The sequence below is a fragment of the Tenrec ecaudatus genome, chromosome 18, assembly GCF_050624435.1.
Source record: "Tenrec ecaudatus isolate mTenEca1 chromosome 18, mTenEca1.hap1, whole genome shotgun sequence".
Classification (NCBI taxonomy): Eukaryota; Metazoa; Chordata; class Mammalia; order Afrosoricida; family Tenrecidae; genus Tenrec; species Tenrec ecaudatus.
In genome coordinates this window covers 4,509,704-4,581,273 of record NC_134547.1, presented here as the reverse complement: position 1 = coordinate 4,581,273, position 71,570 = coordinate 4,509,704, and the positions used below count along the sequence as shown (strand labels likewise).

Sequence of the window (71,570 nt, the reverse complement as noted above, 5' to 3'; positions counted from 1 at the left end):
AATATTGTTCCAACCAATAAGCATATTCTCTTATATTTAAGAGGGTTTAACAAACAAACAAAAACACCTTTTTAGGGTCTTTACAAAGAAACTCCTTCCTTAAGTCCCTGACACCACAGGGAAAATATTCAGGATTGGAGTCAAGGGGGTGAGCCCTCCCTCTGGAGGAGGCTAAAATGCTAATCTTGGGTGGTCCATTGACTTGCAAACGACCACCTTCCCCCCTCTCAAGGGCACATTCTTGCCTAAACTCCATGATTTCCATCTCTTTGCTTTCTCTGAGACCCCCTTAGGGTATGGGATCTCCTGACTAAAATGTTTGGGAATTTCTAATTCCTTCCAGCCTAATACCAACAAACCCTCAAAGGTGGATGAGAACGTACACCCCTCCCCCCTGGACCTTTCATGGCGGCAGTGGTTAATGCGTGTGGCGTGGATCCCATGTGTGTCCCAGTGGAACCACACTGCATCATATGGCCTTTCAGAAGCAGATGCTCAGACCTTTCTTCCAGGGCACCTCTGGGTGGGCTTGCACCCGAACCTTTGTGTTAATCATGCAGCGCTTAACCATTTGCGTACCTGGGATTAGACACAGGAGTCCTGGCAGGGTAGTGGGCTCCAGGGATCTGCTTCCCAACCACAAGGTATGCCGTTTGAACCCACCAGCCTCTCATGGGAGGAAAATGAGGTTGTCTATTCCTGTAGGGATTTAAACCCTTGAAGACCCCAAGGGGACAGTTCAACCCTGTCCGACTGGGTCACTCAGGATGAATCAGAATCCACTAGATGTCTAAGAGTCCGTCTCTTTTGGTTCCTTTTGTTTTTCTGAGATCCAGATAATAGGAGGATTCCTAAGTACAAGTGTGCAGTGAGCCAAACAATAGGGAGAAGGCATGGGGGTTGTTGAGTGACAAACTGACCTACTTGTAAACTTCCACAAGGTTCACAATTGAAGTTCAAAGGGAAAAAAAATACAGGACCCAAAGGGCCAAGGTGAGCTTACAGGAGAGGACAGCTTGAAGGATGAGAGGGGTGTTCTGAGTCTAGCGGACCACGTGATAGGTTCAGGGTGACAGGGAAAAAAAACAAAAATCAAACTTCCTGCCAGCAAGTTGATTCCTATTCGGCTCAATGACCCTGTAGGACAGGTAGAACTGGCCCCTGTGAGTTTCTGAGACTCTTCATGGGAGTAGAAAGCCCTGCCTTTCTCCCAGAGAGCAACTGGTGGTTTGGAACTGTTGACTTTATTCTTAGCAGTACAACTCATAACCACTAGGCCACTCTGTCCTCCAGAGAGAGAGCTGTCTCCACAAGTCCCCAAGGCTGTACTTTTGTATTGGGGTAGGTCCCCAGGCCCCTATGAGACAGAACCAGGGAGAAGCCACCAGGTCACTTCATGAAATACAATAGCTCAGTGGAGAATCAGCCCTTTAGAAGCCACTGGGCTCCTCTGAATTTGAAGGAAGAAAATGAAAAAGCATCTAAGAAAATGGCAAAGAGTTTGCAGAGTTCTAGAAAAATGATGGAGGCTTCAGGGGGTCCAAATTGTGGTAGGACAGGGCTGGGCAGGTTAGTTGGGAAGCTACATGGCTGGTCAGACATCGGTCATGTTCCCTGAACCACCAACCACACAACCAAAGGCCAAACAAGCATTTGGGAGCCTGATCTCCCCTCTTGGGCTCCACTTGCCACCTGGAGTGGATGCTATCCATTTCCAGCCATGGCCCCTTAGGAAAATGATTTATTTTATATATTTATTTTAGAGCATTTTCTTTTTCCTCCCCATACTCCTTATTCTTCGTGTGTGTTTTTTTTTTCTTTTCCAATTTTGACAAGAAACCCGAACATGCTCCACTTCAACAACTTCAACAGGTGTAACTCAGTGCCACTGATGATATTCTTGTTGTATAACTGCCATTGATCTCTCCAAAATCTTCCATCACCCCTGAAACCAATCTTGTGCCCCCTAAGTAAATACAAGTTCTTCCTCCTTCACCCACGGCCACCTCAAGTCAAGGTTTTCTTCCTTTCTCTCTAGTAGTTTTTAAAATCTAATATTCACATATCATACATTTCCATCCTTAAATCACTTTTTAAAAGAGTTGTATAGACATCTTCACAATCAGTTCTAATCCTCCCTCCCCCTCCCCCTCCCACATTCAGTGATTCTCCAATCTCCTCCCCTTGGGAAAATCATTTCATCTCAGTTCCTGAACTATGTTGCAGGTCAGTGCCCTCGAGTCGGGTTCCAATGCGTAGAAACAGCTGTGTAGAACAGAAAGAAACACTGTCGTTAGAAATAAATATTCCAAAAAAAATTTTAAAAAAAAAGAAATAAATATTCCAACAAAGGAGAAATAAATATTCCACCATATAGAATGACAGACTGTTTTTGTAACGAGTCACTGTGCTTTCATGATGTTCAATTTGTGACAATGACAATACATCCTGCCTATATGAGACTCCATCTTTCATAGCCAACTGTCTCTTATTCAGGGGCACGATCTCCAGCTTCAGAGGGGAGGGAATTTTAAAAAGCACTCACAGCCATGGAGTTGATTCTGACTCACAGTCACCCAGTGGACAGAGTAGCGCTGACCCTGTGTGCTTCCGAGACATTAAATCGTGATGGGTGCAGACAGCCACATCATAATGAGTAGCAACTGGTAGGTTCAAAGTGCTGGGACCTTGGGGTTAGCAGTTCCATGTTTGGTACCTTCCCCCCAAGCCCCCTCCTCCCATAGGGTCAGTACGAGGAGGCGAGAAGGGAGAAGAAAAGACTTAAGATTTAGGGGACACGGAGCTTCTGTTAAGGATGATGAAAACCATTCACGGTAAAGGTTGAACATCATGGAGAGCCCATGCCGGTAAGTCACCCATCCATCCGGAGGTTGGAGAAATGGCCAACGCATCCTTAGCTAGATATTTAAAACGCGACACGATCTTGGGTTAGCCACATGCTGGAGGACATGGGGTTCAAGGTAGACAGGGTGGTGGGCACTGAAAGTCTGTCCCAGGAGGTGAGAAGATTGAGCTAGGACCCTGATGATGGGATGACGGGGGGGGGGGGGGGGGGCGGGGGGGAGGGGAGAGGACAGACTTAGGAATTTTTGGACAAGGAAGTAGGGCAGGGCACAAGGAAGAGAATGAGGAATGACCAAAGGTCAAACTTGGAGCTAGTTTGCCTGAATTTAAGCCTGTAGGTACTGTGGGACCCAGTGTAGGCAGGACCTATTTGTACTGCCCTTCTCTTTCTTGCACTTAGCAGAGAATCATGTTTAGGGCCAGTTGAAGGGTGGCAGGGAGCAAATCTAGGGGCACCTTAAAAAAAATGTTCTCCCAACAGCGTGGGCTTGTTAGGTAGCTTAGCCTAGGGAATTGGGAAGTCCATTTACGCATGCCCAGGAGAGCCAGCAAAAGACAAAGGCTGGATTTTCCCGCCGGTGGGCTTGGATGGGCGTTACACCTGGAGCAGCCCACCTGGGCCGGGTGATTGCAATTCAGCCAATGGAATTGACCTGGGGTCGTTCACCACACCTCCCCTGGGAACCCTTGAAAAGGCAGGGACCGGAAGGGAGGGGCTCTTGGGCAGTCTGGTGGTCTTCCTGGGAGGAGAGAGATCCTTGCGTGTCCCAGAGCAGTCTCTGCCAGGCCGCATGGTCAAAGGATTCCTATGGGTGCCGCGTAAAACCTGATGTTCTTTGAACTTTCATTAAATTCACTTGCATCACGAACCCGCCTTCGGCGTGAAATCTTTCTCGCGTGGAGCTAAGGACCGAGGTTGAGATTTAGGCAGGAGAGAGAAACCTAACAGGCTCATTTCATGTCTGTGTCATGTCTTGGTCCTTCCTACACCAAGCCTGTTTGTCATGCTAAAGAGCACTAGGGGTGCCCTGGATTAGGCGATAGGGTGGTTGCTAACCACAACTCAGGGTCCTTTCCACTCCAGCTGTTGCCTTGTGGGAGAAAGATGAGGCTCTCTGCTCCCATAAAGACATACCATCTTGGAACCCCACAATGGCAATGAATGACTGATTCATCACTTAGCCACCGAGATGGTACAGTGGACAGGTAACCTTTCTCTGCACCGAGAAAGGCTCTGGTGATAGAGTGGGTGACCCATTTGCCTGCTAAAAGCTGCCCAAACTCCGGGCAACAGAAAAGAGGGTGAAGGGAGACGTCGGCCAGGGCAAGATATGACAAAATAATAAGTTATCAAGGGTTCATGAGGTAGGGGAGAGTGGCGAGGGAGGGGGAAAAATGAGGAGCCCATGCCAAGGGCTTAAGTGGAGAGCAAATGTTTTGAGAATGCTGAGGGCAAAGAATGTACAGATGTGCTTTACACAATGGATGTATGGATGGATGGTGATAAGAGTTGTATGAGCCCCTAATAAAATGATTAAAAGAAATAAATAATGAAAAGCTGTCCAAATTCACCGGCCACTCCTAGGGAGAAAGATGAGGCTCTCTGCTCCTATAAAGATTTACAGCCTTGAAAAGCCCCAGAGGCAGTACAAGTCTGCCCTGTATGGTCTTGATTGTGGTAGAATAGACTTCAATGGCAGTGAATGAAAATCCATAGGGAAACCACATACCTCCCCAGAACTGAATCTGACTCCCTTGTGGTTTGTATAAGGGATTCCGTATGAGGGATGAAATCGTATTTGCTTTGTGATACCTTCACTCCGGCTGTGTGGGAAATGGGGTAAGACTAAGGAGTTGGAAACCCACTTGTGGTAGGACCATGGGGCGGATTTAGAACTGTCCCCACAGGGATTCCAAAGTGTATTCAACCTGAGACCAAACCAACCGAAGAGCAAACTCAGTACCTTCAAGTCCACGTTGACTCAGCGTCCACGGAGCCAGGTGGAACCGCCCCTGTGCATTTCTGAGGTTGTTCAGGTCCCAGGGGAAACTCGTTAGAATGATTTAGAATAGTGACGGGGAAACTCAATTTTATTCAGCCTCCCCAATAAAGAGAAAGAGTGGGGAGAAGCTGGCTGATCAAGCCATCAAAACTCAACCCAAAGTCTGTACAGTGATACAGAGTTGTTAGTGGTTTGACTCTTTCAGTGGATAAACCAAACAAAAGCAGTAACTCCAGCCAAGATCTTTATTCAGAGCTTTGTGATACAGACAGTTCAGGAGGGGGTCTTTTGTTGATCATCAAGCTAGAATTGTGAAGGACAAAGGCACCCACCCTTTTCTATTTGCATGTCTGAGTTCCGTGGTGGACTTCCCTTGACTGCCTTGTTCATTGGAATTCCTGCCCTAGCAGATCCTTCAACTCCTCCCTGCCTTCCTGATTACCTGAGAGATTACCCAGAGCTGCTGCCCCACCCTGCCCCCCGTCACTTCCCCCTGGCATCTGGGAGATCCGAAAGGGAACATGAGGGACTCAACTGTTGTGGGGACTATTTCAAGATTTAGGATGAAGCCAGGGCTCCGTCAGGGGTGCCTTGGCTTTTAAATCTTTTTGGAAGCAGAACACCTCATCTTTCTCCGAGTTAGCAGTCCAAAGCCTACTGAGCCACACCAACAGGGTATCTTTGGAAGCAAACCCACAAGGCGAATGTCCACCTACAATGGCTCTTTAGAATGGTGAGGAGTCCTGATGGCGTAGTGCTTATAGATCGGGGTGCTAACTATAAGGTTAGGTAACCATGAGGTTAGCAGTTTGAAATCAGCAGTCACTCCTCAGGAGCGAAGATGAAATTTTTTACTCTGGTAAAGAGAGTCTCAGAAACCCACAGGGCAGTTCTACCCTGTCCTATAAGGTCTCTGTGAGTCGGAATTGATTCCAGTGAGTGCAGTTTTGTTCTGTTTTTTTTTTTTTTAATTAGGGTTACAACTATACACGGAATCCAAGTCCTGTTTTCAGGTACAAAACACCCCAATCTCAAATGTCCTTGAAAGAAAATGTGTTGAGTTTTCGAACAAAGACAACACAAAGGCACATACCATTATGACCTTGGTCCCTTTTAAGACTTACTAAATGTTCTCCTTCAAAGACAATCAAAATTGGGTTCCAAAATGGTCCCTACAGCTTCTCCTTCAGCCATTCTTCCCCCGGTGTCCCTGTCCAATCCACAAGGTGACTGATAAATTACAAAGGCTTGGCTAGATTTCATCTACATGTCTGAAGGACATGCAAATGTCTTTGGTCTCTTATCTGCACTTCCAAATGGTCTTTGCAGGCAGAAGAAATTCTTCTGAAATGATAAAGGCTGAAAACACCCACCACCAGCAGCATTCTAAGGAGGCATTCAATCAACAGCACAAATCTCTTGTGGATGGCCCCCTCACCATGAAAACTAAGAAAGAAGGGGACCCAGGGAGCTGAGGGCTCAGGAGACAAGGAGCTTCTAGGGAGGTTGATGGGAAAGGTGGGAAGAGTGATGGTTGACCCACACGTTAACAGCAACTTACGTCACTGCATTCCACAGGGAGGCTTGAGAAAGTTCTGGAAAGAAGAAATTTTACAAATAAGGGAACTTACCCTGTCAGTTTCTTTTTTAAAAAAATCATTTTATTGGGGGCTCATACAATTCTTATCACAATCCATCCATCCATCCGTTGTGTCAAGAACACATGTACATTTGTTGCCATCATCATTCGCAAAACATTTGCCTTCTACTTGAGCCCTTAATATCTGCTGCTCATTTTCCCCCTCCCTCCCCACTCCCCCACCCCGTGAACCCTTCATCATTCATATATTATTATTTTGTCATATATTACACTGTCTGATGTCTCCCTCTGCCCTCTTCTCTGCTGTCTCTCCCCCAGGGAGGAGGCTATATGTAGATTACTGTAATCAGTTCCTGATTTCTACCCCACATTCTCTCTACCCTCCCCTCCAGGCGTCGCCACTCTCATCACTGGTTCTGGAGGAGTCATCTGTCCTGGATTCCCTGTGATTCCAGTTGCTATCTGTAACCCTGCGAGCTTTTTGAAGTCCCCTCATACATGTGCAGATCACTGACCCACACTGTCATGAAATCAATGCCAACTCATAGCCAACCTATAGAACAAGACAGAGCTACTCCTGTGGGTTTTCTGAGACTGTAACTCTTCCTGAGAGTAGAAAGGCCCAGAGGCGACTAGTGGTTTTGAATTGAGGACCTGGTGGCTCTCAGCCCAATTTGTACCCACCAGGCCACCAGGGCTCCACTGGAGAAGATAGTTTTATTATTGTTGTTGGCTTGTTAGATGATGTCAGGTTTTTAATTTTGTTTTCAGGGCAGACTCTGAAATGTTTATTGGAAAATTTAATCTAGACCATGTCGCAATTTCTTACATGATTCAGGTAACTCACTGCTCCAGTATTTTTTTTGAAGCAAATTCACTTTATTGTAAAGACAATGATTGTCATACAGAAGGTATGCACTGGGATAAAATAAACTTCCCTGAAAAGCATTAAAATCCATGATAAATTAATTGATTAAATAAGTATTTGGTATATGTGGTGATTTTATTAGATATTATTCTTACTTATCCAGTATTCTTTTTAAATCCAGTATTGTTTTTGTTAAAAATACGTGTCATCAATTGGGAGTTGATACATATAGCCTATCATTCCAGAGGTCACATCAAGCAGATTGTGCAATTGCTACCACAACCCATTTCCAAGCATTCTTTGGCTTCCTGGACTCTTCAACATTATCTCATTTTTTACCCCCACCCCTCCTGCCCCCAACCCTTTATTCTACTTGCCCTCCTGTCAGTGCCTGAGTTTCCTATACCAAAACACAGAGAAATATAGAACACAACTTCATGTGTGTCATAGCATGTTTTGTCTTGTGACCCTGTACACAACAAGGTAGTTATCAGCCTGCCCTGCTGCTTCCTCTAAATCATGACTTTCCTTCTAACAGCCACTAGGTCAATGCATCTCTTTAAAGAGCTTCCTCTTTGTTCTCAGCAGTTTGATGGGCATCGAATTCCTACAATTCAATAATTCAGTCACCTCAAGCAATGCACAATGCTCACTGCACTAGTGTTTTATAACATTTTCTTCATTCTTGTACTCATTGTCATTAACTCATTTTCTTCTAGCCACACCCTGGATAGCTTTCCCTATTCTGGATTTCCCTGTTTTATAAATCATTTTACAGGGGGAGGTGCTCTTCCAGCGCTTATAAGAAACCATAAACCAATTGTCTCCAGCGCCTTTGTACATATGTGACCATTATCATTTCCAAAACATTTTCTTTCTACTTGAGCTCTTGGTATCAGCTCCCTTTTTTTTTTCTTTCTGCCAATCCTCTACCAGGTCACCTTCAGGAAACCGGAATTAAGACTGCAAACCTATCTTTTGAATACATCTCAACCCATAACAAACATTGAATGGGTCTGAAAAGAAGCTGATGGCAGACAGCCTTTCAGGGAACAATTGGAGGGGGCGTCAGTCAAGAAAGCACAATCCCTTGTAAATGAAGGTAGTTAGCAACTGAGTCAAAGGGAATACTCATTTTAGCTGTAGGGGACCAAGCCAACTGGGACCCCTGGTGGGAGGAAGGGCCGGGGGCAGAAGCCTGGAGGGCAGGGGAAGTCCTGAGGTGGGCGGGGAGTGCTTGCTGGGCTGCTCAACCACCTCTCCCTATATAAGAAGCCAGGCCAGCTGCGCCGACGCCTGTCTTGAGCACGCGGTGGCCAACTGAAGTTGAGTGTCCTGAAGCTCTCCGACGGTGAGTATTTCCCAGCGTTGATGGGTTGCCGGTCAGATCTCTTGGAGAGCTTTGGCAGTCTGGCCCTATTAAGATTATAGTTCAGAGAACACCGGCGATTTTTAGGCTTCTTAAAAATAAGGGCTTAGGGTTCCCATAGGGTTTTTTTCCTTTTCCGCAAAGGGGAGTGGTGCAGCATTTAAGCCAGCCAATTTAAGGGGATGAGGCAATCCACTCGCTTCTGTTTTATCCCACAGGAAATAACCTGGACGTGAGGCTGCGCCCCCAGAAAGATGCTGTCTCAGGGCCGTGTGTGATGCTGGGCAGCTGGAGGAAGCTCGTGCTTGCGCGCGAAACCCTTCCATGGTAAACCCCTTATTAAGATGTCTTTCTGAATGTCCGGGAAGGTGAATCTCATTACGAACTGGTGGTTGTCTCAAGAGTCGGCCTCGATCCGAGAGGTTCCACCCGCCCTCGACCTTGGTGGCAACCTTGGGGAACCCGCTCAACGTGTGGGACTCAAACTTGGGGGCACTTTCTGTTCTCTAGGCTTGAAAGTGCTGCCATCTTTGAGTGCTGCCGCTTGGGACGCGCGCCGGCGCCGCCGCCTCGTTTCGGAGGGCCAGTCGACCTGGCCGCCACGTTACCCGCCTCCCACGTGGGCACTTCAAAAAAGTTGGCGGGGAAAATGGAATGCCAAAGATCATTTTTCCACCAACTTTTTGAAGCCCCCTCGGGTCCGCGAAAGCAGCTGGCGACGGTCCCTGTGCAGAGTTGGAAGGAACGGGGCGTTGTTGGAGACGGTCCTTGGGTTGGTTTTCTCTCCGGGGAGGGGGCCCAGGCGAGGTTCCGAGTGGAATTGCCCAGCCAGTGGGACTCAGATCGGGAGGCACTCTCCTGTGGTCTACAGCTGGAAAGTGCTTCCGGATTTGGGTGTCAATGGTGGGCTCGGCCTTCAGGGGAATCGTTGCGCTGGGGCTTGCCTTGTCCGTGTGCCAGAAGGGACCTTAATGCCTGGGAGTCAGGCGAAATTGGCTGACACATGAACAATATAAAGCATATTTTAATGTACAGCATTTTAGCTAGCATCCAAGGTTGAGCAGGTGTGGTTGGGTTCATCTAGGAAGGCATTTGGGGGTCAACTGCCTTTTGGGTAATGAAGATCCTATTGTGTGATTCAACCTGCCCAATGCTCATGGGAGCAGGAGGAAGTGAGTTTACAGGCTTGTTGATTGCTCCCTTGAGTAGGTTTATGTCCCGCTTTTTGAGTAAAACTTTATACCTGGCTAAGTGTTGATCCGCAGCTTCACTTGGGTTTAGCGCATTGCTTTGGGTCTAGCGAGCGCAAACTGCAGTCCAGGAAACCCACCCAACTAGCAGATGCCCCAGGGAAGGGCTAGACTTTCTACTCCCATAAGCAGACTGAGTCACCACTGGCTCAATGGCAGGGAGTTTGGTTTCATGCTTGGGATTAAAAAAATAATTTTATTGGTTTTCTTTTTAAATCAGGGATTCTTTAAGTTTTGCTCTGGGATGAGTGGCGTGGGTATGAGGTTTGCAGAGCACTATCCAGGTCTCTTGCAATCAGTGAAATACTAACAGGCATCAGATTGAGTTCCTGCAGTTGGGAGTCTGCTCATTGTCTCTTGGTTTAAGGACATCACTCAGACTCTAAAATCCACGAACAGGAGGATCTCATCAGGGGACACTGGAATCCACAGGCTTCTCTGACTTAATAGGGCAGGGGGCGTAGATTCTGATTTGATGGGTGGATTGTCCAAGAAACCTTAGCTTTATTTACCATTCAATTACTAGGAACGTGTCACATTGAGTATGCCCCTGACTACCTCCTGGTCTGTTGATTGGTTATGGATATGTAGGGGAGGGGTGGGGGACAGGACAGCTAATTTAGTGCACTGGGAGATGAGGGGATTGGGATTTGTTAAGCAGTTGGGCTGATGAGAGCTTAAAGGTGGTCACACTGGAGGGATTGGCCTTGGATAAGACTCTGTTCTTTTGGGCAGCAAGTTGATTCCTTAGCTAATGTTCTCTTGGGACAGGACAGTGTTGCCAGAAAGGCTGAGGGTGATGCCCAGGAGGACTGCTGGGAGGCAAGACCAGTGGCCCTCTGGGTATTCAGCTGGCCTTTCCAGTTTGTTGCCAATATATCCAAGAATCTCCCAATCCAGCCCGCAGCAGCAAGGAGCTCCCGAGGACAGCAGTACCCCCAGAAGAATAAGTGTCTCAATTGGATCACTCCATAAGTAAGCTACCCAGATTCTCAAGGACTGGCCTTTGGGAGTATATTTCCACTTTGAGCAGGGAGGTTCACAGCCTGGATTCTGCCAGGATGTCTGGGTGGAGCGTTGGTGTCTTCTGTGCTGAAGGGAAGGGGAAGGCCCCTCCCTCCACCCGGGCCTCTGGGCATCCTAAACAACCACTGGACAACACATTTGCCTGCCTGCTGCATCTCTCAACTGACCTCAGTCCCCCAAAGGCCTTGTTTGTGATCTCTCAAGCCTTTGGCTCTCTCCACAGGTGGTGTGGGACACAGCTCCTGTTGTCTGGCCAAGGATCTTGGTGAGATGGGTTTAGTTTGAATTGTACCAGCTGTGACTAGATTGCAATCAAGCATGTCAGCACTTGAAGTGGTATGGGGTTTATGTCTGACCATAGGGGGCTGAGATACAGGATTGGAATCGCCCAGGGCAGTAGCCTGGAGGGCATGAGACAGTGAGTGGGTGAGGGCAGATGGGAAGGAAAGAGCTCTGATCCTTTCATCTGGCTCTCTGCTATATAAGGCTCCAGGGAGTTTCCATTATCCCATTCCTGCGGACTATACTGTAACTCACCATTTCCTATGGCTCTTAACACTATAAAGGTCTCCCGGTGTGAACTCTGATAAAGGGATCTAACTGGCTTATTAGCTTCAGGGTAGGTGGTTCAGGAAGGTTTGCACTGTCCTATATAGGGCTTGACTACTCACATTGGGTTTGTGGGAACTTTTCCATAGTGCTTGGAGAAAACTTCCTTTTTGCTCCAGATGAAGTCAGGATGGCGGTGGGATTGGGATTTTCTGAGTTTGGGGTGGCATGAGGTCCTCATTCATTGGGTTGTATTTTACTCACTCTTTTTTTCTCAGTGAACAAGATTTTCTTCCTGCCTCCAGGTGTCCCCTCCTGACAGCATCCCTGACAGCATCCCTGACAGCATCCTTGACCGCTCAACCTGGAGCACTCAAACTTTGGGGGCACTTTCTGTTCTCTATGCTTGGAAGTGCTGCCGTTGTTTGGGGGTTACCGATTGAGGACACTCCAGAAGAGCCATCTGGCAAGTACTTGCCTTCCACGGGGGGCACACTTACTTGAAAAAAGTTGGGAAAGGTGGGATGCGTAGAAATAATTTTTCCACCAGCTTTTTAAAGCATCCTTGCATTCACAGCGTAGGTAGATGCTGCCTGTCATTGGGACACGTGGGGGGTGGGTGATGTATTTTCCCCTGGTAGACCCCAGGCAAAGTGCTGTAGTGAGTGGAACTGCTCAACCAGTGGCACCCAAATGAGGATGCACTCTTCTGTTTCCACATCCAGAAAGTGCTTCCAGATTTGGGTGTTTATGGTGGGCTCTGGCTTCGAGAATTTCCTGTTGGGATGAAGTCTCACTTCTAGTCTCCCTCTGACCCTAGAGGGAGCTGTATGCTTGCACAGCCTAGGGCTGGGAAGGGGGGGTGAGTGTTATCCTTGCCGAGGAAGAATTTAGCTGATGGGACACCTCAGAAGCACCCCTTAGTACCAGATTTTTATCTTTTGGGGGTTAATGAGGGTCCAACAGCCAGCACTACTACTGCCCCTAGGTTTGATTGCAGGAGAGCATCAGTAAAGTATGAAGGCTCTTTGAATGGTCTCCGCCCTACAGAGACAGGAGTCCTGGTAGCTTTGTGGGGGAGGGGTCAGGCAGCTTCCCACATGTCTAAGGGGAAGGGTTTCAAGCCATCTTTGTGACCCCTCAGACTGGGATTCTCGGAATGGAAGCGCTTTACCTTAAATCTGTGATGGAAAGTGCTGACATTTTGAGGGTCCCTGTTTGAGGCCAGCTTCTGTGGGTATCTTGAGGGTTAATTTACAACTTAGGGAAACCCGCTTAGATAGCCTTTAGCCAACAACCCACCTTCCTAATGCCGAGACCCTTTTTGTAAAAAGTCATTTTATTGGGGCTCAATTGCTGAGACCCTTCAAGACCGTCCCTCATGTTGTGGTGACCACCCCACTTTTCCAAGTTTCTACTGTTATGAATCATGTTATCTGCATGATGTATTTTCATTGTTACAAATTCAACATAATGAAATGGCAGTGATTAAATCCACAACCATAACGTAATTATGAGAATTTCTAATGACAAATATTGTCTTGCATGGGTGTAGCATGGGTAAACATCCGGCAGCCTAATGCAGGACTACTCCAGGGGACTCCCTAGTAGTTGTGAGGTCGTGGCGCCATCTTGTGTCCTATGATGAGGTGCAGTCCAGGGCCACATCCGGAAGAAAATGTTTTCTATTCTAAAGGCTTTAAAAAAAAGCCAAGGGTGTTCCATCAACCTTGCCCTGTCATTCAGCTGAACCCTAAGGTGAGAAGTCAGGATGGGGGCAGGGGGATGGGAGAGGTAGATTTTGGAAATGTTGACTTATTTGGGATGCCATAACCCTGCGGTTCTGCCTTCTGATCTACCTGCATAAAATGCATAATGTTGTATTTCAGTGTCTAAAAATTCATGATCAAACTTGCTGCCATTCTATACCAAGCCACCTATATAGGATAGGGTGGGATTGCCCCAGGTAGGCAAAGATTGTCTTACTGTCGAATCTTGGTTGGCTGGAAGACTTAGCCCTGTCTCTTGCCTCATCAGGCAACTACTTGTGCCTGTCAATTGTGAGTGACTTCAGGCATGTGTCCAGGTTCACGTCTTAAGTCCTAAAACTGGATGCCCTCCTGAGGTGTCCATGTGGGTGGGCAAGGGGCACAAAGCACCCCATGTTGTCCTCCCCAGGAATGGTCCCATTGAGATTGCTCAGCCAGTGGGACTCAAATATGGGGGCATTCTTCTGTCCTCACCTGCGGAAAGTGCGCCCAGATTTGAGTGTTGCTGGTGAGCCCTGCCTTCGTTCACGGAATAGGAACAGCCGTTTTGTGGGGGCGGGGGGGGCGCTGACTGCTAAAAGGTTAATTCACAGACTTGCTCTAGTTCATCACCCACTGCATCTCCTGATCTTGGTGACTGGGGTCGGGTGCAATACAGAATGACAGCCTTGGCAGACTTGAGATGTCTGTCTGTAGTAGTTATTAAAAACCTCGCTGCTCTGCAGGTGGAAGGCCAGGCTTCTATAGTATTAAGGCGACCAGATTTTTTAAAATTGGGAAAGCGGGACACCATTGAAACTCATCCTGGCGAAATAGCCACATGGCAGCTGAAAAACCATATACCCTAGCATGTGCATCCTTTCCAAAAAGCGGGCCTTTCTTAAACTGCGGGACATGGGACAGATTGTTAAAAATCTGGTAACTTTACTCTAATCCCCGAAAATGTCAGACCCACAGGGGCCCTTCTATATTACCCTGCCCTGTAGAATCACGGAAGCAAACTGACAGATGATGGATGGTTCTTGAATTTCTCCTGTCTTATGTCCTTGGTCTTTAGCTGGTTCTTTAGGGTTCTTTAGGCATAAAGTGACCACAGAGTCCTGGCTGATTTGGAGTGTCAATCACTGCCTGAAGGAAGCATTGGGGAGTCATCAGAAGTGCTTGTTGGTGAGCTCTGGGCATTTCCAATGCCTCCCCTGCCATTAACGCCTTTTCTGTTCTGTGTCAGCTTCCCTGTGCTTTCACAGTCCATTACTAATCTCATTTAGGGAGCTACATGATTTTAGGTAGTAACCAATGAGACCTAGTGTGCTCAATTTTGAAGGCCTAAACTAGCTTAAGGGGTGCCCTGGATCTCTGGAGTTGTCTCCTTGTTTCCCTTAGTGCTGGGTCAGATGTTGGGCTGCCCTCTACATTTCCCGTCTGAAGCCTGGCAGCCTGTGGCACCCAGTAGAGTGGCCATTTTGGGTGTCTCCAGTTGACAAGGACACAAGGGGCACTTCCACATAAGCCAAGGAACCCACCTACCTTGTCTTTGCAAAGGTGGACCTGCTGCCCTAGATTGGAGAAACAACCAGTTGGTTCTGATCTTTCGATCCAGCTTCCCCACCACCCAGCTTCCTCACCAACAGCCACTCCTGTTGTGGCTTCCTGGAAAGGGCTCTTGGAATGGAGTGCTGATGGTGGGTGCTGCCTTGACAGAAGACCATCCCTGTGGGAGATGCTTCCCCACTCTGCCCTGGAGAACTAGAAAGAACTCTAGAGGCTCACTTCTGTTCCAGCGTCTACCAGTCATTCTGTTCATGCAATGTTGTATCAACCTGAATCTTATTATAAAATCAACCTACCTTTCTGAGGATATTCTGACTTTTTATGTAAAACATGGTGTTGGGTGAAGGGAGAGCCTGGATAGGGCAAGATATGACAAAATAATTATAAATTATCAAGGGCTCATGAGGGGAGGGGGGAGCAGGGAGGGAGGGGTAAAAAGACCTGATGCAAAGGGCTTAAGTGGAGAGCAAATGCTTTGAAAATGGTTAGGGCAAAGAATGTGCAGATGTACTTTATATAATTGATACATGTATATGTATAGATAAGAGTTGTATGAGCCCCTAATAAAATGTTATAAGAAACATGGTGTTTCTTTTGGAGTGGAGAGGGAGGGGGAAAATGAGCAGCAGATATATATATATATTTTTGAGCAGCAGATATTAAGGACTCAAGTAGAAGGCAAATATTTCGAGAATGATGGCAACAAATGTACATATGTTCTTGACACAATGGATGTTATGAGTCTGTGATAAGAATTGGAGCCCCCAATATGATTAAAAGACATCCTATGTGATTAAAAACCTTATAGCATCTTTAAAATCTTCCAGTCTAGAGACCCTGGGGAAGTTCAATGATATTTTCCAGTTCTTTCCATCAGGGACCAAAAAACTTCATAGGGTCCCAACGGGCCAGGATAGAATTACCCCTATGGGCTTGGAGGGCTCCTCCCGGTGGGTGTGGTTGGAAGTGCCTGAGCTTGCACTAGCCTGATGCTTGGATGCTTGACCTGCAGCAGCTGGGCTCCGCTATTTTTAGGAATCACTGGTTTGTGCGATTGGGATCTGCCACAGTGAATCCCACTTTTCTAGAGTGACTGCGTGTACTCCGAGGGTTTTGAGGTAACCTGACCCTAACAAATCACAGGCCAAGTGGGCACAATTATGTGGCCAATAATATGTAAAGGGAATAAAATGGAGTCAGGCACGTTTTATGGTAGCATGCTCACCTGAACACTTGATCCACGTGGAGATCCGAGACCAGAGTAGCAGGAGGGAGAGGGAGCAGGAAGAGGACAAGAGTCTTATTTGGGGCTATTTGCAGGTAGCTAATGCACCACAAGGTGGGTGGTAATCACAGTAAGTCCCTGGGCTCACAGGAGAGAATCTAATACCTGCATTGGGGGAAGGTATAGGGATGGGCACCATAGGGGGAGGAGATAATCCGGGAGTGTGCCTCTACAGGGAGACAGTCTAGCCTGTGCTCACTTTAAGGCAGCACAGCTGTGAGGGAAGAGTGGGAATGATGTGTTTTCATCCACAAGAGCCAGGTGGGGCTCCACAGGCTTGTCCAACTGCCTTTAAGGAATGACAAGGGGTCTGGAGGCAGCAGCATACTGAGTCCCTTGCACCTCTAAATTCCATCTGTCCTGGTTACAATAGTACATGGGAGTGTAGTCTTCCTGATGGTGAAAGAGTGCCAACACCTTCCCATTGTACCTCCATTTGTGTCCCTAAACAGGTAAAATAGCACTTCTGGCCAATGAATCCTTCAAGGAAGTCCCAGAAGTTACAGGGTCCTTGAGGCAAGCATCCATGTGTAAGAACAGAGAAGTCTCCCAAAGTTGCTGGTAAGTCAAGTTTGGGGGGGGCAGACCTGGCCATCTGAGCACTTGAGGTTCGACCTGAGTCCTGGTGGCCTTCAGGTCAGTGGAAGGGTCTACCTGTGCAGTGAAGGAACTGAGCTGGGGAACTACCTCATTCCCATAGCTACTGAATCTGGATTTTGGAAACCCTTTGAAAAGATTAGGGGAGACCTAGTAACCCCAATCCCTTCAGGACTCAATGGTGACACCACTAGATTTCAAGGAGCTGTCCTTTTTTTTTTTTTTTTTTTTGCTGTCCATTTTTTTAATACTTTCATAACTTTGTCATGTCAAGATTCAGATTCTCTTAATGTTTGTTGTTGCTTGCAGGCACGATCAAAGTACTGAGTTCTGGGTTGCTTTTAACTTAATTCAGCTAACAGTGATCACACGTGGTCCAATGGCTTGAGAACACAACAAACCAGATGTCATCTCTCAAAGCACAACGGAATCTTAATGTTTTAATAGCACTTCATCCACATGTCCTACTGTGCAATCATTTCATATCAAGAAGAGCTGGACCATTATTACATTCCAGTCCAGAACATTCTTTTACTCGTCTTTCATGTATTTTTTCCCAGTTCAGGCAGAAATCTACTCAATGAAACATTCCCCAGTTTCACCCTTCCGCATGTATCATTCAGTGCCATTGATTATAAGTTACGTGTTGTACAACCACTATTGCTAATCGTCCAAGCTATTCCACTATCACATAATTGCTGCCTAAGCAACACTTCTTGGGCCAAGTTTTGTTTGCTTTTTTGTACTTCTCTTTGGTGTAATCACATCATACACTTCCACGGTTCAATCGGTCTTAAAAAGAGGTATGCACATGCATCCTCAGTCACTTCTAGTGCTCCCTCTCCGCTCAGGCATCCGATCTTGGATATGCTGTGTGGGCTGGTCTGCTGGTGGGGTTGCTATGAGTGAGACCCCCATTGGAGGGCAACCTATTTTGTGGGTTGACCTTTTATTACTGGTCACAATTCTCGGAGGAGGGTGCCAAGGTTGACTCTGCTCCTTGAAAAGTTGGGTTATCGGAGCCCCCTTGGGAATGCAGCCTCGTTCCACTTCAGACAAAACCCAGTGGAAGTAGGGGTGACCAGGAGTTGGGAGTCGACTCTGACATCTGATGGGTGATTGGGAGTGATCCCAAGGGGCTCTAGGACCATGAGCACACCAACCCTCACCATTCTCCGTCCTAGGAGGAAAGATGGGAAGGTACCAGCAGGTAGGGCTGCTTAGCAGCCAATGTCTAAGTAGGGTTTCTTCACTCGAAGCATGGCCAGTGCTCGGTGCGTCTTTTTATTCAGATTCATCCCAAACAACCTGCGGGCACAGCAAGGGAAAGGTTACTCCCATCCAGCTTCGCAACATTGGGCTATTCTCCGCTTACAACATTCTAATGTGATTCCATCATCCTCCAGTGAATCAACCCTCAACCAGAACTCACTGCCATAGGGACTCCGAGGGAGGGGTACCACTTCCAGACAGACCATCCGTGGCTCGGTGGTTAAGTACCCAGTTGCTACTTAAAGGTCGGTGGCCGGAACCCACCAGCTGCACTGTAGGTGACAGAGGAAGCCTCCATCTGTTTCAGTAATATGTGCAGCCAGGGAAACTCTAGAGGCAGATCTGATGTCCTACACACTTGGTAGGGTTCAGAATCAACTCCAAGGCCATGGGTTTTATGGGTATTCCCTGAGGAACTCGAGGACCCCAAAGCTAACAAGACCCACCAAACCCAATGCCTTTGAGTTGATTCTGATTCACATGACCTTAGACTTAAAAAAAAAAATCCCAAACTCCCATGGAGTGGATGCCAGCTCATAGCTACACAATAGAACAGGGTAGAGCTGCCCACCATGAGTTTCTGATACTAATGATGGGAAGTTAAACCTTGTCTTTTCCCCCTAGAGTAACCGGCCTGTGGTTTCAAACTCCTGACCTTCGCCAGCCTAATACCTAATGATTACAATAGGTGGTGACCCTAGACAGCTGGGTGTTAATGCAAGAGCTTATCAAGGTCAACTGTGGTGCTGGCGCGGGAAAGTATCATGGGGGGAGGGAGGGACACGGGACCAGGAGCCTTCTCTCACCACAGGACTCTAAGTGTGCAGGCCGGGTGGCTCAGCCTGTGGCACAGCAGCTGGACTCCGGCATCCCGCAGGGCGTTGTTGGTCAGGTAGAGCTCGGTGAGCGTCTGGTTGACTGCCAGGGAGGAAGACAGGTCTTCAGCCGCTTGAGCTGTGAGCCCACAGCTGTCCACCCTGTGGGAGGTGAGGAGCGAGTGAAGCGGCAGCAGCTGCTGGCTAGGGGAAGCCTCTCTTCTCAAGGACAATCAGGCCCTAATGCCTCTTAAGAGCCCAAGCGGCAGAGCAGGTTGGCTACACCTTGGGCTGCTCACCACAAGGTCAGATGTTCAAAACCACCAGCTGCTCCAAAGGAGGATGACAAGGCTCTCTGCTTTAAAGGTTTACAGTCTCAGAGACCCACTATGTGTGCGTGTGTAGGGGGTGGGGTGGGGCCCCCTACTCTGTGCTGCAGAATCACTGAGTCGGGATCGACCCAATGGCACTAAGTGAGTCAGAGCAAATAGACGTGATGGCAGTGACTGGTTTGGCTGTGGGGAGACCAGAGTTCAGATTCAAGGTGGCCAATGTAAGGTCAAGGTTCTTGCCCTCCTGCTCGCTCAGAAAACCTTTGTCTCTTTGGAGATTATGCTGTTGGGTGAACTTCCTGTGGGTTCGCCTCTCTCTCCCCTTATTTCTTCTCCCTGGTTTTCTTGCCCCTTTAATCGACTGCTTTTATATCTCAATAGGAGCCCTGGTGGCTTAGTGCTGGGGAGTCGGGCTGTGAACTGAAAGGTCGGCAGTTTGAAGCCACCAGCTGCTCTTAGGGAGCACGTTGAGGCTCTCTGCTCCCATAAAGAGTGACAGCCTAGGACACCCAGAGAGTCAGTGCTACCCTGTCCTGCAGGGTCCCTAATATGGACGGGTCATCGACTGCATGTCAGTGAGGGTGGTCTCTTTCCTTAGTCATGTCTCAAAAGAGATGACTTAATCAGAGAAGGACCAGTATGATATGAGACCACTCTGATAAAGGGACAAATATGAAAAAATCGGAGAGCAAGACTTTCTTTGAAAAAAAGCAAAAAAAGGCTTTCTTTCCAAAGGGAACAGACTTTGGAGACTCCCAAGGTCAGGAGGGCAAGGGCAGGAAGAGAAGCAGCAGGCAGCCACCCTTGTGACAGGTGTTTCCCCGATGGACTAGAAGACAGCAGTCCACAAGAGGGAGAAGAGAAACCAAGAATCAGTTGAAGGCTAAACTGAATGGGGGGTTTGCTTCCAAGTTTGGACTGCTGAACACAAAGCTGATGATCCCCCAATAAACCCCCAGCTAATTCACCAACATTTGGGAAAAATAAACAGATGGTCTAAGACACCCTGCCCTGAGACGGTTTCTTTAGCATAATCCCATCCCCCAAAGGGGCTGTAACTACAGGATTAACCAAGGGAAGCCTGATGGCATCCTGTCAATTCTCACTCGTGGGGATTGGGTAGAATGACCCTACACACGCAGTGGACAGGGCAGCTGAGCTACCGCGAGTGTATCTCCTGTGGATCTGGCAGTTGGGCTCCAATCGCAGGCCTCAGTTAGCTGCTGAGCCCTTCCTCCCCTTGGCCACCAGGGATCTCTCCATATGAGAGCTACTGCAGAGCTATGAGTCTGTCCAAGTCAGTGTGGAGGCATCAGAGATTCCAGGAGGGGGGGGAGCATTTAAGGCGTGGATGTTTGTTTTCTCACAGAGAATGACTCGGTTCATGATTGTTTGCAGTATTTCTACTCTTTCCTTCTCTCTCTCACCCCTTCCTTCCCCCACCCTCTCCCACTCCCTCTGTTCTCTACCTCCCTCCATTTCCTTCTCTCTCCTCTCCCCTTCCCCCTCCCCTGTCCTCCCTCCTGATCTCCCATCATTCCTTTCCCGCCTTCCCTTCTGCCCTCCTCTACCTCTCTCCTGTCTCCCGGGAATCCCTAAGGGTAACTGCTCAGTTGCTCACTAGCGGCAAAGGAAGGGGCAAGGAGGAAGGATGAGTGTGAACAGGGAAGTCCTCGGTCAGTCAGAAATGGCTGTGACCTGGAGGCTGCGGCTGCAGGCAGCGCCACCAAGCCGCCAGCGTAGGGACGGTTGCCACTGGTGCACTCGAAAAAGCCGTCGACTTCGAGGACCCTCAGAAGAAAGGGCTGGTGAACTACTTCTGTGAAACAAGCACTGGAAAACCTGAGGGGGCACAGGAGGACCCCCCTGGGTGGGGACAGTCTACGGGCGATTGGTCTGCTTCCATCTCAAGGCAGCCATCCCACCCCAGTGGCCCCCTACACCCCTAGCCCGGGGCCCACTCCAGCTCCCCAGGCCCTCACCACAGTTTCTGGAGCCGGCAGACAGGATGGCGCAGCCCCTCACATAGCAGCTTCATGCCCACGTCTCCCAGGTCATTGAAACTCAGGTCCAGCTCCCACAGGTGCTGGTTGGCTTGGAGCACAGCCGAGAGGCCCTCGCAGGCTGCAGAGCCTAGCCGGCAGATGCCCACCCTGTGTAAGACATGACAATAATTTATGTTATACAGTTGATGTGTGTATATGTATGGATTGTGATAAGAGTTGTATGAGTCCCTAATAAAATGTAAAAAAAGAAAAGAGGAGGAAAAAAAAGAATGATTAGGGCAAAGAATGTACAGATGTGCTTTATACAATTGGATGTATGTATATGTATGGACTGTGATAAGAGTTGTATGAGCCCCTAATAAATTGTTTTAAGAAAATTTATAAATGATCAAGAGTTCATGAGGGAGGGAGGGTGGGTGAGTGGGAACAATGAGCTGATACCCAGGGCTCAAGTAGAAAGGAAGTGTTTTGAAAATGATGAGGCAACCTGTGTGCACAGATGCTTGACACAATGGATATATGGATGGATTGTGCTAAGAGCTGTAAGGGCCCACAATAAAATGATTTAAAAAACCCTAAACTTGAGAGCATTCATCCAAGTGGCAACTGTTGCTGTCTCCTCGTCCCAAGCAAAGATGAGTGGAGAAAACCAACCACGTGTGGAAACAGCCCGAAGGATGAATGGTGAATGGAGTGTGTGAATGTTGCCTCCGCTAGAGGCTGGAAGAACTAGATGGTGCCCCATCCCCCCTCACCTCCCGCCCAGACCACTGCTCACAGATCTAAAAGGGATCATGACTGGAAGTCCTGGATTGAGCTGGAGAAACATATAAACGGAACTGGAAATCCTAAGTCACTGGTCAGAGAGTGATTCGTAGAAGCCCAGAGACTTAAGCCTGGAATGGAGCTCACCGCCCCACCCCTCCACCCCCCCGGTTGTGGGGGTGGGGGGTGCTCAACTTTGAGTTGCATAATAGACCTATAGGGTGAGGGACAACACCAGGGAGGTTGGCATCCTGAGACTCAACCGCAGCCATATGAGGTCGAAAGGGAAGCATCTGGCTGGGAGAATCCCCAGGAGGCAAGAAGAGACAGGAGAGAAGGATCCAGGGACACAGGACACAGGGAGGAAGTGGGGAGAGGTCTTCCACCCCAAGGGGACAGCAGTCCATGTCGCCAGATCAAAAGGGTATGGCTGCTGGAGGGAAAGCCGGTTTTCTCTGTAAGCTTTCAGCCAATGACAAAGGTATAGAGTCCTAGGCGGACAGCACCTGAGGGCCTGGATGGTGAAGTCTCACCTTGCAGGGGGAGACGCAGAGGGAGTGGACCTTGGGCACCTCAGGCTAGTACTGAGTGAAGTGGGGGCAGTCACAGAGGCAGAGGTGATGGTCTGGTCTGACTTTCATGAGCTAGGCAGATGTAAGGGAGTTTCAGAAACTTCCTTAGAGGGGGGCGGACAACAGAAAAGGGGGTGAAGGGAGACATCGGACAGGGCAAGATGACAAAATAATAATTTATAAATTAACAAGGGTTCGGGAGGGAGGGGAAAAATGAGCTGATGCCAGGGGCTTAAGTGGAGAGCGCATGTTTTGGGAATGATGAGGGCAATGAATGTACAACTGCTTGACGCAATTGATGTATGCATGGGTTGTGGTAAGAGTTGCATGAACCCCTAATAAAATTATGGGGGGAAAAAGTTCCTTAGAGAAAACAAGAGTAGAGAATGTTCTGTGTTCTGGACCAGGGGCGGGATATATATATATGAAAGTTTGTTAGAAGAGAGAAATCTGAGGCCATCTGAAGCAAAGGCCCTGGCGCAGCCCATTCTAGATCTCTGTCTGAAGAGGCACCAGAGGCTGAGACAAAGAGACCATGAGACAGAGCGGAGGAGCCTCCCTCAGACTATGAGACTTTGAGGCCCAACAGCAGGCTGGTCTCCTGGCCCACAGAGGCAGAGAGCAAGGCTCTATCTGTGGCAGAGGCTGAGCCCTGGAGAGACACCTGGCTGAGGAGAGGTGTGGTTGAGGGACAGTAACTCTCTAAGGATTTTAGTTTAGTAATCCTGGTTTAGGGTAAGCTGTTAACTCCCAGGCCTTATGCTTTGCGCTTTGGACTGCAAGGTCAGGGGTTCAAAACCCCCATGGGATAAAGATAAGGCTTTTTACTCTAATAAAGATTGATAATCTCAGAAGCCCACAGGGGCAAGTTCCACCCTGCCCTATGGGGTCACTGTGAGTTTGAATCACCTGGATGGCAGTGAGTGAGTTAACTCCCCTAAAAAAAAAACCATCTTAATCAATTTTTAAACACTTTTGTTGGCACCTAATTTACATAGCACACAATTCAATTATTCAATCGTTCGCTCCTATCAAGGAGGATTATACAATTATTACTGCATCAATTTCAGTCCATTCCTACCCCCCCAATGGTTAAGTCACTTTTAAAATGAGTTGTACAAACACAATTCTAGTGTGCCCCCCAACCCGCCCCTTAATTTTTTTAAGAGAAAATTCATGGGAACACGGAATGGAAGATCGTGGAATTTTTCCTCTCTGCCAGCCATCCCTTGGCTGGGTGTGTTTCCTGAAGAAGAACTGTAATAACAGAGACAGACATGTGCACACCCATGTCCATCCCAGCACTGTTCCCAATCACAGAAAGAGGAACACCTACATGCCCATCGGTTGAAGAGTGGATGAAGAAGCTCTGGTACAGACACACAGCGGAATACTCAAATCAAAACAACAACCTCACTGCCATCGAGTCAATCACAACTCTCAGTAAAGCTCCATTGGACAGGGAAGGAGTGCCCCGGTCAGACTGTAATCTTTAGGGGACTAGAAAGCCTTTCTCCAGAGGAGTGGCTGGTGGTTTTGAACTGCTGACCTTGTGGTTAGCAGATCAACGTCTAGCCCACTAGGCTGCCAGGGCTCCATAATAGAATCATATGTATCCACTGAAGATGCTGATGATGAAACAACGAAGCAACTCATGACATGGATGCACCTTGAAAAGTGGAGTGAGCCAATCCCAAGAGGGCAGATGCTACATGAGACCTCTGTTTTAAAAAGATTAGAAAAAAAGCAAACGAACAAAGATAAAGGTTTTCATACCGAAGGAAGCAAACTTTGATAGTCACCAGGAATTGGGAGGGAGAGGGTGGGAAGACAAAGCAATAGACCAGAGCATATTCCCAAACATACGTGGCCTACCACCCCCTATTCAGGGGAAAAAATACTTAGTCCATGGCCTCCTAAGGATTAAACATTTTTGTTCTATATCTTTAAAGCAGTGGCTCTCAACCTTCTTAATGCCTTGACCCTTTAATACAGTTCCTCATGTGGTGGTGAGCCCCCGCCCCCCAACCATAACATTATTTTCACTACTACTTCCTGTGATTTTGCTACTGTGATGAATTGGGTGACCCCTGAGAAAGGGTGGTTGGATCTCCAAAGGGGTCACGACCCACAGGTTGAGAACCACTGCTCTGAAGGGTCCTGTAGTAATGCTATGGTTCTCAGCCGCAGCCAGCGCCTCTAACCCCTTCTCCACCCCCCACCTGGCCTTCTCAAGATGCCTCACAGAAACCTGCCCCCCCTCCATGCTGCTGGTGCCACAGCCAATCAGGGTGGAGCGCGGGCTCCTTTGAGACGCGATCATTTATGTCTGTCCCCAAAGCTAATGAACACGGGATCCCTTTGCCCGTGCTCTCTCTGACTTCTCTTCACCTTCTCTGGGGCGGCACGTCCGTCCCTCTGTCTCTTCCTCTCGCTAGCTCTCCCTTTCTTACTTTCCGCTGTTCTCTCTTCACTGTGTCTTCCAATCTCCCCCCACCCTGCCCCCTTCACTCTCATTCCATTCTAAACCCCCCCCCCCCCCCCCGGGCAGGTCGTTAACACTCATAAAACCTGTTCATGGAAACCCATGCTCTGGGTCAGTTTTCCTTCGAAAGCTCCTAATTCAGGATAAAGTGTAGGTATCTGCTTTTTCAGCACCCACCCCACCCCCACCTGCCCAATCGTTCTGGGAAAAAGATGAGGCTTTCCGTGCCTCAAGAGATCAACAGCTCAAGTTCAAAACCCCTTCCAACTCAACTCTACAGGACAGAGTAGACCTGCCTCTGGGGGTTTCCAAGGTTGTACATTTTGACGGGTGCAGAAAGCCTCGTTTTTCTCCAGTGGAGGAGCTGATGGATTTGAAAAACCCCACAGTTTCAGACACCCACAGAGGCAGTTTCAGCCTGCCTCCCCCCGTAGCGTTGGTATGAATCAGAATAGACTCAAAAGCCGGGAGCATTTGGTTTGGTTTGGTTTGGTTGGAAATCTTTCCAGAGCTCGCCCTTCCCCGCCCCAAGGGGGAGTCGTTGCCCACTTTGGGATACATCGAAGTATTCTTTTAGACAGTGGGGTGACTTCAGCAGCAGCAACACACCCAACTTGCCACGTTCCCTTGTGTGTCTGGATTCTCGGTGACCGTGACTACAGTGAGACTCACCTGAGGATCTGTAGTTTGCAGTTGGGGTGTTTTAGACCCTCACACAGCAGCAGTACTCCAGGGTCCCCCAGGTCATTCAGGCTCAGGTCCAGCTCCCTCAGGCTCTGGTTCTCCTGAAGAGCGGAGCCCAGGTCTCCACAGGACGCCGCCGTGAGGCGGCAGATCTTCAACCTGTGAGAATCCATTGCAACACGCGGGGTTTTCTTCAGGGTTACACGTTCAAACTCAAGTCACAGCTTTTGGCTGATCACTCAGTTAGCTCAGGCATTTCCTAAGAGGCTGGGGTTCAATGCCCAGTCCATGCACCCCAAGTTCAGCCACCTCCACCCATCCGTGGAGGCTTGTGATGCTGAACAGGTTCTAGTGGAAGCTGCAGTCTAAGAGAGACCAGGAGTAAAATGCTATGCATGGGGTTGCATGAGTCCAGGCCAACTCACTGATCATTAACAACAACAACGACATTTTCCAGTCATAGGGTGTAATGTGATACATTCATTTTTCACTCCAATGCCTTGAAGATGGGTGTTCAATTCTGGAATTATAGATTTGTACACTTCTTAAAATTATGATTAATTATAAATTGGGGGGGAAAGTTTACAGAGCACACCATCAGTTATATACTGTGGTAGTTACACAATCTGTTGTCAATTTGAGACTATTAAGAATAAAGGGGTGGAGTTTAGCCTGTCAATCAAGTCAGAGTTTGATGACCTCATTTGGAGGCGCTAAGGAGATAAATGGCTCACTGGAGGCAGGACACACACTCACTCCCTGCCAGACATTCCTGTTGACAAGACACATGGAGTTGTGCTAGAGCCCTGGAAATAGGGGAGCCATGTGGAGACCCCTGCCAGTGCTGAGATGCTTCCACTGCCACTGGATCCATAAGACTTTCCATCCACTGACCTGTCATCTTCCTGCGTTCAATGGGCACCATTGTATGTACTTCGTGAGTCTGAAGAGGAATCTATGGACTGGTATTGGACATATGGGCTAATATTGGACTGATGGACTTGATCTGGAGAGGGCTGGGATGTTTTCTTATTGTACCAATTACTCTTTAATATAAAGTTTTGTATTACACCCATATGAGTGTCTCTGCATTTGTTTCTCTAGTCTACCCAGACTGACACACATGCTCCTCCGGGACTATCTAAGTTGGTGAAATAATGCATTCTCTCTCTCTCTCTCTCTCTCTCTCTCTCTCTCTCTCTCTCTCTCTCTCTCTCTCAGACCTAGCTTCATGGAGGAGGTGAGCACTCCAAAACTTTTGTCTGTGTATTCATTTCTTCCCTTCAATTAGGCAACTCTCCTGTAGGACCCATCGGGATGTGAGCTGGCTCCCACACAAGGCAAGGAGATCCTGAGATAGAACAGAGGACAGGCATCCAGACTCTGAGCCTGAGACTGAGCCAGAACAGCGGGCTGGCTTCCTGGCCCCTGGAGGCCACAGGCTGAGAGACTGAGGACTGGATGGACACTTGGCCTCTGGCCGAGGAGAGGTGGGCCAGTGGTGGACCAGTGACTACATCCTGACTGTCATCCGATGCTGCTTGGCGGGAACTTGTTCACTTCCCTGGTCAACCTCCTTACTGTTGAGCATCATCTGTGAGTTCTGTGCGGCCACTGTCACGGACGGAAGAACCCGGCAGAGAGGTGAGCGTTGTGGGCGGTTTGGTACTTGTTGGAATAGGTAAGGAAGATGGAGAGTGGAGGCAGGTCTGACCCCTGCTTCATGGCCACTGCCCTTGGTCTAGAGCGGACTTGATTCTCCTCCTTTGGGTAGCCAGGGGAGGTTAGAGATGGCCACCACCATTTATTCAAGTGATCGCCTCCCCGATGATGATAGGCTTATCTATTGCTGGGCTGAAAATGGAGTCACGAGGGTGAGTTCAGCTCCAGGTTCCAAGGGTGACTAAGGGCCTAAGCTGGCGGGTCCCTCCAGTCTCTATCCGACCAGACCACTAAGCCTGGCCTCTGCCATGCTTTTGAATTTTGCTCCATCTTTCTCGTCAGTGGGTCTACTTTGGTGCCACCCCCCAGCTCACTCAGCACGAATGGATTTGTCATGGCTGTTGGCCCCACCACCAACTTACCACAAGGTCTGCAGCCGGCACATTGGGTGCTTCAAGCCTTGGCACAGCAGCCTGAGCCCCACATCCTCCAGGGCGTTGCCCGTCAGGTCTAACTCCATCAGATGCTGGTTGCTGCAGAGCACAGACGAGAGCAACTCACAAGCCCCAGCCTCGAGTTGGCATTTTCTCAACCTAGGCAAGAGGGAGTGGTTGAAGAGGGCGCCATCTTGGTTTTCTTCGTCTGGGCCTATTCCTTTACCCAACACGCATCCGGACGCGGCAGGCTAACGATATCAAGCGGAACAAGACTTCTTCTTTTCTGGCACGGAGCTGTCTGTGGCGATTCAAGCCCACCAGCCACTCGGAGGGAGAATAGAGAGAAAGACAAGACTGTCTGCTCCAGCCAAGATTTACAATCTTGGCAACCCCATCGGGCAGTGTTTCTCAAAGTGTGGGTGTGGGTGTGGGGGGTGCTTTGGGGAGGGTAAGCTACACTTTATCCTGACTGATGGGCTAGAGTTCAAACATTTTTAATTGTCATGAGAGCACAGAGTCATGTTCTATTTGAAAAGGGAGAGGAAGGCCAAGGAAGCTTGGGAGCCTATGCTAATGAGGGTCATTATGAGTCAGAGTTGCCTGGATGGCAGTGGATTTTTCGTTGTTGCTGAGGATTGCTCTCTGTGGTAGTTACCTAACCTGGTGTCAATTTGAGGATTAAGAGTGCAGGGGTGGAGTCTAGCCTGTCAATCCAGAGATAGCCAATGAGATCTCTGTGTGGGCATGGCCTTCCCCTGAGGATTCTGGGAACTGCTGTTTTTTCTCCTTGGAGACTGGGGACACACTCTCTGCTGACTCTCTGCAAGACATCCCTAAGGAGACGCCACATGGACCTACCCTGATGCAGCCCTGGAAGCTGGAGAAGCCACGTGGATACCCCTGCCAGCGCTGAGATGCTTACAACGCCACTGGTTCCAAAGATTTTCCACCCACTGGCTTGTGATTGTCCTGCATTTGGCATCATCGCATGTGTCTCATGAGTGTGAAGAGGACTTTATAGACTGGTATCAGACATATGGGCTAATATCGGACTGATGGAATTGATTTGGACTGGGCTGGGATGTTTTCTCAAGATTCAACTCTTGTTTATAAAATTAGTTCTTATACACATATGTGTGTCTATGAATTTGTTTCTCTTGTCTATCCCGACTAACACACTTTCTATGGTAGCACATCACCTGGTCTCCTTTCCCTCAGAGCTCGCGGGGTGTTGGCTGCACCACCATTTGGGGCAGCAGTTGAACACTTCAATGTGGTACCACCGGGACTGCCCCCACTGAATTGAACAGGCACATTCGAATGGGGTGTGTGATCTCATATGTATTTTTATCACAAATAAATAAATTATATATATATATATATATATATATATATATATATATATATATATCCTATTTCCAGGCACAGAAACTCACTGGATCTTCTGCAGCCTGCATCCAGGGTGCCTGAGCCCCACAGAGAGCAGTTTCATGCCTGGCAGCCCCAGACTGTTGCTACTGAGGTCCATCCTCCGGAGGCTCTTGTTGGCCATCATGGCGGCCGCCAGGTCCTCGCAGGATGCACCGGACACCTGGCACTTCTTCAGCCTGGGTTGGGAGGAAGGAGAGAGACATCAGCTTGGTTGGGGCGTGGTGGGTCATTTATGTCTGTTAGTTTTTTTCAGTTTCAGTTTGTTTTTTTATTGTCCCTTTTGAAGAATGGCAAGACTTTGTCTCACGTACTTTGGACATGTTTGTCGGAGACGCCAGTCCCTGGAAAAGGACATTGTGCTTGGTCAAGTGGAGGGGCAGCAAAAAAGAGGAAGGTCCTCAATGGTTCCTGATGGGCACCATGGCTGCAAAGATGGTCTCAAGCATAAGACATGGGAGGCTGGTGCAGGACCGGGAAGTATTTCATTCCGTTGTTCATAGAGTCTCGCCATGAGTTGGAACCAACCCAATGGCACCTCAGAGCAACAACCTAGTATAAACGTAACTTTTATACCCTCTGGAAAATTAAAAAAAATATATCCACGGGATTCACTCTTGGGAGATTGACTTTCTGGGTGTGGCCTGGACCCACAGTACCTCCAGGGTCTGCCCATTCTTGTGCTTATGGTGAGCCCTTCCTGTGGAACAATGTCTACATCCATCATTCCGCGGTCATGACTACGTGCATCACAGTATGCGCATTCTCGTGCAGGCCCTTCTGGCCATATCACTTCTTGGTGGGGCAGTTGGGTAAGTGTCGGGGTGCTGGTCACAATATGATGGATTCAGACCAGCAGCTGCTGTGTTGGGGGAAGATGTGGCTTTTTGCTCCCGTGAAGATTCACAGTCTCCGAAACCCATAGGCTCAGATCTACCCTGTCCCATAGGGTCACTGTGAATCAGAATCGACTTAATGGGGTGGGGTTTGGTTTTGTGTTTTAGCAACCAATGCCTGGCGCCCTTGTGGCGCAGTGGTTGCAAGTTGGGCCACTAACCATGAGGCCAGCAGTTTGAAACTACCAGCCGCTCTGTGGGGAAAAAGGAGGCTTTCTACTCCCACGAAGAGTTACAGTCTCAGAAACCTACAGGGCAGTTGTACCTTGCTCTATGGGATCACTACGGGTTGCAATGGGCTCAATGGCGATACATTTTTATATAGGGTTCCAGAGGCTGTCAATTTTCACAGGAAAGAGTGCCATCTCAGTACCCAAACAAAAAACTAACCAACCCAACAAACCAAACTCATAGCTGTCCAGTCAATATTAACTCCTAGCGGCCCTATAGGACAGGATAGAACTGACCCTGTGGGTTTCCGACCCTGTCGATCTTTATGGGAGCAGACAGCCTCATCATTCTCCCGAGGGGCAGCTAGGGAGCTTGAACCTTATGGTTAGCAGCCTAGCACCCAACCCACCGTGCCCCTCCACTCATAGAGAGAATGGGAACATAGGAACGAAGGAGGAGCTGATACCAAGGGCTCACGTAGAAGCAAATGTTTTGAGAATGAGGATGGCAGCAAATGTACAAATGTGCTTGACATGATGGATGGATGGATGGATTGTGATAAGAGTTGTACGAGCCCCCAATAAAGTGATTAAGAAAGAATAACAACAATAGAAATAATTGAGTCAAAGAAAGAAACATAGGAACGAGGCCACACGGGGTCTCAGGGGACTTGTGGATTTTCCTTTGCTTTTTTTTCAATTGTGCAATTCTGCTAGAATCCCCGATCATTGCACGAGCCTTTGTCATTTCTGCTAGAAGTAAGACATCAATGTCCCTGCCTTAAAAAAATAAGAAATCATTTTATTGAGGACTCTTACAGCTCTTATAACATTCCATCCATCCATTGTATCAAGCACATTTGTACATCGGTTGCCGTCTTCATCTCCAAAACATTTTCTACTTGAGCCCGTGGTATCAGCTCCTCTTTTTCCCCTTCCCTCCCACAACCTCCCTGCCTTTGAAGGACACAACTTGCCAACACTTTCTGAAGAGCTGGGTGAGTGAGGGGGTGGGTGGGCAAGCCCCTCAAGCCAAGAGAAGCCTTGGTACCAGAGGGCCTGTCTAAACCCAACTGCATGTAACATTGATTCTACCAGAAGATCCCTCTACCAAGAGGGTCAGCTTTCTCATGAGCTCAGCTTTGTGCCTAAACCTGCCTTTCCCTTACCTATCAGCACACCCCCTTAATCTGTGGCCCAAAGAGGCAAGTTTTGTCCTCTCTCTCCTTGAAGAGTCTTGAGAAGTCATTGCAATCCAGTCCATGAGGAGCCCTGGGGATGTGGCGGGCTACACTGCTCCCCGCAAGGTCGGCTGTTCAAACCCACCAGTTGCTCCTCGGGAGAAAGATGAGGTTGTCGAATCCCATAAAGATTTACAGGGTCGGAAACCCACAGGGTCCACGCTACCCTGTCCTTTGGGGTCATTGGGAGTTGGAATGGACTTAAGGGCTGGGAGGTTGGTTCTTTTTGTTTGTTAGCTTTTTGTTTGGCTTCTTAGATAGCACGAGCTGTGAGATCATGCTGTTATTGTTGATGGGTGCTGTCGAGGCCACTCTGGACGCCACGTGAAGGAGGGCAGCTGCCCCAGAGGGCTTCCGGGGCTGTGATCTTTATGAGAGCAGATGGCCAAGACATCCTCCAGGAGAGCAGCTGGGGGCGGAGGCTGTTGGAGCTTCCATTCCGAACATCAGGTTTTCTCATGGAAGCAGCAGTCAAGAGACCAAATGACAGTGTGCATTGGGTCAGTCTGCTGCACAAGGCCTCTTTACAGTGTTGAAAAGCAAGGTGGTCACTTTGAGGACTAAGGTGCACCTGGCCCACGCCACGGTATTTCCAATCACCTCCTTCTTACGTGAAAGTTGGACATTGAATAAGGAAGATCATAGAACACTTGATACACTTGAACTATAGAGCTGGAGGAGGTGGTTGGAAGTACTAGATGGACTGCAAAAGAACAACCAAATCTGGGTTGGAAGAAGTACGACCAGAGCGCTCTTTCAGAGGCAAGGGAGGCGAGACTGCTCTCAAGTACTTTGGACATGTTGTCAGGAGAGACCAGTCCCTGGAGGAGGGCATCGTGCTGCGCAAAGCAGAGGGGCAGCATAAGGAGGCAGGGCCTGGACACGATCAATTGGCACAGTGGCTGCAACAATGGGCTAATGCATAAGAACCACTAAGACAGTGGCACGGGACCAGGAAGTGTTCCATTCTGTTGTACATTGGGTCACCGTGAGTCGGAATTCACTCCCGGGCGCCTGACAACAACAATGGTTCGTGGGGGGCTCCCTGAATGCCCTGTTGAGTGTGCACATAGATCCCGCCTCCACTGATGCATAACGGACCCTGGTGGCGCTGTCAGTTAAGCATTGGGTTGCTTCATCGTAAGGTCGGTGGTTGGAACCCACCAGCCGCTCCTCAGGAGGAAGACGACGCTTTCTACTCCTGTAAAGAGTTACAGTCTTGGAAACCCACAGGGGCAGTTCTGCCCTGTCCTCTGGGGTGACCACGAGTCAGAACTGACTGGATGGCAGTGGGTTTGGTTCAGTTTGGACATCGATTGACCTCCATTAGGTTATTTCTGACCCTGGTGGTGTTGTAGGATCAGCACTGGACTGCTCCTTGTGAGGCCGGCTGTTCAAATCCCCCACTCAACAGAAGGATGAGGCTGTCTGCCTCATCTGTAAAGAACGACAGCCACCAACAATAATAATAATTTATAAATTATCACGGGTTCATGAGGGAGGGAGGGAGGAAAATGAGCTGACACCAAGGGCTCAAGTAGAAAGAAAATGTTTTGAGAATGATGATGGCAACATATGTACAAATGTGCTTGACACCATGGATGGATGGATGGATTGTGATAAGAACTGTATGAGCCCCAAATAAAATAATTAAAAACAAAAAAGAATGACAGCCAGGGGGGGAGAGGCATTGGGGAGTGGTCAGTGGAAGTGAGAGTGGGGAGGGAGCATTACAACTGACTGTGATGATGTGTATACAAGTGTTTTTTAAAGCAATTTAAATGTTTAGAAGATACATATGGCAACATATGTACACGTGTGCTTGATACAATTGATATACGGATTGTTATAAGAGCCCCCAATAAAATGATCCTTTAAAAGAAAAAAGCGATTGAACTATGGAAGTGTGTGATATGTGACTATTATGTGGAGAACATTCATAAAAGGAAAGAAACCAAATGACCTGTGGTTACCATGGGCGAAGGGGAAGAGGTTTGGCTTAGAGGGTGTTGAGTTTTATGTTAACGGTGGCAGAATAATCTGGAAAAGGTCATCAACAATGGCTGCCCGACACAAGGAGTCTAATCAGTGGGGCTGAATTATACACGCGGAAGTTGAATGGGAGGGGACAGAGGAGAGCTGATATCAGAAAGTTCAAGAAGAAAGAAAATGTTTTGAAAATGCTGGTGTCAGTGATTGTACAATTATGCTTGATCTAATTGAATTATGGATTGCTATCATATCTGTAAGAGCCCCCACTAAAATGATTTTAAAAAAGTTAAATCGGAGAATGTTCTCATGTGTGTATATTTTTGTTGTTGATTCTGTTTATTTCTTGGTTCGTTACTTTCAGTTCTTTTAAAAGTTACTTTCTCGTTTTGCTGTTCCTTTTGTACCGCTGACAGATGAATCTTACTTTTGTTACTTTTTGACTTTACGTTTGTTACTTTTTGACCTTACGTTTGTGTTTGTTACTTTTTGTCTTCCATTCTGCATTTAAGACCCCAAATCCCGCCCCCTCCCCCTGCTGTGTATATTGTTGCCATGTGTAATTGTTGGTTTTTGTTGTTGTTGTTGCCACAGTTGAGAAAAAATTAAATGCATCTTCATGAGTCCAAGGAAGAAGAAAATATTCTGAAATGGATTGTGGGGATGATTGTACTGAAGCATTGATCCGTCTGACATGTGGATGACGGGCCAATAAAACTGTTAACAGCAACAAGATTTACAGTTGTAGAACCCGTAACCAGGGCTGTTTGGAGTCTGAATCAACTGGATAATCATGGGATTGTTTGTTTGCTTAATTATGACAAACCAGCTACAGTGAATAGCTTGGCCCTTTGGCAGAAGAGGCTCCCACTCCCCGGGGGGCCAGGGGTAAAACTGTAAATCTCCCTAGAGCAGCTGGTGATTGCAGACCATTGACCTTCCTGGTAGCAGACCTATGCATGACCACTATGCCAACCAGGGCTCCCGAGGGGATTTCAAAATAAAAGTCACTGCATTGGGGCATCAGTTCTGACTCACAGTGACCCTACAGCACCCGGTAGAACTGCTCCTATGGGTTTCCAAGGCTGTAACTCTTGACAGGAGTAGAAAGCCTCGTCTTTCTCCTCCGAGCAGCTGGTCGTTTTCGAACTGCTGACCTTGCAATTAGCCTCCCAATGTGGAACCCATTACACACCAGGGCTCCAGCCAGGTAACTGGTGTTGTTAGGTGCCGACCCATAGCACCCTTATGCACAACAGAAAGGAACACTCCCAGATCCAGCGCCATCCTCACGATCCTTCCTGGGCTTGAGCCCATTGTTGGAGCCCCTGTGTCCATCCATCTCCTTGCAGGCCTTCTTTTTCACTGCCCTTCCACTTGACCGAGCATGCTGCCCTTCTCCAGGGACTGGTCTCGCTAGAAAATGTGTCCACACTATGTGAGGCCGAAAAATCATCATTCTTGCCTCTAAACAGCACTCCGGACATGCTTCTTTCTTTTATTATCTACCATCTAGCTAGCTAGCTATTTAACTGTTTATCTAGCTATCTATTTAACTATTCACCTATCTATCTATTTTATTTACTTAGCAATACTTCTTCTAAGACAGATTTGCTTGTCCCTTTGGCAGTCCATGGTATAGTCAATATTCTACTCCCGCACCACAATTCAAATGCATCAACTCTTCTACAGCCTTCCTATTCAATGTGCAACTTTCACATGCATATGAGGCAATGGAGAATACCCTGGCTTGGGTCAGGGGCACCTTAGTCCTTAAAGTAACAGCCTGGGCTTTCAATACTCTAAAGAGGTCTGTGCAGCAAATTTACCCAATGCAGTCTTTGGATCTCTATTTTTTATTAATTAAAAAAATTAAAAGATCATTTTATTGGGGGACTCTTACAGCTCTTATAACAATCCATTCAGCAATTGTATCAAGCATATTTGTACCTATGTTGCCAGCATTAATGTCTAAAGATTTACTTTCGATTGAGCCCTTGCTATCAGTCCCCCACTCCTACCTCCTCCCTTTGAATCTCTTGACTGATGCTTCCATGAGCATTCAGTCTGGATCCAAGCAAGCCAAAGTCCTTGACGACTTCAAGCTCTTCTCCATTTATCACGATGTCACCTATCGGTCCATTTGTGAGGCTTGGAGTCTCCTCTACCTTGAGTTGCCCTCCACACTAGTACAAGGTGACTAGTACCCTATAGGTGGTTTTTCTTGATCCCAACCGGGAGAAGCCACTGCCCTCTAGTGGGTAGAGAACAGAAATGCAGCCCGGCATCCTAAAACAAGGACACAGAACCTTCTCCCCACCGCTGCAGAGTCCCCTAGAATGTGGGCTGCGCTGAGACTGAGCATCTCTGGGTCAGGTCCACTGACACCCACAGATGTCTGACCTCCCCCCCCAAATCTCCTTCTTTCTTTCTTTCCTATGTTAGAGATGGACTCCCATGTCACCAGAGAATCCAAGAAGCGCACTTCAGATTGGCTTTCCCTCCTTTGTCATCTGCTCAGACCTCCTGTTTAGATCCCAGGGATAAGAAACCTGGTTGGGGGGTGGGGCGGGGTGGAATGTTTCAAGGCTGTGAGCCGTCATTCCTTTGCTTGCTTGCTTTTTCAATTTTAACTTATTATTAATTTATTTTAGTGTTTTAAGAAAATCTGAGACGCTGTTGCTCAGCCCAGCTGATGACCCCAATCAGAAATAGTACCCCGTTAAACCTCCCCATAAACCCACATGTGGCCCTTACATCATCTGGAGCCAATGTGAGACTATGAAGAGTAAAGGGGTGGAGTTTAGCCTGTCAATCAGGTCGCAGCTTGATGAGAGGCGCTAAGGAGATAAATGGCTCACTGGAGGTAGGACACAGAGAGACTCCCTGGGAGACATTCCTGTTGACAAGACACACGGAACTAAGCTAGAGCCCTGGAGCTGGAGGAGCCACGTGGAGACCCACGCCAATGCTGTGGTACTTCCACTGCCACTGGATCCACAAGACTTCCCACCCACTGGCCTGTGATCTTCCTGCATTCGGTGTCATTGCATGTGTTGTGTGAGTCTGAAGAGGAATTTACAGATTGATTTTGGACATATGAGCTAATATCGGACTTATGGACTTGAACTGGGCTGGGATGTTTTCTTAATGTACAATTACTCTTTGATATAAAGCATTTTCTTTAAAAAAATCATTTTATTGGGGGCTAGTACACCTCTTATCACAATCCATAATACATCCATGGTGTCAAGCACATTTGTACATTTGTTGCCATCATCATTCTCGAAACATTTACTTTCTACTTGAGCCCTTGGTATCAGCGCCGCAATTTTTCCCCTCCCTTCCCCCAAAGCTTTTATACACATATGAGTGTCTATGAATTTGTTCCTCTAGTCAACCCAGACTAACACAACACATCTCTCTTTCCTCTCCCATCTTCCTTGCTACCTTAGAAACTGGCTCTCTTTTCTCCCCGCGTGCCCCCACCCTGTCCCTGGTCTCCTTGTATATTTAAAAGTCCATCCACATCCTCTTTCCCAAGGTTGCCCACTCCCTACCCCCCCCCCCCAATGGGTGGTGAACCAAAGAGCTGATGTCACCACGAGCTGATAGTTTAGCGTTCAACTATAGCCAGCAGGTTGGCCGTTGGAACCCACCCTCAGGTACCTTAGTAGACAGCAAACTCCAAACTCACCACACCATTGTTGGTTCAGACTTCTAGCAACCCTAGAAGGCAGAGTAGAAATGCCTCCCATAGGTTGTTGAGACCATAACTGATTTTTGTGTGTGTTTTTTAGACCGTAACTGTTTTTGTGGGTTTTTGTTGTTGTTGTTGTTGACAGTTTTATTAGCACTTCATCCACAGGTCACCCAATCAATAATTCAATCCTATCAAGAAGATTAGACCCGTTATTACCACCTTCGATTCTAGACCATGTTCTTCTTCCTTGCACTCACTGTTATTCGTGTAAAAATATTTTTTCTTTTTTTTTTTTAGCAATTTATTGGGGCTCATACAATTAAAATATTTTTTCTAATTGTGGCAAAAAAGGTACACAACAAGATGCTCTCCGCTTCCACAGAGACGGCCACGTTTTAGGGCAGGAGAAAGCCTCATCTTCTCTGCAGAGTGGCACGAGTGGGTTTCAAACCGCTGCCCTTCCCATTTGCATCTACTCCGCCAGGGGCTTAAGTGGAGAGCAAACGTTTTGAGAATGATGAGGGCAATGAATGTACAAATGCGCTTTACACAATTGATGATTGTATGGATTGTGATAAGAGTTGTATGAGCCCCTAATAAAATGATATAAAAAAGAAAAGAAAAAAAAAAGAACTTTGGGCATTAAGATCAGAAGGGAAAAAAAAGATCCTTTGGTACAGAAGAACAACACAGTAAGAAAGTCAAGCTAGATAAGCCTTCAGAAACAGTAACAGGAGTAATGGTTCCCTGAGGGTACAGGAAGAGAGAGGGTGGGGGATAGGGATAACTGTATAATCCCACGCAATGGGATCGAACAACAGAAGTGTATGTGAATGGATATATTGGATTATACAAGACATAGCAAAAAAAAAAACTAATATAGAAAAAAAAAGGGGAGAAGGATTCCTGGGGGGTAGGGGTGGGGGAGGGGACAAAGGGGAGCTAATATCAAGGCGCTCAAGAAGAAAGACAATGTTCTGCCACTGATTGCAGTGGCCATTGCACAATGCTGCTTGATGTGATTGAACCGTGGAATGTTATGATACATCTCAGAGCTCCCAATAAAATGATTTTTTTTTTTTTTAAAGAATTTGAGATCGATAACCATGCCTGAAGTTCTTCTCTGGCTCCCGGGCTGTGTCCTTTCTGACTGCGTCCCATGAGGGGTGCATAGCAGGCCCCTCAGAAGAGACACCCCTCCCTCACCGGACTCACCTCAGGTTCTGAAGTTTGCAGTTGGGGTGTCTGAGTCCTTGGCACAGCAGCCGCACCCCTCGGCTCCCCAGGGCGTTTTGGTACAAAACCAGCTCCATCAGGTTCGGGTTGGTGGCCAGAGCAGCCGCAAGGTGTTCGCTGTAGGCATTGGGCAGCATGTCCCTCTCCGGCCTGCAGGCAGGAAGGAAGGGCAGGCCACGTGTGGTGTCACTGGGCGCTTACTGGTACACAGGGCCCCTGCTGGTGTCCCTCCATGCCGTCTGGTCGATGCCAACTCAGAGCAACAGGGTAGAACTGTCCCTATGGGTTTCCAAGACTAGAACTGTTTAGGGGAGTCGAAAGCCTCCTCTTTCTCCATCAGAGCAGCTGGTGGCTTTGAACTGTCGACCTTGTGGTGAGCAGCGCAACTCGGAACCCACTACACCACCAGAGCATAAACCAGAAAACACGAAATGAAACCCCACTTCCTGACTCAGCAGGACACAAAGAACGCCTCAGAGCAACTGGTTGCTTAACCACCAAGTCACGGGGTTCATTCCAGTTCAGGTGCCAGGGTTTCCAATGGCTGATGCTTCTATAGCCAGGTCACCCGTCCACTTTTGGGTCGCCGCTGAGTGGACAAAACTCCAGGCATCAAGTTAGCTGACTCCCATCAAAGCCTCCGCCACCTCTCGATTCTGACTCACAGTGGCTCCTATAGGGCAGAATGGAGGTGCCCCTGTGGGTTTCTGAGGCGGTCTGTCATGACGGGAGTAGAAAGCCTCATCTTGCTTCCAAGGCGCGGTTGGGAGATTCGAACTGCTGACTTTGCAGTTAGCAGCCCAACACGTAAGCCACTATGCCACCAGGGCTCCCCATACCTACCCCCCCCAAAAAATCCCACTGCCACAGAGTGGTTTCCCACCCATAGTGGCCCTACAGGACTGAGTAGAACTGCCTCCGCGGTTTTCTGAGATGGTGACTCTTTAGGCGAGTAGAAAGCCTCATCTTTTCACCACAGAACGGCTAGTAGTCTGGAACTGCTGACCTTATTGTGAACAGCTCAGTGCATAACCCACCAGAGCTCCTCACACATGCAGGGCATTTAACGGAATTAGCTGACTGAGTGGATCCACCTCCACCTCCACCCCCAAATGGGTGCAGCTTTAATGCCCAAGGTCTGAGATGCTGCTGTATTGGCACCAGGTGACCTTCGTTCAGTGTAGGATGTAGCGAGAACCGCACCCACGCCCTCCTCCCACTAGATGGCAGTAGCGCTCTTCCTCTGAGGACCAAGCCAGCCTGGGCCACGTCTAGGTCCAATGACCTTAATGGTTCTCAAAGGCACTGTTCTGCGTCTTAATCGCGGTGAGTAGCCATTAGGGTCTTAACAGCTTGGGGTGGGGGTGGGGCTCTAAGGTGCGGCTTCTGATCTATGAGAAGAGTGGAGGAAATCAAAGATGCATGCTAATGGAGGAGGAGGGGAAGGGGGAAGGGAAGGGGGAGGAGGGGAAGGGGGAAGAGGGGGAGAGGGAGGAGAGAGAGGGGGCGGCAGGAGGGGGGAAGGGGATAGGAGAAAGAGAGGGAGGGGAAGGGGGCGAGGGGAAGGGGGAAGAAGGGGACAGGAGGAGGAAGGGGAGGGAGAGGGAGAGGAGGAGGAGGGGGGAGGAGCAGGACGAGGAGAGGGAGGAGGGGGAGGAGAGGGAGGAGGGAAAGAGGAGGAGAAAGAAGAAGGTTTCTAGACATTGCCAACATGCTGTCATCCCCCTTGGGACTCGCCAGGGACATGCAGGAACTTGAAGCCCAGTGAGTACTCACTGCTCTGCGGAGGACGTCTGTAACTCCGGAGCCCTCCTCGTCCCTCCGCCCTCGCGGTCCTCTCCATCGGCGCGGAAGCTCGCCCCGTACAAGCGCACGGCCACTGCGCTCCGGCAGTTCTTCACGCCGAAGGAGGCGACCACGTGCTCCATCTTGGTGGTGATGTCGCCGACCAGGACCACCTGGAAGCCGCTCAGGGCCTGCTGGATGAACGGCTCCTCCTGGATCTCGTACAGGCAGCTCAGGAGCTCCAGGGAGCCCTGCTGCAGGGTGGAGCCCTCGCTCTGCGCTTTGCTCCGAATCCACTCCAACACGTCCGCCTTGATGCGAGGGGACACCCTCCAGCCGAGGTTCTTCTCCACGTAGCTTCGCGTCTCTCCGTTCAGGAGCCCGAACAAGAAGCGGACGGTGGGCGCCAGGAAGCTCCTGGCCGAGCAGCCGTACTCGGCCAGCAGCCTGCTCACGCTCGGGTCGGGCCCCGGCCCGCTCTCCCTGCCGTCCAGGATGTAGTACATGGCGGCAAAGAACTCCTGGAAACTCAGGTGGATGAAGCTGTAGAACTTCTCGCAGTTGATGTCCCTCTGGAAGATGTTGGTGTTGAGGAAGGCAGACGCGTCCACCCCGTCCACCCCGTGTTTCCGGAGGTCCTGCTCCTCGAACAAGACCTTCTGGTTCCAGAGACCCTCGGCGGCCAAGGAGCACAGGCCCTTCTGGTTGGGAGGTGACTGGCTAGTCGGGGTTCCTGGCTTGGGTGGCATCAGACTCAGAAGATACAGCATGTACACAGCCGTGGTGGTCCTGGATGTCTGTGGGATCAGCCCCGCGCCCTCCAGCTGTTGCTTGAGGCAGGTGCAAACCACCCAGCACACCATGGGCACGAAGCACATGGTGAACAGGGGCTCATTGTCCCTCACGAAGTTGAAGGCCAGGCCGGCCTGCTCGGCGCTGGCGAAATACTTGTAGAAGTACTCCTTCCTCTCCGCCTCGGAGAAGCCCAGGATCTCCACGCGCCGGGGATGCTCCAGCAAGCCGTGGAGCTTCTCCAAAGCCATGGGCCGGGTGGTGATGAGCAGAGACGACTCCGGAAGCAGCATCTTCCGAATCAGGCTGCTCAGAAGGAGCTCCGTGGGCTGCTTCTCCTCCCAGCGGGCGCACCAGGGCCCCTGCATGTGGTGGAAGGAGGGCTTGAGCTCATCAAAGCCGTCCACAATGAACAGGAGGCTCTGGGGCGCGCGGACGAGGTCCGGCAGGGGAACGCTGTGCTCAGGCCAGCAGCTGGACACGAGGTCTTGCAGACTGCGCTGGGCCTTCTGATTCATCTCCCTGCAGTTGATGTAGAAGAGGAAGTCAAACCGGCCCTGGAAGAGTCTGCCGTCGGCCCAGTCCAGCATCACCTTGTGGGCTAGCATGGACTTGCCCATCCCCGCGGCCCCTTGCAGGACCACCGTGTGGGGCGGCTCAGGGCGTTCTTCGTCCGGCTCGAAGAGGGTCTCTATCTGAATGGGGCTGAGCTGCTGGTCCCTGGTTCTCGGGTGTCTCCCGCCAGTGGCCAGAAGCTGCTCCCGGGCCCACATGGGATTCGGATGTTCCTTCACAAGGAGGAGCCGGGTGTATCGGTGGCTGAGGTTGACACATTCTCCCAGGCGTGCGTTGCGGTCTTCCATCAGTCGGAATTTCCTCCGGATGTAGTCCAGGTAGGTTTCCCGGGCATCTAGTGGAGAGGAACAAAGGGTCTATTGTCAAGAACCTTAGGGGCTGGTGAGTTGGATCTGACTCGTAGCGACCCTTTTGTACACAGAAAAAAACGCTACCCTGGTAGGAGTGGGTGTTATTAGGGACCATTGAGTCAGTTCTGACCCACAGCGACCTCGTGCTCAACAGAACCCGACACTGCCCGGGTTCTGTTGCCCTCCTCACAATGGTTCCCACTGATGCAGCCAGTGTGTCCATCCATCACGTCACATCCTCCTTTTCTCTGTCCCTCCACTTTACCAAGTGTGATGTCCTTCTCCAGGGTTTGAGCTCTCCTGATAACATGTCCAACATATATCCGATGAAGTCTCCCCATCCTTGCCCCTAAAGACCACTCTGGCCTACTTCTTCCAAGACAAACCAGTTGAGCAAATGATAAATACCTTTGAACCCCAAACTCACTGCCTTCACGCCTATTCTGACTCATAGTGATCCTCTAGGACAGGGCTGAACTGCCCCTGTGGGTTCCTGAGACTGTCACTCTTTAGGGGGGTACAAAGCCCCGCCTTTCTCAGAGTGGCTAGTGGTTTTGGACCGTTAACCTTGCAGATTTAAGACCAAGGTGTAACCACTACACCATGAGGGCTCCTTCATAGATACCCTAGGCATTCCAAAACTCACTGCCATCAAACCAATTCCATTCACAGGTATAGGACAGACCAGAATGGTCCCTTTGAGTTTCTGAAACTATGAGTCTTAACAGGAGCAGAGCAGGTCATCTTTCTCCCATGGAGCGAATAGTGGATTTGAACCACCGGCCTCAATCCATAGCTCACTACTGCACCAGAGCTCTACAGGTGAGCTGAAAGGGACTGGTATGTACCTCTCTAAACAGGACATTCCTGTGCTCTACCATCCTGGGGATGAGAAAACAAAGAGGGACAGCAACACGCCCGTCACCAGAAAGAGCCCGTCAAGAGCTATCCTGAAGTACAAAGCTGTCAGCCGCATGTTGAATAAGGAAGAGCAAAGAGCCACTGTCTTGCATCATGGTGTCGGGGAAGAATATCTAAATGTACACAGAGCCGTCTTAGTGGGGTGGGGGAGTAGAACTTGAATGCTCCTTGCAAGCAAGGATGGTGAGCCTTCATCTCGTGTACCTTGGACATGTCATCCCAAAGAACCAGTCTCTAGAAAAGGACATCAAGCTGGGTACAGAAAACAAACAAACAAACAAACAAACAAAAGACCAGACAAAAGAGGAAGAAGCTCTCTAGATGGACTGACAGTGGCTGTAACAATGAGCTCAGACATGACATTTGTGAGGACGGCTCGGGGCCAGGCTGGATGTTGTTTTGCATCAGGAGTCGGAGCCTGCTCAACGGGACCTGACAACGACCTTAACGACAAATACTGCTCAGAGGAAATACGTCTAGGAGGAGGATTTCATTCCTGGGTGAAATCACCTCGTCTCTCAAGGAACAACGTGTCGTGCTACTCTTTGTAGTTCACTTGTATGAGGAGGGCTGGGTGGTAAATCTTAGACCGAGATGCCAACGTGTGGAGGTTGGCAGAGTTGAAGGTTGGGCCTTAGATGGCACCGTTCACCCACTACGTGAAATGTCCAACCATCCTCCCCCAAGACTTCTTGCTAGGTGCAGGCATTCAGCAAACGTTCTCGGTCAACTGTCCGCTGGATCTCCGGTTACTTGCAGCCTCGTGCATTCTAACTGGTACTTCCTCACGACTCACCTCTTCTGGGACTGCTAGCAGGCACTTCCACAAGGCACCTTGACTGACTCCCCAGTGAGGATGGCGCACCAGGTGGAGCATCTGGAACAGAAATTTTAGGACATCGGCTAACACATACATGGCTAAAATCCCATTGCCATAGATTCATAGAACTGCCCCAATCGTTTTTTAGGGATGCAAACAAATCACCAGGTCTTTCTCCCACGGAGCCACTGGGTGAGTTTGAACTGATAACTTTCAGGTCAGGATTGTTGTTAGTTGCCTTCAAATTGAATCTGACCCAGCAACTCGGTGACAGAGTAGCACTGGGCTACAGAGTTTCCAAAGATGTCTATTTTTATGGAAGCAGACTGCCACGTCTTTTCTCCTAAAGAGTGGCCGGTGGGTTTGAACCACCAACCTTTCAGTTAACAGCCACTCTCTTTAACCTCTGTGTCACCAGGACAAGCAATAATATCGCCTATTTCATCAAAAAGGAAATATTTTTGATGCTAACTCCCTGTCCACCCCCAACTTCAGGCTGTTCTGTGGTTATCTCACGTTCATGCAGTTAAAAAAATTGAGTTCATCCCCTGTGCGTCAGTTATATAATTTTATGTCCACTTGATAAATAAGTCCAGGGGTCAAGTCTCGCCTGTCAATCAGGTCACAGCCCAATGGTGTAGTCTTGTGGGTGTAGCCTTCTTCAGAGGATGCTAGGAATTTCCTCTCTTTTTCCGTGCAGTTGTACCTCACACTCTCGCTCTGCTTCACTTCCTGTGGTTGAGACACTCAGAGACCTGAAGGAGCCACATGGAGACCCACACCACTGCTGAGATGCTTCCATCACCATTGGAGCCACAAGAACTTGCACCCACCAGCCTGTATCTTTTAAAATTTGGCACCATTGCATGTGCTGCATGAGTCTAAAGAGGGATTTATGGACTAGTATAGGACTTATGGGCTAATATCAGACGTATGGACTTGAACTGGACTGGGCTGGGATGTTTTCTTGATATTCAATTGCTCTTTGATATCAAGCTCTGTCTTATACATATATGAGTGTCTCTGGAGTTGTTTCTCTAGTCCACCCAGACTAGCACCACCTGTTTCCCATCTCCTGATCTCCTCCTCCTGGGCCCCTATCATGATAATTAGGAGCCCTGGTGCAGAAAGACCTGGTGAACTGAGCTGCTCTGTAAAGATACACCGCTCCGGACATCCTACAGGGCACGTCTTAGGCAGGGTCGACTAGAGAAACCAATCCAAGGACATGATATATATATCATGATATATATTATATATATATATATATGAAAGAGCTTCATATCAAAGAGCAATTGTATATCGATAAAACGTCCCAGCCCAGTCCAGATCAAGTCCATAAGTGTGATATTAGCCCATAGGCCTGATACTAGTCCATAAATTCCTCTTCAGACCCACACAACACATGCAAAGATGATGAATGCAGGAAGATCACAGACCGGTAGGTGAAAAGTCTTGCGGATCCAATGCCGGTGGAAGCATGTCGGCGCTGGCAAAGGTCTCTGCTGCATGACTCACTCGGGTCCCCGAGTGGCTCCATACGGCTTGTCAACAGGAAGATGAAGCAGAGGGAGAGTGTGTGTGCCCTGCTTCGAGGGAGAGAGAATCCTCATGACAAGACTATGCTCAGAGGCAGGCATCACCAGGCTGTGACCTGATTGACAGGCTAGACTCCACTCCAACTTATTTATCAAGTTGACATGGAATGCTGTAACTACCACAGGGCAGTTCTACCCTGCCCTACAAGGTCGTAATGAATTAGAATACACTTGACAGCGAAGGATTTGGTTATCATGGTCACCAACACCTGCAAGGAGCCCTGGTGGAGCAAGGGTTAAATTTAAATTTCAGCTAACCATAACACGAGTAATTCAAACCAACCAGCTGCTCGGCAGGAGAGAGAGGTGGTAGGTAGTTTCTGGAAATATTACAGCTTGGTGCCTAGCTACCTGGTGTAGCGGTTCTGCATTGGCCTGCTCTTCTAGAGGTGAGCAGTTGAGAACCGCCAGCTGCTTTGAGGGAGAAAGATGGGTTGCTATGCAGAAACGGGATTACTGCTCCTGTTTCCGGACAATGACTCCGTGGACCCCTGACAATGAAAAGCCTCTGTACTACAGCCCATCATCCAGGATCAAGTGTAGGCATCTGGTTTTGCAACACCCCCACCCCACCCCAGGGATCCTTCCAGAATCACACTCCTTGGCGGGTACCACCACCTTTGGGAAACACTGGTCCAGCAGAACCCCTGAGACTCTAGCCCCTAGTCACCCTTCAGGTCTGGAAATGAACGCATCCCCCTAGTTCAATTTGTAGCCAAACAACAGGTGTATAAAGGGAACCAGAATACGAGGGGGTTACAGCCCCCCTAAAATCGTCAACCCTTTGAGACATAAAGGGCAGTACTTATTCAAGCACAGAGCTCAGAATGGTTGGGAAAGAAGGAGGAAGTGGAGCTGCCATCAAGAGGGCAAAACTAGATGTGTCTGAAGGGTTGGAATGGAAAAACGAAACTGCTCTGTAGACCTTTACTCAATTCACAACCCAAAGTTAGAAGGCGGGGAGATGAAAGCCTTGGAAAGTCTAGGAGGCAGTTCTGCTTGATCCCACAGGGTCACCGTGAGTCAGGAGAGACTCTGTAGAGAAGGGATTGCTGGTTGGGTTTGAGTTAGCACGTACATCCACCCACCCAACCCATCCCCTCAACCAGGAGGGTCTGCTTCAGATCTAATTAGATTTCATTGTTTCTTCTCACCTGCATCTCTTGGCCATGTCTCACCCGCCCATCCATGTGTCCAACAAATACATCTATGTTGGACATCAACCTTACCTGGGTATTGTTTCAGCATCAGATACATAACAGTCAGCAAGCATGAGGTGCCCTGAGGTCCCTGCTCCAAGGAGCCTTATAGCCTACTGATAAGTAGACCCCTCATATGATTTCAGAGAACGATGGATGCTGTGTCTCACTTTCACCCAGGCTGCATGATGGAAAGTGGCTGAAAGGGTTATTTTATTTCAGCAGGAAAGTCTTTTATGAGCATGAGTCATTGAATCTGATGACTGGACGGCAGGAGCCGGCTATGTAAGCATATGCATTTTATTTCCTTTATAAGAAAAAAACAACTGGAATTTACTGCCTTGCTGTTGTGATTGAGAATCTACATGGCAGATCCTGCACGAAAGTCACTGGCTTCTACAGCTGCCCTTTGATTACAATTCTGGAGTTACCCAACCGTTCACAGCCTCTTTTTCCAAGCCTGCTCATCCCCCACTAACATAAATTCACTGCCCTCGAATTTCTTAGCTACTCTTCATAGTTTCGGTCCTGAGTTTGGTTCCCTGAAGATAGTTCTTCAAGGAACATCTTGGTGATTGAGGCAGACATGGTTCTTTTGTTGTTGTTTTTTAAACTAATGATGTTAAATTATTCTTGGGCTTTAAGAGGGCTTCTGGAGCTACCCTGTTTCCCCCAAAGTAAGACATCCCACGAAAATAAGACCTACTTACAGTTTTGCCTCTCACTGAAATATAAGGCATCCCCCCCAAAAGTAAGACCTCCCAGAAAATATGCCCCCTCCGAAGCTACCACAACTCTGGACCATAGTGATAGTTGCCGCTGCACGGCTCGCTGTTGACCGCAGTGCAGCCAGAGCAGACAGCAAGTGTGAGGTCTCTTTTAATAAAACAATAAACAATAAATGTGTACTGTATTTTTCTTCATGGAAAAAATAAGACCTAGCGCATCTTTGGGAGCAAAAATTAATATAAGACACTGTCTTATTATCGGGGAAACAGGGTATATATCTATATGGTTAACTTTAGGCTTAAAGGTCGGCTCAATGATTTGGGGTGTTCATCCAGTCTTTAGGGCTTTAAAAAATCGGAAGGATTCAAGAGTTGAGATGGAACTCTGGGGGCTGCAGAGCGATGTGTTGGCCTTGCCTGACCTCCTCCGATTTTACAAGGGCGTAGGGGAGTCAGGGCCGACACCAGTCCCAGGCAGCCTCCTTTAAGACAGAGGTCAGAGCAGTGGGAGTGGCGACACCGGGAGGGAAGGGGGGGGTAGAAAGGGGGAACCGATCTTGGGGATCTACATGTAACCTCCTCTCTGGGGGATGGGCAACAGGAAGGTGGGTGAGGAGAGATGCCAGGCAGTGTAAGATAAGATAAAATAATAATTTAGAAATTATACAGGGTTCATGAGGGAGGGGGGAGTGGGGAGGGAGGGAAAAAAAGGAAAATGAGCTGATTCCAGGAACCCAAGCGGAAGGCAAATTTTGAGAATGATGAGGGCAACGTATGTATAAGGGTGCTTGACTCAATCGATGTATGTATGGATTGTGATAAGAGTTGTATGAGCCCCAATAAAATGATTTATTTAAAAAAAAAAGAGAGAGAGAGACAGAGGTCAGACCTGGCACTTCTGATACCAGATTCCTCCCCCCCCCCCCCACACACGTAGCACTCTGCTCCTCTGGGTTTAATAACTCCTCACAGCCGCCACAGAGAACACACAGGCAGCCCTCACCGTTCCGGCGTTGATTAGGGAAGTATCAGGTTATGGTTCAAGATCAGAAATGACTCAGAATACAGATCTGTGGTCAGACCGTATCTAGTTGGGCTGTGCCTACAGATAGGCCTCTCTCACAGCTGCTCGGACTGACCGGGGCCCTGCTTGGGTAAGTGTTCTAAAGGCCTTGAGCTCCACCAATAAGTACTGGGAGCTACTCCACGCCGTCGGGAATGTCCTGCTCCGTAGGGCAGCCAGTGCACCCATACCCATCGTAGCCACCTCACTCCACAGGCCAGGAAGCCCACTGGGCTGACTGCCCATTCTGCTGCCCCTGCTCCTCACCCTCTCAAGCGCTTTCCGGTGTGACCGCTCTGCTCTCTCTAGCTGTCCCTTGGGGCTAGTTGCTTCTCAATGGTGGGGCAATGGCTCCATTTCTGTCTCCTCTGTGGGTCGTGGTTTCCCTTCATCCTTCCTTGGGAATGGCTGGCCTCCATGGACCCCCTCCCTCTGTCAGGATGCCAGTGACCTTATCGACGTGGTCTCTAGCCCCGCAAGGATTCCATGCACCTTTTCCACAATGTTCGGAAGTTGGTGGACCGCACACACCTCGTTTGCACAGCCCCCCGCCGAGCATCTGGCGGGAGCTACAAGACCATGGCACAACGACAGGGACCACGTGTTGCTCTGCACGGGCAGTGAGTGAATGTTCACGGGAGAGGGACAGCTCAGGAAAGGGAGGTGAGAATGGTTGTACAACTCGAAGACGACAGTCATCAGTGTCACTGAATCATCGAATGTTATCTTCCTTCTCTAAATAGAGCGAATCCAGCGGTGTGCACAAATCAATATGCTTGTAAAAGCTCGTGGAGGGAACAGATCACAAGGATCAATGCATAACCCTACCCCGCTATGCCCATCCCAAAAGATGAACTCCAGAAACAGTGGGGAAAGGGAGACAGCAATCGGTGTAAGATATGAAAGTAATAATAATTTATATAATTTATCAAGGGTGGAAGAATGGGGGAAGGAGAGGGAAAAAGAGGATCTGATACCAAGGGCTCAAATAGAAAAACACGTTTATAAAATAATGATGGCAACACATGTACAAAGATGCTCGATACAGTCGATGTATGGATTGTTATAAGAGCTGTAAGGGCCCCCAAGAAAATGATTTTTTTTTAAAAAGGGGGATCAGGCAGTTGTGGAGACTGGAACGTCCCAAGCCCATGGGTCAGGTGTCAGCTTGTAAGTTTCTCCGGACTCACATGGTTGTAGGGGTTGGTAGACCCAACATCAGCAGCTAAGCTGGCAGGCTGCTGGCTCGCATCCCGAGAACTCGTCAGAGAACCATGAGTCAAACGCAAGCTCGAAAGAGAGCAAGCTTTTCCAGATCATCCATACGTCTCAGACGCAGGCCACACCTCCAAGGAAACATTCCTTTCAACGGATTGACTGTTTACTCTGGTCACACACACACGCACACACACTCTCACACACACACACACACATGGCGGAGGGTCGTGCGACATCGGAGAAACCGCTGAGAATCTCAGCATAGTCGAGTGAAGCGTAACCTTAAGTAACATGTAGAACGTGTTGACTTGGTGTGTGTTCTGTTGTGTAGATCCTCAACCACAACGGATGAAATAAAGCAACAGGAAAATAAATGCCATCTGAGCTTACGGACTTCCGGCTCTCAGCATCTCCTAATACTCTCTGAGCCATGGGGTCAAGAAGAGAAAGAATGAAAGAGGACCGAAGAAAGGCATTTGGAGCAGAACACAGAATACACAAAGACTAAAAGGGTGACCGTGGCATCCCAGGTCTCCCAGGCACAGGGGGCATCAAGGAAGAGAAGGGGATTGGTGGGCACCAGCCTTGACCATCCCTCCCCCATCCTTACCCCTCACCAGGTCTTCTCTCTGTCCTCGCTCCCATAGGTCCTTCCTGTTGATCCTCTCAAAGATGCTAAGAGCCAGCAGCCAGGCCTTTCCGGACCCGTAGTGGGCCACCAGCAGCTGAGCCATTTCCAGGGTGCCAGCCGTCTCCATCCGTCCCCAAGGGATCTTGCCCTCCCCCACCTTGACCGTGGTCCCCAGGTACAGCTTGAACTTCTTCAGATCCATGGCCTCGAGTTCTTCCAAGTAGGTAGCCAGGCAGCAGAGGACACATTCTGTCATTCCTGACCAGTGTTCGAAGCATGGGCCTTACAGAGAGAAACTGGAGACTAGGAGGTTGCTAAGTGATGACCAACTTGGGGGTGGTGGTGGTGGTGGTGAGGAGGGCTGTCCCCAGTGTGCCCATTCATAGGTGGAAAGAAGGAGAGGTTGGGGCTTACTGCCTACTGCTGGGGGTTTGTAGGTGTGTGAGAAAGACGAAAACCCTTCTGTTGAAATAATGCTTTCTCACCCTTGAGTTGCCTCCCGTCTCCCCTTACCAACAGGCGGGGGGAACGCCCTTTGAAGAGGAGGAAGTGGGGGGCATTGTGAAACCAGGGGAGCTGTGAGCTGGAAGTGACACAAGAGGCCACCTAGCAGCAACATCCTTACTTCTGTTCCCCCTTGCCCACTCCTGATAAGACCAACGTGCTCTTTTCTTCACCCTTTCTCCCATTCTTGCCTTTGCAGTGAGCGGCCCTTGAATTGGTCCTCAAGCCACCGGTTGTCAGAGGAAACCAGTCGCCAACAACCAAGGTGCAGATGTACTGCGATGGCATCTAAAGATGATAGTAAAGTCATAGAGGATAGGAAAGCTAGGAGAGAGAGAGTAAGATAAAGGAGTCAGCCACATTTTATGATAGCATGCTCACTTCAGCTTCTCTTGATGGACCACGTGGAACTGGGAGAAGTGAGAGAGAAGCTTTACTGTCTTGGGACATTTATAGGTAGCCATAAGACATGCATTTTCAGTGGTTACATGCATCACAAGGTGGGTGGTATCTACAGTAAGGTCCCTGAGCTCACAGGTGAGGACACCTAATACCTGCATTGGAGAAATATATGAGGGGGGTGGGGTGGGTAATACAGTGTGAATAGCAAGCAAAAGGATCATGTCTGCTTCTACAGGGAGATAGAATCAACCATGCTCACTTTAAGGCAGCATAGCTGTTAGGGGGAGAATCCATGGGAAAGATTTTAAAGCAGGATAATGTACCTGTACTTGACCTCTAACTTACCAAAGTAGAGGCTTCCCTCTGGTGGGATACCAGCTTTCCAGAGTCCCTCTGTGATAGGTTAGGGAATAGAGTCCTCATCATATTTCCCTCTGTGTTAGTTTCCCACAACTGGTGACCCCACGTGGACAACAGAACAAAATGCTACCTGGTCCCGTGTTCTCATCATGAAGGGTTATGTGTGATTCAAAGAACCATCTCCCTTTCTTTTACAAATTGTCATTTAGGTAAAAGCTTACAGAGCAAATTGCTTTTCTATTGTCGCAGAGAAGAAAAAGACCCCCCCCCCATCGCTCAAAGGTTTACGATCTGGTTCAAGTCCGTGATGTACAGGAAGCAGGAAGAGCGCAGGCTGGTGGATGCAGAGTTGAGTGAATCTGAGGTCAGCCATCCACTGGTGATTCCTGAGATCCACAGGCACTACAACGGGAGATCTACACACCAGATACTGGGTCCAGATGAAGTGGACTTGAACCAAATTGGACTTAGCCAAGGGAAGTCTGGTGGCATAGTGAGTTACGTTCTGGGCTCTAACTGCAAGGTTAGCAGTTTGAAACCACCAGTTGCTCCCTGAGAGACAGATTAGGCTTTCTACTCCCATAAAAGGTTACAGTCTTTGGAAACTCATAGAGGCAGTTCTACCCTGTCACTATAGGGTCACTATGATTCTGAATTGCTCGATAGCAGCAAGTTGTTGTTTTTTAATTTGAGACTTCCTTACTACTGCAATTGTATGGGCGATTTCTTGATATACGTCTCTCTCTCTCTCTCTCTCTCTCTCTCTCTCATTTTTTGTGATATAAGTCTCTTCCTATAAAAACACACATAAAGTCAATGTTTCTTCTTTTTTAGAGAACCCAGCCCAACAAATAACCTGATTTTTTTTCCCCTTTGATAACATTTTTTTCCCTTTGATTTCCTTTTTCTGTGAAGGGAGATCAGTGAATCAAAGGCAGAGAATACATCTTTAGCTCTTGGAAAACCCTTCCAAGGGTTGCAATAATTATGACTGCTACCAGCACTTGAACCCTTAGCATGTAAAACTCATGTGTGAATGCATGGTTAGAGCTTTGTTGTTGACTGATCATGTGTTGCAATGCCAATTTCCCCTGATTCCTTTTCCTTCTCCGCTCCTCCTGACCTCCCAAAGCTTTCTTTTAGTGTGAAACTAATTTTCATTTTCTTTTATAATACTGGCCACCTGCAGGACAGTCATTTTCACTATTTTGAGTTTTGTTATACATTTTTCTCTCATTCTGCCCAGGATCTCCTGCGGTCCCAATCAGTATGGTTGGTAGTGGTAGCAGGGCACCATCTAGTTCTTCTGATCTCAGCGTAGTAGAGGATGTGGCTCACATGGTCCATTCGTTATCTGGATTAATTGTTTCTTGGGTCTTTGACTTCTTCGCTCTTATTTCCTCTGGGACGGGGGAGAGACCCATCTAAGCATACATCTTCGATGGTCACTAGCTAACCTGTAAGTCTCCTGGTACTGGAGTTTCTAAAGGAGGTCTGCTGGTGTAGTGGGCTACGTGTTGGGTTGTTACCACAAGGTTGGAGTTTCAGACCCACCAATTGCTCTTCAGGAGAAAGATGAGGCTTTCTGCTCTCGTGAAGATTGACGGCCCCGTGAGTTTCTGAGACTGTCACCTTTTACCGAAATAAGAAGCCTTGTCTTTCTCCCTTGGAGCATCTGGTGGTTTCAAACTGTTGATCTTGTGGTTAGCAGTGTAACCACTACACCCCCAAGAGTGCCCATGTACAACAGACTGGGCATCCCCACCATCCTTGCTACACGTGAGCCTAGTTGCAATCACTGTGTCAATCCAGCTCAAGGAGGGTCTTTTTCTCTTTCACTGACACTCAACTTTAGCTCCATCGCTTCTGCGGCTCAGTTCAACTTCTGGAGACCTGGGACTAAATCTGCCCCAGGACCCACCTCCCACTTGGAAGCTTTAAGAAAGCAACAACCACTTGTCTCTTTGCCCTCTGATCAATGTGGGGAACACGGAACACAGTTCCTCTGGGAAGACACAGAGATGGTCCGCGTGGAGCTGGGAGCTTCAGGAGGCAAAGGAGACACCTGAGAAGGCAGTGCAGAAACCTTGGTGATGGGGCGATGGAATCAGCAGAGGCTCAACAGACTTGTTCTAAATCTTCAGAATCAAGAATGCTCCCGGTTAATGTCGAAGCAGAGGAGATCCTCTGGGATCAACCAACACACAGACAGGCCTGCTTTCATTTTCCAAAATTTTTTTGATAGATGAACTTGTCACTAATGTCTCCAGTTCATTTTTTAAATAAATTCCCCTTTATTCCCCACCTATCATCTCCAGTTCATTTCAATTTTTCTTTTCCTTAAAAAATTTTTTTAATAAATCATTTTATTGGGGGTTTTTACAGCTTGGGTTAGGCAGGATTCTCTAGAGAAAGGAAACCAAAACACCATTTTAGATAGATAGATATAGATAGGTTTGTACAGCAAGAAGGAGTATAACAGCTAATCAGTCTACACAGCAGTACAGCAGGCTCTGTTCAACTCACTTCCCTGGAACAGTTAACAGACTGGAAGTCCTTCAACTCATGAGGGATGCCAGGTCCAAGATCAAGGAAACAGACAGCAGAGTCCTCCCTGGGACCAGGTAAGCAGAGTCTGCCCACAGGCAGCACGGTGGGTCACCACCTGTCAGTAGCTCGGGAGCTTAGCAAAGCAGGCCCTGATGGGATATCCAATGCAAGCAATGCCTGCTACAGTATCCACCAGCCTCAAGCTCAAGCGATGGGCACCAAGAGTATGATGAAGTGGGTCTCCAGGGAGCCTCAAGCTTTAGTGACATGATCCCTGGGTTGGCCTGGCCCTGAGGTAGTGTCGCTCACAGGTTGAGGCAGAGAACTAGCTCCAGCAGCAGCGCACACACTCCAGCACGCTCCTATCACCAGAGAGCAATAGGGAGAGGCAGGGGGGGCCTTGCAGAGCCATTTATCTCTTTGCCCTCCAATCAAACTGTGACCTGATTAATCCCACATGTTCCTATTGGCCAGGTTGGCATGATAAACCTACAAATCACACAGCTCTTAAACAATTCTTTTTTTTTCTTCAGACCAATATTTAGGTTGGAGGGATAAGGAATCTGGAAGGACCCTCCCCACTCCCTCTCTTTTTATGGAAACACACTATTTACTTACACAACCCATCTGAAGAAATGACGGCACCAACACTATCCTGTTAAACCCACCATATATGTGGTTCTCTTTCTCCTCTCCCAACCTCCGTCCTCAACATCCCTTCCCGCCCCTCTCCCCGCTCCTCCAGGCCAACGTCACCCTCCCAGCCCAAACCCATCCCTTCTTTCCTTGCAGTCATTAAAGTCTTGCCTGGTGGTGTTTTTCCTTACACTAATGGTGTTATTAAATATTCATTGCTGTTAGAGTGACTGAGTGTGCGAAGCAGGGAGCTGCTTTGAAAGAGGACCCCAAAAAAGCAACCTGCCTCATGATTCGTTTCATCAGGCCCTTCAGAGACTGGCCGTTTCTACAGCTTTGTTGACGGTCTCTTTGTACCAACTCCTTGTGGTTTGTTGATTGACTGATTGGTTGATATTCGGGATGTTTTCTTGGGATTTGAGTGAAAGCTCACTAAACACTTAGTGTCCCCTTCAGAGATTTGTACAGTCTGCTTTGTGACTTTGGTTTCCACCCACTTGACCTACGACCACTCTGTCCACTTCCTCCCTGGGTCTCAGTGTGGCTTAACCAGACTCCAAACTCGCTGCTACCCCTTCTATTCCGACCCTATAAGGCAGAACAGAGCAGCCCCAGTGGGTTTCTGAGACTTCAGATCTTCAGAGGGGTAAACAACCTCATCATTCTCCTGTGGTGGTGGGTTCGAACCACTGACCTTGTGACCCACAATGGCACCAGGGCTCCAGTAGGGCCTAAGGAAATAGGGTTTCTTCTTGTTGTGTTGTGGGAAACAGAGAAATTTCTCCTAAGTTGTCTTCCCCCAATATATGCCAAACTTAGCTGCTTGCTGCACATGGTAAGTGACTATACACTGGGAGGTCAATGAAAGTAGGTCAGAGGTTATTCTCCCTAAGGTTCCTCAGCCATTCAGAGCAATCAGACTGTATTGTCTGTCCCATCCTAAGTAGGGTCCACTCCCTTCTGATAAGGATGGTAGTAGATAGTTTCCTGAAGGAGAGCCCGGGAGGTCAAGCCCACTCGAGGGTGACCAATGTTAGGCTGCCATATTGAGCCTAGGGTCCGCCCTTCTTGTCACATGAATACCCCTAGTCCCTCCCCTTCTTACTATGTGCACACCCCTAGCTTATCCCCTTCCTATTACGCCTATGCCCACTGTATATCCCCCTCCTATTGCTTGTAGTGCCTATTGTACAACCCCTTCCTGTGACGTATGTCTTTACCTGTAATCAGGGGCTTGCACGCCCCCGAAAGATATATAAGCCTTGGTTAGTAATACATCGCTCTTCTCTCACCTTCCTTCTTTGCCTACCCTTGCTGTGCGCGGATCTGGCTGTTGAGATCATGGCCCTGCAGGAGGTCAGCAGGCTACTATGAAATGTGTCTGACTTCTTTATTTTATTCTCTCTCTCCCATCTTTCCCATTCCTCTATGACTTTACTATAATCTTTATATGTCTTAACTGTACAGTTACGCTTACTGAACCCACGATTAGTTGTGAGGGGCGGCTTCTCCCACATGGTGTAAACAATTTTAGTAGTGAACTGTTTAGCTGTTCAATGATGCCCTCAGGGACCCTAATCCAATGGCGACCCATTGTTACAGGGCAGAACTGAGATCTATAGGGTCTTTCTGGCTGCGATCAGATCTCCATGCCAGAGCCACAGAGCCTCTGTGTGGGCTCGAACTACCAACCTTGAGGTGACTAGTTGATCACAAACTGTTTCCCATCCCCCAGGATCTTCTCAGGCTCCACATTCTGCTTCCATATTCTCTCATGCTTTGTGTGGTAGTTACATAATCTGGTGTCAATTGGGATTTGAGAGGGTTAAGTGTGAAGGGGTGGAGTCTAGTCTCTCAATCAGGTCATAGCCAATGAGGCCTCTGTGTGGGCGTGGCCTTCTCCTGAGAACTGGGGACTCCTGTATTTCCTCCTTGGAGGCAGGAGACAAATTCTCTCTCTGATGACTCCCTGAGAGATGCTCTACTGACAAGACACATGGAACTATGCTAGAGCCTCAAAGGTGGAGAAGACATGTGGAAAGCCCTGCCAGTGCTGAGATGCTTACCACGCCACTGGATCCACAAGACTTCCCAGCCACTGGCCTGTGATCTTCCTGCATTCACATCATTGCATGTGTTTTGTGAGTCTGAAGAGGACTTTGTAAATTGGTGACGGACTTATGGGCTAATATCAGACTTGTTACCTCTGTGGGGCTGCCTTCAAAAGCAAGATCCAACCCAAACAGTGGTTTCTGAGGGGACCTGCTGCAGACACAAAGGCACTGCCATGGCGGTGACTCCAACTCACAAAGACCCGACAGGACAGGGTAGAACTGAGCTGGAGGCCTTCCAAGACGGACTCTTCACAGGAGTAAAAAGCCACTTCTTTCTCCAGAGAAGCAATGTGTGGTTTTGAACTGCTGACCTTGTGGTTAGCAGCTCAATACATAACCACTGTGCAAAGTGGGGCAGGGGTGTTGTGGGTGTACTGTTTCCAGGGAATCTGCTGGGCTAGTTCAATTCCAGGCTGAGTAGTGTGCTCGGGAGGTCACAGCCACTCTTTTGGGGGCTCCCAAAGGCATAATGTGGGTTGATGTTCTTGAAGGACACAGGACGATTAGGAGGAAGCTTTAAGAAGAATTAAGAACTGTATTGGTGATAAAGCAGAAGCCTAGCTGGTGTGGTGGTTATGCATTAGACTGCTAACTGCAAGGTCAGCAGTTCAAAACCATCAGCCATTCCTCAGGAGACAGACAAGGCTTTTTAATCCCGTAAAGAGTGACAGTCTCAGAAACTCATGGGACAGTTATACCCTGTCCTGTTAGGGTCACTGTGAGTCAGCACGATTTGATGGCAGTGATTTTTTTCAAAAAGAGTTTTTTAACAGGGTCGCCGTGCATTAGAATGGACTCGATGTCATTGCGTTGGAGGGTGGGCCAGTCATGGGTCATTGGCTGACTGCCTTGGTGGGGGGGCCCTGAACCAATCTTGGAAGCACCTCTGTCTAGCACGATGTACATGCCCCAAATAGGGTCCCATTCCTGTTTCTGTTGCCCCAGCAACCACTGCGATGTATTGATCTGCTGTTAGTCCTGCTCTTGCGACAACTTCCTTCATCCTCCCCTGTCCTGGGATGTCATTCTGTCCTTGTGGTCATGGTCTCCTTCATCCAGGTGAATCATCTTTGTCTCTGTCCTGTTTAAGCTTTCATAAAGGTGTCTCTCTAAATTACATTGGAGATTTGGGATCTCCATCCCCCCCCCCACCCAATGGCAGGTGTTAAGCATGAGGGGAATATGGAAGCCAAGTGTGTTAGTCAGGTTGACTAGAGAAGCAAATCCATGGGCACTCTTATGTGTATAGGAAAGAGCTTTATGTACATGAGCAGTTGAATATTAAGAAAACATCCCAGCCCAGTCCAGATCAAGTCCATAAGTCTGATATTAGCCCATATGTTAGATACCAATCTATACAGTCCTCTTCAGATTCACAAAATACGTGCAATGACGCCGAATGCAGGCTGTTCACAGGTCAGTGGGTGGAAAGTCTTGTGGATCCAGTGGTGGTGGAAGCATCTCAGTGCTGCTGGCGTGGGTCTCCATGTGGCTCCTCCAGCTCCAGGGCTCTAGTGTAGATCCATGTGTTTTGTCAATGGAGATGTCTCACAGTGAATGTGTGTTCCACCTCCAGTGAGCTATTTATCTCCTTAGAGCAGTGGTTCTCAACCTGTGGGTCGCGACCCCTTTGGTGGTCAAACGACCATTTCACAGAGGTTGCCTGATTCAGAGCAGTAGCAAAGTACAGTTGTGAAGTAGCAATGAAGATAATTTTATTTTTGGGGTCACCACAACATGAGGAACTGTATTAAAGGGTCCTGGCATTAGGAAGGTTGAGAACCACTGCTTTAGAGTTTCCAAATGAGGTAATTAAGCTGTGATCTGATTGACAGGCTAAACTCCACTCCATTCACTCTTAAGTCTCAAATTGATAACAGGTTATGTAACTGTCACATGTATCAACTGAAACTCTACTAGTGATATTTTTAACATATCCCCTTAGAGCATCTGACACAGAATTCAACAAATTAAATATAAATATATTGATATAATATATAAATAACTTGTTGGATATATCATATTCAACATATATCATACATTATTATGTATCAATTAGTTAATTATACACTTAAACAGTAATATTATATAAAGATAATGTAACAGATAATATGGAATATAATACAATATCATAATTAGAAAATATGGAATTATAAATTTATTTATATCAGTGTATATTTTGAATTTTAATTATAAAGATATAATTAATATACATATCATATATAATAATATTATATAGATGAACCTAATAATATATTAGGTCTCCTCACCTTAAACTCTTTGCTGCTGCCATCTTCGGATCCTGTTCTTAGCTTCAACCCCAAGTTCCTAAATCGTCCTCACCTCACTACCCAGGGTGCCTTCCTCCCTCACTCACCGTCTCTCCATCACATAGGCTGGAGCAGAAAGGTTATGAAACTTCCCCTTCAGTTCTCTCTCTACTCTCTGACCACAGACACCCACCCCCCCACCCCCCCACCCCCGCCACCATCGGAAGCTACTGGAATGGTAGGCCCCTCCCCAACAGGGTTACAGGAAGGTCGTACAGCACCCAGTCCACCCTATTTGATTCCACATACCCTACCTTGGTCAATCACTGCCCACTCCCTAGTGTTAATAAAACTTAACATTACAGTAAGGGGGGAGAAATAGGGAGGGGGGTCTGAAAATGTTCTAAAATTGCTTGTAGTCATGCTTATACGGCTCTTGTCATGACTGAACTATTGCATTGTGTGATATGTGGATTCAATGCCAATAAAACTGTTGATAAGCAAATAAACTTAACATCAGGGGGATGTGTTATGGTTACTGCCAGGAATTTCCTCTCATTCCTGGTGACTCTCGGTCCAACAGAACACTGCCCACCCGGCCCTGCGCCATCCACACTATGCTGGTTCTGTCTGAACTCATTGCAGCTCCTGTGCGAATCCATCTCGTCACGGGCCTTCCTCTTTTTCTGCTGCCCCTGTTGACCAAGCATGATATCCTTCTCCACTGACGGGTCTTTCCTGGGGGCAGAAACAGATCAGGAAGACTGGGAGTTCAAGCCTGCTTGGAGACGTCCCGAAGGAAAGCTCTAACGATCTACTTCTGTGGGTCCCAGCCTTGACCACCCTGAGGAGCCTGCACCCCCAGGCCAAGCTGATGTGGGACAGATGACCTGTGCCTCTCCAGTCCACTGTCACAAAGCAAGGAAAGGAAGCCACAGCCTACTTTTAGTTCTCTAGTGGCTGCACAAGGTCTGAAGGAGCCCTGGTAGCATAGTGGGCTATGCGTTGGGCTGTTAACCAAAAGGTCACCAGTCTGAAACCACCAGCTGCTCTGCAGGACAAAAACGAGGCTTTCTGCTCCCCAAAAGAGTTCCAGTCTTGGAAACTCACAGGGGTTCTGTCCCATAGGGTTGCTATGAATCAGAATTGACTCAATGGCAGTGACTTTAGGGTGTTGTTGTTTTTTTTTAAGGTATGTTTATGCTCTACTGTAGTATATTGATGATGCAATTGTTTTGTTGGTTTTAGGTGACATCAAGTCGATTCCCACCCACAGTGACACTAGGCACAACAGAAGGAAACTCTGCCCAGGTCTAGGGCATCCTCACCATGGATCCTCTGCCTGCGCCCATTATCACAGCCGCTGTGTCAATACATCTCGCTAAGGGCCTTCCTCCTTCTCGCTGCCCCTCTGCTTTTCCAAGCACGATGTCCTTCTCCAGAGACTGGTCTCCCCTGACAACCTGTCCAAAGGATGTAAGACGAAGTCTGGCCATCCTTGCCTCTCAGGAGCATGCTGGCCATCCTACTTGCAAGACAGATTGGGTTGTCATTTCAGCAGTCTGTGGGACATTCAATATTCTCCTCCAGCAAAAGCATGATGTAGAAACTAGGACTAGCGTGACCATTACCAAATGGGAGCCAGACATCCAGAGTGAGTAAACGCTACTCAGGGGAAAACAAATGGTGCCCATTGATGTGTTGAATGCAGGACTGCCACCAACCTTCCATCTGTAGCAACACGCCTGCAAGTAAAGCCTGGTCAATCCAGGTGAGCTGAAAGGAGGGATGAGTATGTTCAGTGGGTGAAGTCACTGAACAACTTGTGCAGGGATTGTTGCTTGGCATGTAGATCTCCCCCTGGAGACACAAGGTTGTACTTAAAAGACAAGCAGATTGTGGTGCATCCACACGATGCAACAATTCCCAGAGTTAAAGAGCCACGAGCCTGCAGAACAGCGGCAGGTGTGCATGGCCCGGAGAGCTGTACGCCAAGTGACACAAGCCCATCAGGAACGGACAGCTGTTGATCGAGGTCACCATTGTCAAAGGCAATGGTGGTATTCCCACTAACAGAAAATTTCCCTGATGGTCATTGTGGGGGGGGTGGCATTTATGTGCGTGTAAATCACTTACTAGAGGGCAGGCACATATTAACTTGGGTGAAAGGGAAGGCCATACAAGGGGTACCCCTAAAAAATTGGAATTTTCTTCACTACTATGTATTTGAATTTTTTTTTTTTTACAAAACCACCTTATCAACTTCAAAGTACTCTCCATTACATGTAATACATTTGTCAAATCTGCGATTCCATTCTTGGGACCATTTTTTCACACTCATCTGTTTGAATGGCTGATAGCACCTCCCTCATTTTTTCCCCTTCACTTCTTCTACATCTCCAAATTGCTGTCCTTTCATGTCCCTCTGCATTCAGGGAAACAAAAAGAAGTCTCGTGGAGCAAGGTCAGGTGAGTCAGGTGTGTGGGGCAAGAGAGACGTGCTGTTTTTTTGGGGTTTTTTTTGCCAAAACCTGGTGCACTGAGATGGCTGTGTGAGTGGGTGAATTGTCATGGTGGCAAAACCAGGTCCCCATGTGCCACAAACCAGGTCTTTTTTGTTATGCAATACTTTGAGAAACTATACAGCTTAATAGTCTGATCTGGTGCACTGAATTGACATTTTCATCCGTTCAGGATATTGATGGACTCCAGAATGAGGTTTGTCATCAATCAGCATTTCACCTTTTTAAAAATGAGTAAACCACTTACACACTTGAGTTTTCCCATAGCTCTGTCCTTGTAAGCTGTGTTCCACATCACAGCAGTTTCTGTGACATTTTTCCAGAGCAGGAAACAACGTTTCACAGCAGCCATCTTAAATTGGCCATCACAAAAAAATGAGGTTCGAGGGAAACGGCTTTTACCAAAAAAATTCACTGTGATCAGAGAACCTTCCTAGGGGATGCCACTGGGTGCACTAACTCAGAGTGAAATGCTTGGGAGAAATGGGCACTATGAAAGCTCCACTCTACCCAGTGCAATTCCAGTTTTTTTGGAGTACCCCCTCATCTATAATAAGAGGGGGGTCATGAAAAAACAATGAAGGCAGAAGGCAGGATAAGGAAGGAAAGAAAGAGAAATGGAAGTGGGAAACATGGGAAGGTGTGGGATGAGGGGTGTCACTATGTTGTGGACATTGCAACCAATGACATCAAAGAAAATATGTACGACTTATGGATTGGAAGATTGATTTACTCGGTCAGTCTTCACGCAACTCAATAAAAAACATTATTAAAAGACCCCTGTCCTCTGCCTGTTTAAAAAATATCATTTTATTGGGGCTTGTACAACTCTTATCACAATCCATCCCTCCACTGTCAAGCACATTTGTACATTTGTTGCCCTCATCATTCTCAAAACATTTTCTTTCTACTTGAGCCCTTGGTATCACTCCATTTCCCCCCTCCACCACCCTCTCTCACAAACCCTTTATAGTTTATATATTTTTTTCCATGGCTTACACTGATCAATGTCTCCCTTCACCCACTTTTCTGTTGTCCATCCCTTTGGGAGGGGGTTGTAGGTAGATCATGGTGATTGGTTCCCCCTCTCTCCCCACACCTTCCCCTTCCCCTCCTGGTATTTTGGTCCTGAGGGGTTTATCTATCCTGGATTTCCCCTGTGTTTCCAGCTCTTATCTGTACTAGTGTATACGCTCTGGTCTAGCCAGATTTGTAAGGTAGAATTGGGGTCATGATAGTGGGGGGAAGAAGTATTAAAGAAATAGAGGAAAGTTGTATGTTTTGTTGGTGCTATAATGCATCCTGACTGGCTTGTCTCTTCCTTGTGACCCTTCTGTAAGGGGATGTTCAATTGTCTGCAGATAGACTTTGGGTCTCCATTCAGCACTCCCCCTCATTCACATTGATATGATTTTTTGTTCTAGGTCTTTGATGCCTGATACCTGATCCCAAGGATACTTCATGATCACACAGGTTAGTGCGCTTGTTCCATATGGGTTTTGTTGCTTCTCAGTTAGATGACTGCTTATCTTCAAGCCTTTAAGACCCCCGATGGTATATCTTTTGATAGCCGCTTCAGCCCATTTTTAAATTAGGTTGTTGCTCTTCCTGTTGTTAAGGTGTTGGTGTTTCCTATGAATTTAAGAAATGAGTCACTGGTCAAATATTCCATTGCCACTCATCGCTCTTCCCCCCTCAGTCTGTGATTTGGTTTCTTTGTTGGAAATGTTTTTTGGTGGGTAGAGGCCACACCCCCACCCTACCCCCACCCTCCAAAACACTGCCACCTAGCAAATTCCGACTCGTAGACACCTACGAGTTTTCAAGGCAACTGCAGATCTTCACTGGAGCAGGCAACTTCCTCTTTCTCAATTTAGCTGATGAGTTGGAACCAGCACCCTTGAAGTGAGCAGCCCGGTGCTTACGCAACAACACCACCAGAGCATAAGCACCCACTATTTAGGTGGTCTCTCTTGTCTAGTGACTATTTGGCTGCTTGTGCATTTTTCATTTTGTTTGATGGTCTAGGTAAGCCATCAAGCAGGGCATCAAAGTTTGCCTCCCCGCCCCCTCGGACGATGGGTATAGTTTTAGGTGTTGCATTTAGGTCTTTGATCCACTGTTGTGTATGGTGTGAGAGCGCCTTTGTCTACGGTGTGAAATAAGGACCCTGTTTTATTTCTCTGCAAATGGATGCTCACTTTATACAGGCATCATTTGTGAAAGAGACTGTCTCTTCCCACCCTAACCCTCCCACTTTTTAAAAAATCATTTTATTGGGAGCTCATATAACTTATCACCATCAATCCATTCATCCATCCATCCATCCATCCATCCATCCATCCATCCATCCATCCATCCATCCATCGTGTCAAGCACATTTCTACATTTGTTGCCCTCGTCATTCTCAAAACATTTGCTATCTACTTGAACGCTTGGTATCAGCTCCTCATTTTTCCCCCTCCGTCCCCGCCACCTCCCTCAGGAACCCTTGATAATTTATAATTTATTATTATTTTGTCACGTCTTACACTGCCTGACGTCTCCCTCCCTTCCTCTTTTAATGGATGTTGGCCTTTTGTCCGAGGCTGGCTGTCCTCAGGTGTGTGTACGGGCTTCTGGGCTCTGAATTCTGCTCTGTTGGTCGGTGTGTCTGTCATTGCATAGTGCCAGGCTGTTTTGACGGGGGCAGCTTTGTAGTAGGTTCTAAGATCTGGCAGTGTGGGGCCTCCGACTTTGTTCTTATTCCTCAGTAGTACTTTGCTTCTCCGGGCCTCTTTGGAAGAAATGTGGGTACAGCGTGAGGCCATTTTACATCAAAGCATCTTTGTCAACCTGTTTGACTTGAGGTGCACGCCCATATTGTGGTTTGAGTGCAGAGAAAACATTTCCTTATTTAATTACAGTTTTCTAACCAGAGAAGAAACCCCAGTGCAGGCATCTGTGAAAAGTCTGATCTAATCATGCCGGAAGCAGCAAACGTCTGGGTTCAATCCAGCACGTCACTTTGGATCTAAGTTTTAGAAGAATCTCTTTGGCACAGTGTTCTTGGAGTGGGGAGGAGGGTGGGAATGAATGTACTGGATTGTTCTCCTTTCGCTGTGAGGGTAAGTGAAAAAGTATTGCTAACGGGATCCCAGGTCACAGATGCAGGGGTCTGTTCCAAACAAAATACATTTGACCGTGTCTCGGTCAGCAGTGGAAGGCTGCAGACACGTGTGCTCAGTAAGGTGCTGGTCTTAGTCTCATTTGAACCCCCAAACTTCAATGCCAGCCCGTTGATTCCAACTCATGGTGACTCTAGAGGGCAGAGGAGAAACCCCCCCCCCCCCCGCCCCTGTGGGTCTGCGAGGCTCCACGTGTCCTCTTTCTCCCCGGGAGCAGCGGGTGGTCTCCAACTGTTGACCAAACTAATAGCAACCTCACAGCAACGCTGCAGGAGGGAGTAGACCTGTCCAGGAGGAGTTTCCAAGACTGTAACCCTTTATGGAAGCAGACGGCTCTGTCTTTCTTTCTCAGCGTGCAAGTTTGAACTCATAGCAGCCCCGACCTGCAGTAGAAGGAGACACTGCCTGGACCTGCATGAGCCTGACAGTTGCTGTTATGTCTCAGCCCGGCCTGGCAGCCACGGGTCCATCCACCTCTGTTGTACCAAGCACGATGTCCGTTTGTTGCATGTTACAGATTCTCCGTAGAGGGAAGGCAGGCGAGACTGTCTTACATCCTTTGGACCTGTTGCTCAGGAGAGACCAGTCCCTGGAGAAGGAAAACATGCTTGGGAAAGAGGCGGCGAGCGAGAGGGAGGCCCTTGACAAGATGGATGGTCTCGGTGGCTGCAGCCATGGGCTGAAATGTAAGGACCCCTTGTGAAGATGGCGTGGGACCCGGTGGTGTTTCTCTCTGTTGTGCATCCGGTTGGGTCGTTATGGATCAGAACCGACTCCAGGGCACCTAACAACCACACTCCATCCTGCATTTTGCTTTTCCGTTCTTCCGCAGGTCGGTATCTTCGGTGGTTCCACCCCCTTGGTTATTGGAGAAAGCTCACCCAAGGCTGTGGGTGTGTCTTTGTAGGCTCTTTCACAAATCAGACACTGGCTCTCATTCATGTGCCCTGTGGGGACTTACCTCCCAAATCCACGGGGCGTTTAGTGCTGGGAAGTCCCCCAGACACCGACTGCGGTTGACAGCCCCTAGATGCTGACGTCCTAAGAGGAACAGCCTGCGGAGTAGAGACCTTATACACCAGACCCCAGCGAAAGGCATCTGCAGAGCACGTGACCTTGGCTCTGCACCACCAGACATGTCTGATGTCTTTAAACCCACCCACCGCCCTCCAGTCAGTCCCTACAACGAGCCTACCAGGTAGAGCAGGCAAGCCCCTTGGCACTTCCAAAGCCGTAGTCTCTACGGAAGCAGTAAGCCTCACCTTTCTTGGAGGAGCAGCCGGTGGGTTCAAACTGCCCACCTTTCAGTTAGCAGCCAAGCCACTGTGCTACCAGGACTCCTCAGCACCCACCACCCATTGCCTCTGAGTTGATTCCAATTCATAGCTACTCTGGGGGGTATGGAGTCGAACTGCCCCCATGGGTCTCCAAGGCTGTGACATCTTTACAGAGAAGGTGGTGGGTTTGAACTCCCGACCTTTCAGTTTGAAGTTGAGCTCTTCGGTCCCTGTGCCACGGGGATCTTTGTCTGATGTCTTTTACAAAGGGTAAACCGTTTCAAGCATGTTTGAACATAGGTTGCCACCATCATTTTCTAAACCTTCACTTTCTGTTTGAGCCCTTGTTATAAGATCTGTAAGAGCCCCCAACAAAATGATTTTTAAAAATAAAATGAAATAGAGGGGTCACTCGGTAGATTAAGACATTTCCATCATACAGATCTCTACTCCCAATTATCCGTAGCAACGAGTTCGGATCTATGGTCAAAACAGGCACATGTTTTGAATATTGTATGTGTGTCTGTTTACAATGATGATAAAATAAAGAACGCAGCGTAAACAACAAAAAGAGAGAGCACAAGAGTAACTAATAAAGGTGGGAGGTGGGAGGAGCCTCTGAGCTGATTGTGATTGCATAATTCATCCTAAAGGCGATGTAACCACGGGGCGGAGTGGGGGGGGGTTTGAGGTGGATAGCTGTAAAATTGATGTGGTGGGAAGGGAGAGCGGGGAGGGAGGGGAAAAGATGAGAAGCTGATGCCAGGGGTTTAATAGAGAGCAAATGTGTTGAGAAGGATGAGGGCAATAGATGTACAAATGCGCTTGACACAATGGATGTATGTATGGATTGTGCTAAGAGTTGTATGAGCCCACAATAAAACGATTAAAAAAAATCGATGTGGTAACGAATGCACAATTCTCCTTGAGCTGATTAAACAATTCATCTATTGAACTGTATGGTATGTGAAACTCTGTGCCAATAAAACTTGGCAAATAAGATAAAATAAAACAGTGGGGAGGGAGGGGATCAAAGGGGAGCTGATGTCAAGGAGTTCAAGAAGAAAGAAAAGGTTTCGAAACTGATTGTGGTAGCAGTTGAACAAGGGTGCTTGATGTGATGGAACTATGGAATGTCATGATATCTGTAAGAGCTCCCAATGAAAGGATTTTTAAAAAATTAAAATTAAACAAGCAAAAAAACTCCTCAAGGACCAAAGTCACTGCTGGCATGTCCACTCTGACTCATAGAAACCCCATGGAACAGAACAGAACTGCCCTTGAGGGTTTCAGAGACTGTAAATCTTGACAGGAGTCAAAAGTCTGGTCTTTCTACCTGGGAGTGGCTGGTGGGTTTGAGCTACAGAACTGGCAGCTAGCAGCCTGGTGCTTAACCCGCTGCACCAGCAGGGCTCCTTCACTAATGTCATGTTGCTGTTAGGTGTTGTCCAGTCAGTGCCAACTCCCAGTGACACCCCCACCCCATGCCAGGAATCATCCAGGGGGCTGTGACCTGAGTCAGGGGCCTGCACTCTGCCTTAATCTTCCCAGAACCTCATGGCTGTGAGCAGCCCAACCCGTCATGGAGTTGATTACATTCTACTAGGTCACATTATGGGGGAGGCTTCAGCTGCCCAACTGCCCAGCATCCTGGGCTGGCCGAGTCGACACAAAATCTAATGATCACATCCCCAGAGATGGCAGGGGTGTCAGAGGAGCCAGCCCCTAACAAATCATGACAGGCCCCGGCAGGCGCAATTACACAGCCATAATATATAAAGATGATAGTAAAGTTATAGAGAATAAGAGAGATAGGAGAGAGAGTGAAATAAAGGAGGCAGACACATTTCGTGGTAGCATGCTCAGCTCAGCCCTTCTTGGTGGTCCACGTGGGGATACGGAAGGTGGGGAAAGCAGGAGAGAGGCGAGAGGGAGCAGGGGGGACAAGAGGAGGAACTAGGAAAGGGGACAGGGGGCTGGAGGAGAGGGGACCAGAGGAGACTGTCTTTATTGTTTAGGGCTTTTATAAAGCCCCTGGGCTCACAGGTGAGGAAACCTAACAGCTGCATTGGAGGAAGACATGAGGGGGGCTGGGTGTCTCTGTGGGAGGAGATAATCAGGGAGACAGATGCAACCAGGTGCTCGCTTTAAGGCAGCTTAGCTAGTAGGGGGGAATCTGCAGGAATGACATTTGTTTGTTTCCCACACAGGGGCAACCACCCCTGAGCCCCCGCCCCGCCCCGCCCCACCTCCAAACATGGGACCCCAGCCAGATGCTTGGTTACATTACATTGGGCATTCCACTGGACACCGTCCAGCCTGGATTGAGCAACACGTTTCCCTCCTTGGAATAAATAACTTGGCGTGTGTTTACTTTCCTTGACCTCCCGGTCTTGTGGGCAGTTAGCACCCGTGGCCTCGCTGAATGGCCTTATTCATCGCCCTGGGATCCCACACAATATTGCTTCTGATCCAGAGCCCGGGCTTAGCAGGAAGTCAGCAGGTCCATGCACTCTGTCACCTCACAGAACAGAGGTCCGCCCTTTGAGGACCCCATGACAGCACCAGGTTTGGGTACCATACCTTCGGGGCTGACGTGCCACCCACCAAACCACAAACCAAACCCACCGCTCTGAAGAGGCCACTGGGGACCCACCGCAACCCTTCAGGAGACAGCAGAGCCAGCCCCTGTGGGCTTCCGAGGCTGGAAATCAGGGGTGGGAGACCTTTCTCTGCCAAGGGCCACCTCGTTATTTATCACATCCTTCCGGAGCCATACAAAATGGTCCACTTAAAAATTAGCCCGCTAATAGGCCAGAATACGATGGCCTCATTCTTCCATTGCGATCTGATGCTACTGAAGAAAACATTTACCAATGACATGTTATGAAAGCGGTCCTCTGAAAGCGGTGCTCAGGATCTGGGTTCCCACAGAAATTCCTGGCTTATTCACTAAAGTGGCAAAGTTTGTGTATGTTCATAGAGACAGTTCGAAGCATCTGAACTATAAATTGAAAATAAATAAATATAATATCAACTGTGCCAAAGTCTTTGGGGCAATACATTCCCCCCAGACATATTATATGGATTTTATTAATTATTAGTATTAATCCTTTTATTGGGAGCTTTCACAGATACAACATTCCATAGTTCCATCCCCTCAAGCAGTATTGTTCAGTCGCTACCGCAATCTGTTTCAAAGCATTTTCGTTCTTCTTGAACTCCTTGATATCAGCTCCCCTATATCCCCTCCCACCCTCACCCTCCCCCCAGTGGGTAAAAGGGTGACACATTTTTTTTTTGTCGAGTTGTTTCTTTATTGAGAGGGTTGGGGCGCACCAGTGAATGTCCATTTTAATCTTTCTGGGCTGGTTTTTAATTTTTTTCTTTTTCTTAGTGCTGTTGGCAGCCGCCTCCTTGGGTCCACTGCTGGCAGGCTCCCCCTTCGCGGGAGCTTCTTCTTTTTCTTTGGGATCCTCCCGCCATTTGCTGCCTCCTGAGGGTCACGTGCAAGCTCCTTTCTGGGGAGAGGTTTCAGTTTCTTCCTCTTGGGGAGAGGCATCCCTTTCGGATCCCTGCTGACCAGCTCCTCCTTAGATCTCTTCTTCTTGGGAGAGCAGAGAGAGCTGGGTCTTCAAATCCATTTTCCTGCGGGCGACACATTTTTAAGGTATACATTTTTGTACAATTCCATTGTCTATGTTTTACTCTACAATAACCTCACAGCAGTGAAAAATAAATTCTTGGCCCTTTAAAATGTACTTATAACCAGGATATTGAATACAGAGGAGATTATACATTTTCAAAAATATAAATGCATTCTTCGTCTATTTTCCTTTACTCTCATTTATTACCAAAAAAAGTCTAATTCCCACTTTATTTTGAAACGGAATGTAGTTTATGAAGGCAAAGAAGATTTTGTTATGCAACATTAAAAAAAATAGCCTGCTATATTTGATCACGCATTTAATGAACTCCCCCGTCATGTGATGGCTGAAACGGCCTCTCGGTGGTTCGTCTGGAGATGTTCGCTGGTCTCCACGATCTCTCAGGCCTTCCCCACTATCACCGCGCATCTCTGCCTCATCTGTTTCCCGAGGGGTGGGTGGTAGATTTCAACATAAAAATAGGTTTTTCTCTTTTAAACTCACTGCTGTCAGGCCCATTCCAACTCATGGTGCCCCTTTAAGGTGGAGCAGAGCTGCCCACCAAGAGTCAGGGCTTCTGATGACGCTGTAATCGTTCTTGGTGAGAAGAGACAGCCTCCTCTCTCCCCCCAGGGGTGGCTGCTGGATTTGAACCGCCGACCTGTTGGGTATCAACCGAATGCTGAGTCATTGCGCCCCGCCACTGAAGTTGCTGAACGCATTCACGGGCTCTCTGTGGGCCTGAGCAGACGGCCCCAAGTTCCCCGGAGCCTCCTCTTCCTCCCGTGGAGCAGCTGCTGTGTTGGAGCAATGCTGGTGTGGTTGTATCATGTAAACCTGGCTCTCCACCAGAGCTTCTTAGAAGCCCATGCTGTAGCGGACATCATTGCAAAATGAAAATAGTTTCTTCTTTTAACACCCTGCCCTCAATCAGGTCCATTCCAACACACAGCGCCCTGGGAAAGACAGACCAAAACACCACCGCGACCCACCCTTACCCCCCGCCCAGGTTCCCAAAGCTCTCATCTTTACCGATGCAGACAGCCTCATTGTTCTCTGGAGGAATGGCTGCTGGGTTTGAACCAGCGACCTGTTGGGGATCAGCTGCATGCTTCCTTGCTGCCCCAGCTGGGTTCCCAAACCCATTGACCTGTCATTACCATCTCATCGTGACCCTGTAGGACTGAGCAGAGCTGCCCCATTGGGTTTCCAAGGTTGTTGTCTTTGTTTTTATGATTATTAATCATTTTATTGGGGGGAGGGGGCTCGTACAGCTCTAACAAGCCACCGTTCAATTGTACATACGTGGCCATCATCATTTCCAAAACATTTTATTTCCACTTGAGCCCTTAGGGTCAGCTCCTCTTTTCTCCTCCTCCCTCCCTCGCCCTCGTGAATCATAATATAATCATGATATATTATTATTATTTCGTATCTTACACCATCTGCCGTAGGCTGTTGTCTTTACAGAGCAGACGGCCTGGTCCTTCTCCCACAGAGCCACAGGTGGGGGTCTGGCAGACAACCAAGTGCTTAATGAATCGCGCCACCAGTGCCCCTGTCCCAAAGCTCACAGCCTCCTGGGGAACCTTCTGGAGCTGTTCTATCCTGTCACAGGAAACCGACCCCCCTCCCCTGGTGGCTACAGGATCTACCTGCCCCTGTAAAGATCAGCTGGACGGCAGTGGGTTTGGGCTTTTGGCCAGGGCCTCTTTGAGTCCATTTCACCGAAACGAAGCTCAGTTTGGTCGAGTTGGTGCAGTCGATTTTGGGAAACCCTAGCCAAAAGCCAAAGCCCACTGCCATCAAGTCGACTCCAGCCGACAGGGAAGCTTATACAAGGGTTTCCGAGAGACTGTAAATCTCTGCAGTGTCGGGCAGCCTCATCTTTTGCCGGCAGGGCGGCTGGTGAGTTTGAACCACCGACCTTTCGGTGATGGCAACATGCTCCATGGGGTTTCTGAGACTTAATCTTTAGGGAAGCAGGCAGCCTCATCGTTCTCCCAGGTAGTTGC

General features: G+C 48.4%; 1 protein-coding gene across 1 annotated transcript; it reads right to left on the bottom strand.

Moving 5' to 3' along the window:
- Positions 1-17,459: 17,459 nt before the first annotated feature.
- NLRP12 (NLR family pyrin domain containing 12) lies at positions 17,460-50,362 on the bottom strand. Its single transcript, XM_075537259.1, has 10 exons — positions 50,086-50,362; positions 43,646-43,726; positions 40,202-41,912; positions 38,405-38,575; positions 29,199-29,369; positions 27,748-27,918; positions 25,652-25,822; positions 21,134-21,304; positions 18,811-18,981; positions 17,460-18,040 (listed from the first exon to the last, which is right to left on the bottom strand). Exons 1-10 carry the CDS (start codon positions 50,360-50,362, stop codon positions 17,953-17,955), a joined length of 3,183 nt encoding a protein of 1,060 aa, XP_075393374.1. The 3' UTR covers positions 17,460-17,952.
- Positions 50,363-71,570: the final 21,208 nt, after the last annotated feature.

What these genes read in the sequence shown, in the direction of transcription:
- NLRP12 (XM_075537259.1), bottom strand. Translation starts at nt 50,362, where the DNA reads ATGACAGAATGTGTCCTCTGCTGCCTGGCTACCTACTTGGAAGAACTC. An exon ending in GAGAGAAGACCTGGTGAGGG is followed by an intron (nt 43,727 to 50,085) that starts GTAAGGATGGGG and finishes TTTCTGTTCCAG; the next exon opens with ATGCTCCACCTGGTGCGCCA. An exon ending in CAGACGTCCTCCGCAGAGCA is followed by an intron (nt 38,576 to 40,201) that starts GTGAGTACTCAC and finishes TCCTGCCTGCAG; the next exon opens with GCCGGAGAGGGACATGCTGC.